We start from the raw sequence: 72,089 nt of genomic DNA on the forward strand, positions 1-72,089 counted from the left end.
AAGCAATAGTGGAGATGTTACCTTAAATGTCCTTCTTCTATAATGAGAATGATGACTACCTAGAGCAATCCTAGAGCCTTCATCCAATAGCTGATAGAAGCAGAAGCAGAGATCCACAGCCATGCACTGAGCCAAACTCCTGGAATCCATCTTCAGAGAGAGGGCAATGACAAACAAAGGGGTCAAGACCATTCTGGGAAAACCCACAGAAACAGGTGACCTGAGCAAGTGGGAGCTCATAGACCCCAGTCTGACAGCTGGGGCACCAACATAGGACCAAACCAGGCCCCCTGAACATGGGTGTCAGCTAGGAGACAGTCTATGGGACCTCTGGCAGTTGAACCAGGACGTTTCCCTAGTACAACAATGGACTTTGGGAGCCCATTTCCCATGGAGGGATACTCTGTTAGCTTAGATACACAGGGGAGGGCCTAGGCCCTGCCCCAAATGACTTGACAGATTTTGATGATCCCTCATGGAAGGTCTCACCCTTCATGGTTAGTGGATAGGGGATGGGATGGGGGAGCCGGTGAGGGGGATGGGAGGATGGGAGGAAGAGGGAACTGGGATTGACATGTAAAATAAGATTGTTTCTAATTTAAATAAAATTTATATTTAAAAAATCAGTTCAATGTGTCAGAGACTGGATGTTCAAACCACTTGAGGCTAAGGGGGGCACTAAGGATAAAAACACAACAGTATTCTTGGTGTAAACTTAGCAGTGAACAACTGAAAATACTCTGTTCAATAAGTATATGCTAAAATGAATGAATCCATTAACCATCTTTCATGTAAAGTACAACAATAGAAAAAAAAACAAAAAGCATGATGAAATAAAATTTTAAGTATTACCCTGAAACACCAACCAATAAACCTGTATCACAGGACAAGCGGTGACCCCAAGAGGAGGCTACAGAGAATCTTTAGTGAGGACAGATGAGAACCACAGGTATAGTTCATGGCTTAGAGAGCCTGAGATCCATCAAGGGCCATTATGTTACCCAGAAATTCTAAAAGAGAAAAAAGAAGCCAAAACATGGTTTCTTATGTGTTCCTGGAAAAGAGAGATGTCTAGAGTGGTACCAGATATAGATTTACACAATAGATAATATACATACTACATTGGCCCAAGACCATAGGAAATTTCCCTTAAGTTCATTATCTGACCTAAATTAAGGCCAGGAAAATAGTACAACAGAGTTAACAAGCTATGTGCTTTCCTAAAACAAGATTCATATAACCTATGCCTAGAGATAGAGCTGGGTTTTGAGTCTGAAAACTCTGCCAACAGCAGCTAATGACCATTGCCCAGCCCAGGGCAATCTTTCCTGAAATTTGAGATCCCAGTTTTCTTAATCCTATCCTGCTTCAACTTCCATCTAGCCCAGGATTCTTTCTGTAAACTTGCTTTCTTGAACCGAGTTGCATCTATGAACTGAAAGGGTGGGTGGAGCGACCTTCTTTGTCTACCTCAACGTTCTGTGATCCCTTATACCTTTAGTTATTTATACAATCAATTAGCATTTGTGAGATCATACCTCATGCCAAGCACTACTAAGAGGAAGAGGATGGCCTTTGAAAGCTGAATGGTCTCATGCTGTGTCACAACCCATAAAAAAGAAATTTTGGAGGTGGAGAGATTGCTCTGAAGTTCTAAGAACTCATTGCTCTTGCAGGAGACCTGGGTCAAGTTCCCAGCATCCACACTGGGTGGCCCGCAACCACCAGTGCCTCCCATACCTGGAATCTGGTCTCCTCAGGCAACTGCACATGTGTGGTGCACATAAACTCAAGCAGATGCATACACATTGTTTTTAATCTTGAGGAGTAATAAAAACCTTTCAGAGGGGAGGAGAGGGGAGAAATGTTGCCATTAAGATGTGATGAGAAGAATGTGAGAAAAACAGTACGCCAATATCCCTGTGACCTCATCTCACAGCTGTCCTCCAGGCAGTGTAAGAAATCTTAAAACTTGGCTTCAGCATCAGATGGATGAGCTTGAATTCAACTGTGGTCCTACATTAGCTATGTGATCTCAGGGTGAGTAGGACATCTAGATGCCTTAAGTTCTTCATCTGAAAATAGGTCTAATAATTATCAGCACTCCCATCAGGGCCTGTGGCTCAGGATTGAGTGAGGTCACTCCTACGATTGTGGAACATAGTAAATATGCACCTGTTTGTCATTACTGAGATTCTCTTTCAGCCGTTCAGATTTCTTATAAAAAGCCACCGGGAATTTCTTTCACTGTCACTGAGAAAATGAAAAACAAGGAGGGAAGAAAATACAAAAAAAATGTGCAAGAAGGGAGTTGTTCTTTGGAAAAAGCAATAATTTGCAAAACTGTTGGCCCCCACCTGGAGGCAGGTACAACAGAGAGATCTCCCTAGATCCAATGTCTCGGAGGTATCAAAACTCACCAATTCTATATTTAGGTACCCATATGTTCCTATTGGCCAGAGTTGCCTGCAAATACAAACATTTCAGAGCAAAAAGCAGCAATTTCTAAAAAGATTTGCCTTTTAGAAGAGGCAGATTCTACAAAGCTTAATCGGTCTAAGTGGTTCTGAAATATTGTATCAATTTACATCAGGAAGGTCATCATGAAGAATAAACACAGGATTCTGTTCTATGACTGGGATTTAGCTGACTAACTCCCACTAATGTTAATGGGGCCATGCTGCCAAATCCCCAACCATCACCCTGGATATTTGCTCCAATCCCTTACTGTTGAGATTGAAATGTGTTTTCCAAATCAAAGCTGATTCTGAGATGGGTGCAATGAGCCTCTGCATAGTGAGACAGGACAGTGTGGCTGATGCCTGGGGACCTAGCACATCTCAAAGCAGGAGTGAGAGGCTTTGTTGAAAGATGTCTTCTCACATTGTCTACTCAAATCGCATGGCTTCCTTTACCCTTTGCCTAACTCAGTCCACTTGCTTCCTAGACTGACTTCTCACTTCCTTTTATGAACCCCAGGGAAAATACCTCTCCTCCTGTTCTCCAATCTTCCCCAGACAGAAGTCATATTTGTGTGGGTACATAACTTCTTTTTGGGGTAGACCTTCCTAATAGCCTCTTTATGGTGAAATATTTCTATTCCACCCAGGCTGTGATCATGGCTTTCACCAAATGCTGCAAGTTCCTAGCTCTGCAGCATAAGTGTGTCTCTCCAACATCCCTCCTGGCCCCAGGACACCAGTTCCAGATCCTCTGCTATCACCCAAACGTTCTGCTCAGACCCCTTCTACCTTATCTCTGATACTGACCCTAATTAACACCCAGGCTGGTCATCCTCAAAAACCAATACTAGGTCACAGCTTCCAGGGATTTACCCAGCATCAGTCTATGCACCTAAATGTCAACAGTGGCCCCCAATCACTTTCCTATGCCAGGTCAGGCTGGCTGTCCACAGGGAAGGGGCCAGGTGCCCAGCAGCTGACCACTAAACTGTGTTGGGATAACACAGGTATTTTCTCTAGAGATGGCAGACAGCACTTGCCACTCATGGACTGAAGGCTGATCTGAGCTAGGAGCTCTGAGACTTTCTCATCATCTTGACAAAACAACAGCAACAACAGCAAAATAAAAAACAAACGAGAAATAAAGAAAAATTTAGTTTTCTTATGCCTTGCTGATTGAAGCTTTTCTGTTCTCCATTCCCACCTCCCAGCTCTACACACACACACACACACACACACACACACACACACACACACCTGTATGCATGCACTCACGCACGCGCACACACACACAAACACATACACATGAAGCAGATACAGAATCTTTCTCCTTAGTATCCAGGCTTTGAAACTTGACAGTCACAGATCCCATTCTGCTGTTTGAGGTGGTGCACCTCCCCTTAGGCTGACTGGAGGCCCTGTGAAGGGAGGAGAATAGTGTGCCCTTCTCTGTATTTCTCACAATGCCATCCAGGGGATTACAGACCATTGTTGCTCAATATATTACTGAACTGAATTGAGTGACTGTCTGTTGCTTAATATTGTAGGACATCTGGTCCTTTTTTTTTTTTTTTTTTTTTTTTGGTTTTTCAAGACAGGGTTTCTCTGTATTGTTTTGGAGGCTATCGGTCCAGCCCAGCCTCGAACTCACAGAGATCCGCCTGCCTCTGCCTCCCGAGTGCTGGGATTAAAGGCGTGTGCCACCACCGCCCGGCTCATCTGGTCCTTTTAGGAGAAGTTGGAGGTGAGGGGTTCAGTGGCATGCTTACAAATGATGGCCCTTTATGTATTACTTTAAATATGTTGTAGGTAAGGTACTTGTGGATGGAATCAGCAAGAATGACAGGTCTACTTCCTGGACTCTGCTCCTCAGTAGCCAGAGACTTGGGGCAGTGGCCTGGATGAGCAGTGTGTCTGGCCCACAGCAGGTCAGCCGTCATCTCTAGTGTCACATCAGGGCTTCTCTGGTGCTGTCCTTAAAGGACCAAAACTGAAAGAAGCACTGGGCCATCTTACTGATTACTCATGTAGGCTTGGCTCAACCAGGTCTGTTGAACTACTACACCCTCCACCGGAGTACAGCAACCTGCTAGTGTAAGCTTGGGGTGGGCACAAGGCTGGTGTGCCAGGCTTAACTGACTCTCAGAACACTGTCTGGGTTGGGGTGGATCATTTACTCTTTGCTGCTATTATTTTTACCCAGCCTTCTGAGGGCTGAAAGTGTCTAGGGCAGTCTGTCGTACGTTCTACCTTGCTATTCACCAAACCCAGCAGATGATTCTGTGTCTTCATTTAGTTAAAGCTCTCTCATTTATATAAATGGTCAGTAGAACTTCATGCCACTATTCATCCTTTATTTGACTGCATCTCTCTCAGCTTCCTAACACCACTCCTCCTCTCCTGTCCACTCCAGGCTGTAACCCTGCCAAGACCCTTGCGCTCCAGGGAAATCTCAACTTCCTGTAATGGCCACTCTGAAGGCCTTGAGAATTCTTGTCAGTCATCTGCCTGTAGTTTCTTGTCATGAATCCCAGATGCATTTAGCTTGAGAAGGTCTGTTATGAGAGCCTCACCCTTCCATTTTCCTCCTCTGCTTAAATGGTTTTCATGATCTTATGCTAAGGTTTCAAGCTCACCCAGTCCTCATTGCTAAGAGAGGAAAAATAAACAACAATGGTAATGTTTAGCTGGTAGCACCAATCAGCTTAGAAAGGTGATGTGGAGTGAGGTGATGGAATTAATTTTTCCCTCATTATTATTAACTAAGTGTTTGATCTTTCCATCTGAGAAGTTGCTTTTTTGTAAGGTCTAAAGTTAGTGGTATTATCCTTGTATCTTCAGGCTTTCTGGCTCTGTTGAAGGAACTCACTTGTTACTTAGTATTTAAGTGCACTACAGCATCTACACAACTTGGTTCCCCCAGGGCAGACTAATATACACCCACTGTTCTGATGTTCCATTCAATCACCTACTTTGCCCTTATTGCCCAAAGTGGCTTCCTCCTTTATGCATGTATTTATATAGTTCTCATATCTATAAGCATCTGAAGTTGTAAAAAACCTTAGTGTGTCCTTGCAAATGACTATGTAGAAGCTCTGACACCAGTATATCAGAATGTTACTATGTTTGGAGATGAGGCCTCTAACTGTAATGAATTTAAAAGATGACTATAGTCAGGCCTGGTGATCTATACTCTCCCTATTTGTGAGGCAAAAGCAGGAGGATTTGGGGTAATTCAACACCATCAAGGCTACAGAATGAGACCCTGTCTTGTCCACACACCTCTGAGAAAAGACAAGTTAAAAGTGAAGCCCAAATGCAATCTGACAGTATCCTCATAAAAGAGGGCATAAACAAAGATAACTTGAGAGATGTGCACATACAAAGACCACATGCATGGTGAGACAGCAGCCATCACAAAGGGGACATCAACCCACCAACACCTTGGTTTAGGATTTTAACCTCTAGAACCAAAAGAAAATAATTTCTGCTATCTATGTTGCTCTGTTACCTCAATCCCAGAATACTAAAATAGTGAAACTAAGGTTGTTTATAAAATTAAGGTAAAATAAACCCAAATAGTGTGTTCTAAGTGATTTACTCCATTCTGAACTCCAGGATGTTATTACTTTCCAAGAAACCCACTGCTATGAGTGGTGCTTTTGGACATGCCCTTTTCTGTGTCCAGAGGTCACAGAGAAGATAGAATTGGATTGTTGTCAATGATATTTGTGACCTTTTAGATATTCGAGGACCTACAAATGACAAATTCTGTCCTTTCAGTTATTTTTTCCCTGAGGCTAAATAACTTAGTCCCTCCAAGTACCTACCAAAGTTTTAAACCCAGTTCATGGGCTGTTGTCCACCGCTTACCAGCATACACACACACACACACGCACGCACGCACGCACGCACGCACGCACGCACTCACTCACATATGCATATTTGTGCTTGGACCAAAAGGACTTAAAGCTAACCAAACAGCTCGAGAATTTAAAAGAATATGTCCGTGGCATTCTTTCACAAAATAAACATTAAGGTCACATCCCTCACACATCAAACCATCCATGTATATGTGTTCATTTGATAAAAAGCAAGGCATTCTGCAGGGTGTCTATATATTAAGAGGATGCTTTCCCTCTGTGAGTTAGCATGAGTTACTAACACATGCGTTAATAACACTAGCCTTGCAGGTGTTTAGAAACATCAAACAACCGCAATAGACGAGCCTCACTGATGAAGAATGCATTTCTACCAGGAGCCACTCCTCTTTTAATCCTACATCAAGGCATAAATACAACAGACCTTGTTTTCCACACAGATTCCCATTTCTTTCACACCCAAGCATATGCTAAGAGTGCTCAAGCGACACTCTTCCTTCAGCTCTGGGAGGTGTCTTGAAACATTTTTAGCTTACCAAACACAAGCAGAGGAGAATCTGTTTCTTTACTCAAGGATAATCATCTTCAACCGCTTATTTATACTGCAGATGGAAACCTATAGATTGAAATAGACACATTTTCATTCTAAAAATGGCATTTACATGCATAGTTAAAAGGTGTAACCATTGTATAGGAAAAATAACCACCCTGGAAATTCTACACTGTTTCCTACCATTCAAACCAAGTACTCATGTTAAGATTAGAACATGTATAAAGTCAAAGAACAGAGGGAGAACATTAGTCTACAAAAACAGAACCACATGTAGGAAAAATGAGAAACCATCAAATGATACAGCTGGAAAGGTCTTAAGACATATAAGCAAAAGATCCATCCCCATTTAAAGATGCAGGCAAAGTGGCTGATTAAAAACTCCAGAACTGTGCTGTGTGATACTATAGCAGCTAACCATCATAACCATTTAAGCCCATCAAAATTAAGCCAGGTTAGAGATTCTGTTCTTCAGTTACACTAGCCACATTTTAAGATCTCAATAGTCATGTGTAGCTAATTGTTCCAAGATTAAATGTCATCATTATAGAATTTCTACTAGACAGTCCTGGTCTAGTAGACACCAGGTTCTAAATATATTGTAAGTTGAACAGTGTGTTTGCCAACTGTGACAATCCATGGTGGGAATCAGAGAGAAAAAACCCACTCCTACACTGAGCGACTGTGGTCAAGTATCATTGACAATTGTATTCAAGAAATATACTTACACATGCAGAGAAATGCGAAGCTAGGGTCAGAAAGGAGTTAGGAAACAACACTTAAACGCACCACCATTCACATTTTAAACATCTGTAAAAGTTGTCAGCTTCCCTTTGTCTGCTCAGAGGATGGGACTTTGTTATTCATCCCTCACATATGCTTAATCTATTGTTTACTTTCAGGACCAAATGTCCCTCCATTGTAACATTTACTTAAACAAATACAACTCCGATCAAAATAGAAAAATGCAGGCTCTTCCCAGTTTACAAAAAAAGGCAAGAACTTTATTTTAAACAAATCCTCAGGTGTATAACATACCACATCCATATCTAAATCAAAAAACCATAATAACAGTAATAATTATTCAAAGGAAACAGAGAGCTTCCATAAAAACGTATTATCTGAATACTACTCTTGCCTAATGATTCAGCTAAATACACAGTGGGCGTGAAAGGTAGAATATGGCACTTATCAATAAATAAGAACAACAGAGGAAAATTGTCTCAGTCCACACAACAGGTTTTTGAACCTTTGGTATATGTCTCAAATAAATATCCATAAACACATATTAGCCAATAATGTTTACTTCCAGGGTTGTTAAGCCAGTGATGTATGTGTGTGTGTGTGTGTGTGTGTGTGTGTGTGTGTGTGTTTAAAAAATAAGTGATGATATAATATGTTGGGATTGACATGGGCTGATTAAGGTCTCTGGTGTGAGCACACAGGTAAATTCAAACCATGGCAAAATGATGTGCAGCTGTGTAGCACAACAAAAGCAGGTAAGAACATGAGTAAGATCTACCAGATAGAAATTCTGTGGCTTGAGTAGATACCCTCCATTTCAACAAAAACCATATTGCTAATACTATCCACAGTCCATAAGTTAGAAGGCAGAAATATCCCAAAGCTCATAAACACATGCTCAACAATGAAATAACCATCTCACAGAAGTATTGGTGATATTCCCTCCCTCCCATCCCCCACCCCTAATAAACAGCACCAGTGCAATTTGAGTTAAAAAATTGGAAATATTGAGACATTCCTAAGGTTTTCATAATGACTAAGAGCCAGTCATACAGGGCTCTACTGCAAACCTCTGCCCTGGCCAGTCTCCAAAAAGCACCCTGTGTAATTCCCTCTAGCTTGCAGATAACTGTGTTAGGGCTAATATAAGGCCAGATCAATGAAAGAGAAAAAGCTGGCATGCTATCCTGGGTTTGAGGGAAAGGGGCATGCTGATGGGGGAGAAAGATCCTCAGGGATGTTTTTTCTGCAGCCCAGGATAAAGGGATGTGCTGAGATGGGTCACAAATTTTATATCAATGAGTATTTGACTCATGCCATTCACCAGAATACAGAGCTCAGCAGAGCTAAGTCTTGCTTGGCAGCTATGCCAGTCCACTATTGTCAGAAGCAGGAAGGACCATTAGAGAGAAAGGCCCAAGGAAGTCCAGCTCAGTCATCTTGTCACTCTATCCAATTTGTCTCTGTAGAACCGATGGTGTAACACATGATGACAGTTCTAACTCTTTCTCTTTGTTGATGAAGACCCTTGAACATCTGTATCCTAGACCTTGACAGCAAGCATCACATAAATGAGGGCAGATCTGTTTACCCTCGAGTCATCATCTGCCTTGGGGCTACTTCCCACCCAGCAGGCCTTCCCCAAAGCTGCCTTTTCACACATAGGCAGAGTCACTGGACTGAGTCCTGCCGAAATTTGGAACACTGACTCGAGGCAGGTCTTTGTTACGTATCTCATAGACCGACTTTCTCTTGGCCTGGGCTCCTCGGACAGCCAGTTTGATCTTGCGCCATCCCAGATGGTTAAGTTCAGCCAGGTTGAGCACCACACAAATGCCACTCACAGCAAACATAAACACCAGAAAGACTGTCTTCTCAGTAGGTCTAGACACATAACATTCCACCTCCTTGATGCAGGGGTATCGGTTACACTCATACAACCCTGGAACACTGAAGCCATATAGAAAGTATTGGCCCACCAGAAACCCAATCTCCAGAGCATTTCGAAACACCACTTGGATGATGTAGAAGCGGGAAATACCTTCCTGTCTTCTGAGTTTGGACCTTGCTGCTGTGCGCAGCCCTGATGGGTGTGGAGTCAGCTCTTTAACCTCTAGGCAATCTGGTTCTGTCTCCTTGCTGGTGTTCTCTGTGTTCTGCAGCACCCCATTGACAATGGCATTTTGTAACTTCTTATCTTCTCGTTTGCTCCCACCACTGCCCCCAACCCCAGTTCCTCCAGGTCCCCCTATAGACTCAGTGGGATCTCTGTCCAGGGCTAGGAAGACAGTAGAGTACCGGCGTTCTCGCTGCTTGGCCGATTGGTGCACAGAATAGGTGATGAAACAGAGACTGGGGGTGCACACCATTATGATCTGGAAGACCCAGTAACGTATATGGGAGATGGGAAAGGCGCGGTCATAGCAGGCCTGGTTACAGCCGGGCTGCAGGGTGTTGCATACAAACATGGTCTGCTCATCATCGTACACCGTCTCCCCCACAATGGCCACAATGAGTATCCGGAAGATCACCACCACAGTCAACAGGATCCTGAGCAGAGGAAAAGGAGGGGGGAAAAGAGGTTCTCATAGGCTAAGTCACTGATGGGAAGTCCCTGATTTTTCCTGTTCCAATGTTTACCAGTCCTTGAATAGGGGAGCTGTCCACCCTTGAGTGGTACTGAATTGAGAGCCTAGAAAACAACTTTATCTTTTCCTTGTCTGCTTGGTGCTGGTAAGCTTGGAATACTTCATATTACAAGGATCTCACATCTGCACAATTTCATGCACTGTTTATGGTCCTTTTGCAGTGTATATAATTGACCTCTATATGCAGAATGTCTACAGACTATAAACATATCTTTACTCTGGCCAATGCATACAGAATCTTTTACAGAGGATGTGTGTTTGAGGGTCTACACATGGGATGAGCATTGAACCCTACATGTGTAAGTCCTGGTCTCAACATATAGAACTTGATTGTCACTAGAAACAGTTGTGAATACAAAATTCACGTCTATATACATAGATAACTGCAGGTAGATATAAATATGAATAAATAAATATATATCCATACATATACATATGTGTATATATACATACATATAGATATCCCCCAAAAGAAGTCAGCTATGTGTGTGGCTCTCTGGCATTAAGTTTTAACGGAGGACGGGGGTCTAGCTTAATAAATATCTGTTAAAGAATGATGCATCTGCTGTGATGAGCAAATCCATCTCCCCACTTGCCCTTCTCCGTCCAAATGCAATTCTGCCTTCCTTGTAGATTCTATTTAGGGAACCAGATGGAGAGTGGCGCTGACTCTGGAGAGTGGGGGCTACCAGGACTGAGTCCACAAGTCCTTTTCTGATGAGGGAAGCGTGAGCCCCTTCCCCTGTGGTGCTTTATAGAGAAAGTATGGGGGAGCTGGTCAGGAGTAACTGAAGGAGGGGGCGTCACTGGGCTTCGGGTAATCCCTTAATGCAGGCAACACTGACACTTGGACAGAGAATGGGGAGGAGGCAGAGGGTTGTTTGGGGGTCTGGGGGATCGTTAGAGACGGGAGAAGATATTCCCAAGGGCCGCCCGACGGGCCCGCTGAGGTCTGGCTTGGTGCCCTTACCTCCCGATCATAGTGGAGTGCTGCTGCACCGCGGCTTCCAGCAGCCTCTCCAAGATGGTCCATTCCCCCATCGCTGTGCATCCGGAGGCAGCAGACAAAGACTGGGCAGTACCGGGCACGATCCTGGTCCTGGCCCCTCCCCGGGCCGCACCTCCTGACCGAGAGCGAATTGCCCCCAATTAAAGAAGCAAACAAAAATGTTTTAAAAAAAATATCCACGAGCCCCTCCCCCTTTTATTGCACTTAAAAAAGGGGAGTAGGGGGAAAGAATCTATGCGCGACCCGACCAATGGGGCTGTTGGCGCGGTGCGGAGGAGCTGGCCAGCACCTCGCTGCCGTCCGGGGATCAGGTTGACTCCCGCAGTCTCCCGGTGAGGGGCGGGGCTGGGTGGCAGCGTGCAGGTGGCCGAGCTCCTGCCGGCGGGAGACCGCTCTCTGCTCCGCCTTCCCCTCGATCTTGCGGTCTGGGGGAGGGTCCGTGCACCGGCCCCAGTGCCTGTCACTGGAGCAGGCACCTGGCGCTCCCGCGCTGCTGCGGCGCGCAGAGCTGGCTGCGGGGCTGGGGAATCCGCGGCCACCGCCTCTAATCCGCCCTTAAGTAGTCTCCGCCTGCGTCACGCCAGGTCGGCGGAGGGGAGCAGAGCGCGGCGTGCCACTGTCGCCGAGCGTCGGAGCCCGAGGGGCCGCGGCAGCGCGCTGCGAGGGGGAGGAGACGGTCTGGAGTCCCCCGCTGCGCCGGTGATAGGGAGACCGAGGACTGCAGCGCCCCTCGGGGCTTCTGGGGCTCCCAGGTAACCTCACCTGCCCACCGGCCTCCCGCAGGAGGAGCAGACACGTTGGTGAGTGAGGAAGGACCCGAGTAGGCAGCTTAGCTTGTCCCCCACGCCTGTCCCTCACCTTTAGCTTTGGGCCTTCTGAGACGCCACTGAAATTCCTTTTCTAGATCTTGGTCCTGACTGGGGGAAGGGCTCTTTTTAGTCCTTACCGGGAGAGGACAGCCTCCGACGAGAGTACTGCAGAGGGTCCTGGCTTCGGTGGGTTGATCAGGTGCTGGAGTGAGACTCCCCGCTAGCTTAAATGCAGGTGTGAAGGTGTTCTGAGCATGAAGATCTGGGTGCAAAGTACTTGCCAACCAAACAGGTGCCTAGCTGCTAGCCAGTGGACTGGCCACGATGAGTTCTCATTTCTCCCTGCACAGATTAGGAGCCTGTGTTTTTATTTGCACGTAACCGATGGGAACAGGGGGTCCTCTCCAGGTTAGTACAGTCCAGGCTGAATTTAAGGAGACCCAGTATTCATCTAGCTGAAACAGCAACTCACAATCTCACTCCACCCCCGACTCTCCTTATTCAGCATTTGCTTTTCTCCCTCTCTCAATGATTCTAGAATCAGTTTTTAAATTTACATTTTGTTGTTAGTTTCATCTACAGCACCTACTTAATTGGTCCCAGGAAAATTGAAACAATCACACCAGGCTGCTAATTAGCTTAGGGTCAGTTTTAGGAGACCTCAAAGTTGGGAGTGTTTCATATAAATACCAAAAGCACAATGAGTAGGGACTTTACATCCTTACAAAAATCTGACAGGGGAAAGATTGTTAGCGGGGTCTTAGGAATATAATGCAGCCTTAATTACCCACAGGGAGCACACACATATGTGCATTATATAAGCTGGACTAGGATGCACTTTGACTCTAGAACAACTGAATCGTTGGTATCTAGTAGCCCTGAGACTGGGAGGAAGGGTGCGGAGGAAGCCCTTCTACATGCATTATGCTTACAGATGGAGCACAAGCTTGAGTGTCTGATGACTGCACCAAGGTTGTTTCTTGGAGCTGACACTTGTAGCCCGAGGAAGCAGATCTTCATGGATGGCAGTAAAGGAGTCCACAAAGATGGAGAAATAGGGTATAAAGGGAATGCTATTGTTAAAGCAGGGGTGGCTTCACCCTCTTGGCAGAAAAATATGTATGAGAATGGAGGCAGAAAGAAATCTTTCCAGTTGGCTAACAGATGGGATGGTGATTCCCTCATCTCAAATGTGATGCACATTCCCAGGTTTTCTGTTTGGTCCCTGGAGTCCATATATTTGCTCCATCTATGGCAGACATTATTGAAGTAAAAATTGTAGAGAGAAAATGAATGAGGAACTACCAAGGGCAATCTGTTTAACTGCCATTAAATGCCCCCTAATAAGTTGTATAATGCAAAATCATCTTCTGTGCTTATGTCTTGCCAAATCTTTATAGTGAGTCTAATGCAAATTTCATTCACTAAGTTATAACTGAATGGTTAATCATCAGTTTACTATTTTTACTATGCTTCAATATGACACATAGAAGACACACATGTACCACTGATATATAAATACTCAGTGTGCTTCTATGTAGAACCTATGATATACTGAGTAGTTTGCTTTTAAGGCTACAAAAACTTATTCTTAACACCATATTTTAAAAACAACTGTTTTATTATATTTATTAAAATTTTAGTTGTCAGCTGCACTGCAATAAATAGAAAAAGCACAAACTCTAATTTCTGTGGAACTATATGAAAAAAATTAGAAAACTGAAATTATAGACAGTAAGAGGCCTCCATGGGACAAAAGCAACCTTAAAATATTCATCACTTTAAATTTCATGATTTTAAATTTCAAACTTTTGTTTTTTCAGAGGTCAAAATCCTGTCAAAAGAATATGTGCAAGAGGTGTAGAAATGATGTCTAGAAAGAAAATGCAAATTCCACTGCAAAGATTGGGACTACAAAACCCAGAGAAGATCCAACCTTTAACTATTTTTATTTTCAGAAATCATGCAGAAGTTGTTTAATATATCTATGTTTCATTTCCTCTTTTCAGCCCAATCTACCCCGTTTTCAATGAATAATTTGCCTTGATTGTTCTTCATAACATATAAAGAGGTTCTGTATACAGCTGGACATCTCTGAGCTTCCCCGAGGCATTATTTCATCTGGCTAAATTCTGACTTCTCAATTCCCCTCTGATTGAAGCTACTTAATTAAGTCAACTGCAAAGTTCCTCCCATTAATTCTAATTTGAAGCTCATTGTACAACACTAAAGCAAAGGCATAAGATGGAAATCAAATATAGAACATATAATATTAATCTTAGTGTTCAGCAGGCCACCTGGGTAGGTAAAGAACACAGACACCTACTTCCCACATCCAATTGCTAAATTAAAGTCTATGGAAGTAAGGGTGAAGTTTTGGAGTTGCTAACAAGCTCTTGTCACTTGAAATCTAGAGAACTTTTACTTTCCATATTTGCTAGTATAGGAATGAATCCTGGAAATAAGGAAATCTCACCCCCGTTCTTCACAGCTCTGAAAACAGGCCTATCTGTGACTGGGTAAGTGAAAGTTCATGGGGCTGCACAGGGGGATCTCTTGGCTTTGGTTCTCTTCCTGAACCATAAATCCTTAGGGAACAGAGTGCATAATTCATGCTCATTGTTTCTTTAGCATACACCTGGAAGTGTGGTGTTCAGAGTCTTTGGGAAGATTGACATAATGTAAAATGGTGAAGACTGTGACCTTTAAAGTGGTTCTGATCATAGAGACATATGTACCTGTGAGTGTCTAAATCACAGTGACTTCTGGTTTGTTCACTTTGTAAATCCCTATCTTAGCAAATAGCAATGCCCATTAACCAAGTAGGAAAAGCATTGTCTCATCTAGAAGGAAAGCTTCTGAGACTAGCAAAGAGTGTGGGTTGACTGTTCTGACTCAGGAATGGATTGTAGAGTTACCAATAATGATACATTTTACTACGTGGTTGTGTCTGGGTGTGTTCTTATCTTTAAATATGCTAAAACCTCATTTTATTCAACCACAGGTTCCACATGAGCCTGTTACCAACTTGACTTCAAATATCTGGTAAGTGAGACCTCACTGGAACTCCATAGTTTTGACCTCTGCTTTACTGGATCATAATGCTATTGGAAGGACAGAGGACATGTATTCCTCATGATGCTTTCCATGGTGTCTTTAGCATTGTGGAGATCAAGCATTTGTTGGAGGAGTATGGTGAAGACACTCAGGCTATCTAGTGCTTGTGACCTAGGAGAGCTACATGCCCCCTGATTGGAGGTGATCTCAGTTCTCCTCTATGGTATAATTACATTTAAGACATAGAGGAAAGGTGGTCCATTTGCCATGTGGGGATCTTAACACATTAGGGGTAGCCTGGATTACAAAGGGGAAAGCCTTCTTGCTGCTCTCTTCTCCACTCTTTCCTCTTCACTGTGGTCCTGGCACTTGCTAAACTAACCCAGGGAATGCTGCAGCAGCAAAGCTTAGCCTGCAGCATCAGCATCAGCAAGGTGGCCTTGGAAAGCTGATCAGAGCCTTGGATACATTTCTCCTGGGAAGCACCAACATCTGCAGTCTCCTGGGATTTGTGTGATGGGGAGAGACTCCATTCTGTTTTGGATTGGTCTCCAGGTCAAAGTCCTTTACACTTCATTCAGAAACAGAGTTGACTGAGATTCACTTCCCTCAGTGGCCTACAAGCATCTATTCACCAATGAAAACATCAAATTTTCTTCTGAAGGGATAAACCTAACCTGTTTAGGAGACTTACAGGAATATAAATTGGAAATGAAATTTACTCTATGTCTCCCTTTTTATCTTTTGTGTCTCTTCCATATGTTTAAATCTCAGCCCAGATTTTAGGGAAATGATCGCCTTGAAAAATGCACAAAATTTACTGTCTCAAAGGGGAATAAAGCTGTTCAACCTACTGATCATAAACAGTCCTAAATATGGCCAGAATCTGTTGCCATCTCCTGAGCAGAAATTCCAAACTGTGACTGAGCCCCAAGAAATCATGTTTCTAACTGATGGTCTTCTTCCTGCTAGTCTTCTGAATAAAAGAGTAGGTATTCCTTTAAAAAAATCACATGTACAAGTTCCACATTCCCTGTGCAAGGTATATAGAAAATATATAGTAATATCTCAGGGATTAACGTAATATGGCATTGTGGCCAAAGCAGATGTGTGAAATCACAGCAAATAAATTAACACTCCATTAAGAATCAAATCAGCCCCGCTGACACATAATCTTTCCCGTTTATGTCAAGTCGTGATTCCCATTCACACTGGGAGCTTCCCAGGGAGGCTCATTAGACCCACGGGAAGAGATTTCTTTTAAGTCAAAGCTATTCAGAAGTTATTCAGCTACAGTGCCAAAGAGTCATCCTGGCGTCTGGGTACCCGCCTCTCCACGATCTCTTTGTCACTGTCCACCCAGAGCCCCAGCCACGCAGGATATAGCTAGGCTTCCTGCTGAGTTTCCAGTCTGTATAAAAGAGATGAGGAAATTACAGGGGAAATACATGTGGGTAGGGCCTGCCCTTGAGAAATTGTAAAACTGGGAGAATATCTTTTGGTTGTCATGTGCACCCTGCCCTTGCTTCTTTTACACCAGAGTGTGATGCTGAAAGTCAGACCCAAGAGCTGAGTTCTTCCTGCTGCCTTAGATAAGCTCCCGATATTGTAAGATGGGATTGGAATGAGTCCCCAAGGGGAGACATCTCTAAAAGCTGGAGCTTATGTTCAAGTACCACGTTAACTCTACTGGTTGCCTGCTTCTTGACTTCCGGAAGTTCAGCCAACATCTGTTTTGTCAGGATTCTAGAGACTGGTCATTGTTTTTTCAAAGGTTGTTTTTGACAACCAGCTTGACTGCTGCTCTCTCTCTTAGGTACCCACAGCAAAGACTGCTATAGAGAGTCTCTTGTTTCTGCATCTGAATAAGACTAGAGTGGGACCATTCTCGCTTGCCAGTCATTCCATGTTCAGTCTAATTCAGTGGTTCTCAACCCATGGGTCATGACCCCTTTGGAGGTCACATATCAGATATTCTGCATAACAGATATTTATCTTACAATTCATAACAGCAAAATTACAGCTATGAAGTAGCATTGAAATAATTCTGTGGTTGGGGGTCACCACAACATGAGGAGTTGTATTAAAGAGTTGCAGCATTAGGAAGCTTGAAACACTTGGTATATACTCATGTTTCTACCCTGATTATAGACGTACAAATACTTCATACGTAGGACTCACCTTGAATCCATACCCTGTCATTGACTCCTCCATTACTGCACTTCACTCACTCCCACGCCTTACTCCACCACCACAAAGGAAAGTAATCTGATAAAATAACACACACGGGGTGTTAATAACTGATAACCACTTAATGTATTATCCCTCTCGGAGGCTTTATCCTTATTTAAGAAGTTGTAAAACCTTCATCCAAAGAAATGAACATTTCAAGGTAGTTTTTCAAATGCTATGCTTTAAGAAGTAAATAGCTATTTGGAAGCAGGGGATAACCAAGCCTTTCCAAATGATATACCACATAAGCACTTGCTTCCTATATTGATCCCTAAAGGGCCCAACTTGTGAAAATAGGGAATTAGACAAATGCAATGATTCCTATATTTACTGCATCTTAAAATTACCAAGGAGCTTTAAAATCCAGCAATGTCTGAGCTGTCCTCCGGACCAATTAAATCAGCATTCCTGGAAGTGAAATATATGCATTCCTATTTTCAAAAGAAAAAAATTTAGCTTATTCTGACTCCAATATGCAGTCAAATTTGAGCCCTACTGCAATAATGTACACTACTAACTGCAGAGTAGCGATAGCTTTTAACAAGCTCAGTGAAGTGGGCTTTTTCCTCAGGATAGGAATGGCTGCTGCTCGACACAAAGCCAGAATTTCATTCTGAAATGTGTTCATGTGGTTCTGTAAGTACTTAATATAATCCACACAGGCTAAGTAGTTAGTTGCTAAACTGAAAACACCCATCTCATTTCATCTCAGTCCACTCCTGGCCATCTGGTCCCCAGTATTTCCATTACAGGGCCATGTGTGTATTAATGAAATGATTGCATCCGATTACATCTTTTATTCAGAGCACAAGAACAGTCCATGAATTTTCTTCTCCAGCATTACTGTTTCTGCCACAAAGTCAACAATTAAGTTATTCTGTTTCATGCAGAGGTGGAATTGTTGCTCACTAAGGTAAGAAAATAAATCAAATATGTTGCTGCTGATAATAAAATTATAATTTTGCTGCCTAGCAACCATAGGCTAGAAACTTCAATCAAAAGTGTAACTCCATTTTAAAATGTCCAAAATGTAGTTTACATTACTGATCAGCTTGTTCCATCTGGTGTAAAAGAGGGACCACCAAGCAACTGAGCTAGTCCCTTTGCTCTGTGATTTCTCTCATATCTCTAAGATAGGATAATCAGAGGGGCACATGCCTGGATTGCATTTCTGTGCAGTTGTTTGGTTGAGTAGGCATCAGAATGAACAAAAATGAATGGGAGGTGACTGAATGAACAAATAGTGTCGTATTCACTCTATTAACTAATAACCTTCTTTCCTATCCCCCACTTGTCAGAAGCATATTTTTTTAAAAAGTCAGATGTTCACTAATATCTATTATGTGTCTGTATTCATCAACTCAACCACATTCTCCCAAATCACTAGTTCTTGATCTCTGCACGTGCAGATCTCTGACCCTCTCATTCATACTTTGTTCAGTGAGACTTATTCATTGCTGCCTGTGTTCCAGGAGGAGAGCATAGTGAGCAAAGCAACATGGTATGTGACTTCATTGAATTTAAAATCCAGTAGGAGAGACATTTGCATTTTAGTCAAATAGTAAAAAATCAAATAATCTCAAATGCCAAAACTTAAGTTTAAAACTGTGGCTTAAAAAAACAAACAAACTTTTAAGTGATAACTTTGAGATATACAGTCCATGATGTATAACGGAGCAGGGAGAGGCTGACCAACCCTGTGAGAAAGGGTTGGGTGATGAAAGATACTCTGTATAGTTGAGATATAAAGGGGCAGTAAGTGAAACTCAAGTGAAACAGCGGGAAAGCAGCATTCTGAGCTGGAGACTAGGACAGAACAGGCCTCAGATAAGATACACCAGCATATTCAAAGAACTAAGTGGTCTCCATGCCTGAGCAAAGCAGAAAGAGGCTTGAGACAAGGCTGGGGAAACAGGTAGGCATCAATTAAAGCAGAACTTAATATGCTAGGCTGAAGAAACTTTCGTGTCTTTCTTAATAGTCATACACACCATTTGAAGGCATGTAAGAAAGGAGGGATACAATTAAGTTTATTCCTTAAGATTAAAAAGTATTTATGTGTATATGTATGTGTCTGTGTGGGTATGTGCATGTGAGTGTACCACCCTCAGAGATCATAAGAGGGTGTCTGATGCCTTGAAGCTGAAGTCACGGGAGATTGCGAGGTACCCCAAGTGGGTTCTGGGAATCGCTTGGCTCTTCTGTAAAAGTAGCAAGTGTTCTTAATCTCTGAGCCATCTCTCCAGATAGAGTTAGGTTTGTTTATTAAAATCCAGTGGCACACTCTATTTATTGGCACACTCTATTTACATTACAATAAGATTTGGATAGAGAGATGTAATTTTTTCTGTGCTCAAAAAGCTGACAAGAAGTCAATTAAGGAGGGCATGTTTATTTTTTGTTTAAACTTTGAGGCAATACTCTTATGCTGACAGAGACATGATGGCAGGATTCTTAGGCTGGATGGTCACTTTGCACTCAGTAGGAAACAGAGAATGAATGGAAAGTGGTACTTAGCTATAAAATGCTACCCCATCCTAAATCAGTGACTACTATGCCTCCCAAAGTTCCCACAGTAAGGCTACACCTCCCAAAGTTTTCATAACTTTCCCAAATAGTGTCTTCTGCAAATGTTCAAGCATGCAATTGTATGCAGGGCATTTTACATTCTGATCACAACAGAGAAGGCAAAAATAGAGTCAAGGAAAGAGTGGGATACTGTTATGGCAGATCCAGCTGGTTAGACTCAGTGTGTATCCTCATGCACGTATCTGTCTTCCTTTAAACTCTATGTTTACACCAAAGAAACACATCTCTAGATCTAGCAAAGGATTACATCTATCGCCAAGTAAATGAGTCAGATAACTTCTCAGAAAACATCCCAGATCTGTAATGTTATTAATCATATAGGAAGCAAATAGGCCCTCATTATAATGGCCAACATAAACCACACGTGGATAAACCTTAGCAGCAATTACCCATTGTGATGCCTCATTCAAACTTGTTCATCTTTACCCACTGTAAACAAATTGTTGAAGACAGCTCTCTGCCATAAATTCAAAGACACAGTAAGAATGGCCAGCCCAATTAAAGAGGTCAGGCATCTGTGTTCTTTCTCTCTCTCCTTCTATGCCTCCAAATAAAGTGCAAGTTTGCCTCTATTCTATAAGTCATCAAAGTCTAGAGTAAAGTCTAGGTAGAGAGTGGGGATCTTAACAGTAAGAAATGGGCTGAGATGCTAATACTTGGTAAATCTTGAGATTTATTTAAAGATGGAGCAACTATCATATAGGACTAAAGAGTTGAGCCACCAAGTAGGACTAACACTGCTATTAACAAAAAATCCTAAAGATAAAAATGAAAATTGTATCTTTAGCAAAGCACACACTTGCTCCAAGCATGGTGCCATAACTTGAGTGTTTCTGAGCTTCCTGTTTGGGGGCTGTCTTCAAGCTCCTTGCTGGCAGATAAAACTCTTATCACTTAAAATAACCACCTTGTTTCTTTACTACAGGTTATATGAGCCAGCTTGGTTACCCAAATATATTTTCATTAGTAGGTTCTGAACTACTAATTCTGAACTACTAAAGATATTTTTTAAAAATTGACTTGCCCCTGCATTGCATAGCTGGCAACTGTGAGGCTGGATCCAATTTCCTTCTACTACTGTGAGTTAGAAGCAGGGAAGTTTCTTCATGCTGGCCATTAATACCCAATGGCTTCTGGCTATTTGCAAAATCAATCTTCTCTTCAGAGGATGAGTTTGCCATTACTGAGGATACTTATAAATACTTTCACCATCTCCAGAGAAAAATCGCAATCATGAGTCAGCAAGTGCCTAAACTATAGTAGCAGCAGGCAGTACTGTCACATGACCTCCCAGGTGCATGGAGAGCCACAGTGTAGTCTAGGGCACTTCACACTGTCAAATGCGTGGTTGCTGATGCACTAGGGAAGGTTTTTCTGATGAATGAGTAAAATTTTTCTGAATAGGTTTCAATTTCATTCAAAGTATATTCCAGTTAGCTATAGGGCTCAGCGGTAGAGTACCCAAACCCTTAATTCCATCTCCAACATGACACAGGTCTATAAGAGTACACATACACATAGGCACATTAAACACACACTGTTTCTAGGTAAACATTTAATCACTAAATTGCATCTCATTCCCAGGATTATATTCAAATTGATTATATATATATATATGGAAAAATAAATTACCTCAAAAGTAGAAGTTTATATGTGTGGGGGGGGATTAGAGGACTTTGGATATGACAAAGATTCGGAGAGCTCATTCTGTGTTAAAAGAAGGTTGGATGGATCATTGTGGTGATGCCTGCAATTTAACATTCAGGATAATTTGGGCTTCACAGCCAGCCTGGGCAGTAGAGCAAGACTCCTGTCACACAAAGAAACCACAGAGATGGCTTGTCGCTTTCTTTACATCCTCTTAGACAGTACTTCATTCATCTTGCCAACTATTGAAGAAATATACAAGCTCCCATACTCCTACTGAAATGTATACACTACAGGCATTGTTGTAATTTCTCAGTGGAATACAAGATGCGTACTTAATCCCCAAGCACTTTTAAAGGATCATTAGCATATCTAATTCTCCTATGAATCCTTGAGAAGGAAGGATTGGACATCACTAAACTTGGCAATGATACCCAAAGATATATCTACAGCTGAGAACACCGCTGAGCTTCATATATTCACTCACAGACATCTAGATGTCAAAATATTGACAGGATTAATTATTTTCTTTTAAAATCCTCCCCTATTTGCTTGTCCTCCAGATCCTCTTCTTCCCATTATGTGTTCGGCACTACACTATGGGATGCTCATCTTTACTGATGACTTCTTTGATACTGCATTCAGGTTTGACCAGTACGGTGTCCTGGCAAAAAATAAAAGGATAGAAGGTCAAGCGGTGACTCCCTCCTGCTTTGTGATGTTTCCAGTGAATCTTTGTGGCTACAGTTTCTGCCACGCCCTTGGAATCTCCCAACATTCTTACAATTTTATTTTTCTCCCTGTGCCTTCAAACCATTAGGTAGTAACATCTTCCCACTGTTGTTACACCTTGGGTGTCTGGGCATATATCCCTTGTTAACTATTGTACATATTTCATTCATGGAAAACTTTCATCAGAAATCACAACTGAGTCACCTGATTTCTGGGGTACCCTGATTGAATCACTACCATTCTTACTTACTTTTTATGAAAGACTGACTTAAAAATATAACCTAACTCCTCAAACTAGGACCAAGAATTTCATTCATGTTTTTTCAACAATCCATCAAGCCATGATGACCTATTTATCCCCTAAGTATCTCTACAAGCACTGTCTTCTCCTTTTCCCTTCTTCTTCATAGCTTACTTGATACAGGCCCTCCCAAAGTGCCTGCCCATCTATCTCCTGAACTCTCTTTCATGTTACTAATGGAATGGCATTTCTATGTAAGCTCTGGACAAACTATCCACCATTCTCCAGTAGTCCTTGCAACCCTGTAAGTAGTTATACATAGGGAGTTTCTTAGAATTTGGCCCATACCTACCTCTCTTGTCTACTCATCTGTCCTGTTTCCACATTGCCTTCACTCTTCTACAGAGCTTCATATAACTTCAAAACTGATGTATTATTCTTTCCCACATTGTCATGTGCCACCTCTGCCAAGAATGCCCATCCCTAACTTTTTCCTCTGGCAGTCTCTGGCTCATTGTCCCTAAACCTCTTTCTGTGCTATAACTTTAGTGTGGTCTATGGCATTAATGAGAACACACAATGAAACGCACTGATTCTGCAGATGGTTCTGCTCTACTCTCTCAAGTTTCAGAGCAGGTCCTGTGATGAAGATCTAGGCAGAAATCGTAACAAAAATAGAGCAGGCGTGGTTGGGAGCTAAGTGCTTTTGTATATGCTTAGATCCATCTGTCTTTCATCATCTCTATCACTACCTACCTGGTTCAGGTCACTTATCATTTTTCCATAGCCTCCTTGCTGACCTCTGTGCTTCCTGCCTTCCTTCTAATGTACTCTTCATACTGCTTTTCTTTCCATATTAACATACAATTTAAGAACCCAAACTCTCTAGGACTCGAATCTTCCTATAATGTGCCTTTTGTAGGTCTGCTCAATTTCATCTCTTACAGATCCCCTTCTATTCTCTGACTGGACTAAGATAGCTGTTGTCCCCCTAATTAGCCATGGTGTTTATGGCTCAAGACATCCTGTCTGATCCTGTCTCACTCACCTGCAGCTGCCTCCTTACCAGGCCTGCTCCTCTAGGTTCAGTTGTGATGCAGATCAGAGAAGTCTCCCCTGCTCCCACCTTTCTCCAGCCCTCGCTTCCTAGCATATCACTTCCCATGGTCTACAACAACACCTCTCACTACTACACTACAAGCTTCTCTGATGTACAATTGTATTTTATTTCTTTTGTCCTGCTTTCATTTTACTTTTATGTACTTCAGTGCCTAGAACAGTCCCTGGCATGAAATAGATGCTTAAACATTTACTTGGTAAAGCTTCATAAGTAAGACAGCACTAAGACATGGATGGAAGAGAAAGAGATTTTGTGTGTCCAGAATTCTCCATGGCCAATAAAATCCACATATCCTTCCCCCAGGCACTGCGTTTTCCAGGAACCTTTGGTGAGCTTATTCTCTTCCTAGGGTCTAGTACCCTTTAGGGGGTGTCTGTTTTGAAAGAGAGAATAACATATGAACTTGATATATTTGAGCCTAAATCCTGCTATGCAGTTATTTCTAGAGCTAAATGACTTTGCTTTTTTGAGCACTAATTTTCTCCAGTTAGAAGGCCAATAATATAACTGGGTTGAGTACATGACATATTGCTTACTACATAGGAAGTGCTCCATAAATGCAAGTCTCTGATACTTTTTGCCTCTTATCAACTTGACAGGATTTAGAATCACCCTGAGCATTTCTGTGAGAATTTCATGGATTAGTTTAAATGGAGTGGGAAGATTCATCCTAAATATGAACAGCACATGGGCTGAATTCTCAAACTTACAAAAAAGAAGATTACTAGCTGGGCACTACCCATCATTACTACCTGGTCACTTTTATCCTTGGATTTGAAGTGAAGGATTGTGCCTTTAGAATCCACCAGGGCACAGGGACATGCTCGTGTTAGTTTAGTGAATAAAATTCTTGATTTTACAGATTATCAACCTGGGATTTAGAGAGATTAAGTGACCTGCTTAAATCTTACAGCTGGGAAATGGCTAAGCCCCAAACCACAACCCCAAATAATGCAGTGTTTATTTTGTTCAGTTGCACGAAGCCATAGGATTAATCATACATATCTCAGAGCAAGGTCCTCAGGTGTATCAGGCAAGCATTCTACCACTGGTTACATCCTCTACCCTCCCTCTGCATTTTATTTTGAGACGGAATCTCACAAAGTTGCCCAGGCTGGGCTTGCAAGCTTGGAAGCTTGTAGTCCTACTGGTTCGGCCTCCTGAGAGTTAGGTTTATAGAAGCCCAGTTACAAATTTTTCCTCAAATGCTTTTTAATCTTCTCTTTGTCTCTTCTGTTCTACAATTTCACAATGACATCCTTTAGTGTGAGTCATCTGTTTTATCAATGAAGCTAGAAACCTAGAGAGTCATTTCAATTAAAAGAAAATCTCTCTTGCCTCCATTCGGGGAAAGAGCCTGCGGCTTATTTTTGATGGTTTCTTATACATCTTCACTTTCTCGTATTTTGTTGTTTCCTCCTAGGATTTGTCACATGAATCTTGACTGATCCAACCTGCTGATTTTTGTGTTTTCTTTAATTCCACATCTCTTTGCTCTGATTTCTTGGAAATTTCCTCATTTTTCTTCTATTTTTGTTGCATTATTCTTTTTCTGTAATCACAGTGTTAATTTCTAAGAATTCATTTGCACCAACTATCTCCTTCCTATGGAGAATTGTTTTCCTTTTCTTTCTTATGCATGTGGTGTGTGTGTGTGTGTGTGTGTATGCGCGTGCGCGCACACACACACACACACACACGTGCCCGCATGTATATGAAAGCCAGAGGCCACATAGGTATCTTCCTCAGAATTGACCTCGTTTTAAGACAGGGTCTCTCACTAAACCTGGAATTCACTGATTTGACTGCACTGTCTAGACAGTAAGCCCTGGGAATCCCACTGCCATATCACCAATCACCAGCACTGTGATTATAGGTACATGTCATCCATACCTGACTTTTTACATGGATGCTCTGGATCTGAACTCAGGTCCTCATGCTGTACAAGTGGTCTACCAGATGAGTCATGTTGCCTGCCATGAGAACGATAACTTTGAAGTTTGTTTACCTTTTGCTGCAGTCTTTTCTGCCTCCAAAACTATTTTAAGTTTACTTTGAACTCTATATTTTACATTAATGACTTTACTTCTCAGGTATCTGCTTGTCAACTCATGTCTAAAAGTTAATAAAGCATTAAGAAACTGGCTGGAAACATGCATGAATAGAACCTGCAGGCTTTGGGTTTCAGTATAAAGCCATGGTTCTCAGTCAGAGGAAAGACACTGGGGTGGTTCCAACACTGGGAGATGGTAGTGTTGTTTGGAGAGTAGAGACCAGATATGACCCCTACTGTCCAACAATGCACACAATACCTCCTCATAGCAACAACTATCCTGCTTAGTTCATTGGACCACTGTATCAGGGATCCCAAGACCATACTGTTTATCCTTCTCTTGGCCTGATGAGAGTCTTCAGCTAGGAATTCTCCTTCTTAGAAAGTACAGGCTTAGATTCTAACATTCTGAGAGCTGAGGATAGAGGATGATTTTAGTCCTGCTCTTAGCTCCATTTTTATTCTTATTATTCCTGCAGCTATTTCTACAGATAACTGTCAGTCATAATTAGCTGTCTGTCAACCGTGCAGTCTTCTTTTCTCTTTGATCGTAGGGTTTTATGCTTTTTTTTTTTTTTTTTTTGGTTTTTCGAGACAGAGTTTCTCTGTATTGTTTTGGAGGCTGTCCTGGAACTCAGGCTGGCCTCGAACTCACAGAGATCCTCCTGCCTCTGCCTCCCAAGTGTTGGGATTAAAGGCATGTGCCACCAATGCCCAGTGGGTTTTATGCCTTCTTAAAATTGTTTTGCTATTGGAACTGTTGTGATTTCTGAAGGGAATGGGAGTAAATACATGTGTTCTCTCCCCTATTAATAGAAGTCTCAGCATTTTCTTCTTACAATTGACACACTCATCGGTATTCTCTAGTAAGGGAAGCCTAAATGTAATGAAGCAAGTGAAAAAAAAAACAAAAAACAATGCACCTGTGTGAAATACCTGCTACATATAAGGTCTAGTGCCTGTGCTGTGATGAATTTCTCCTGGCCAGTTTGGAGGCACACTATCAGGTGGGTTCTGATAACAGCGGTGATTTGATACCTTTTCTTCTCTTAAAGGAATCTCTTGGCTATAATTATTGGGAAAAGTTAATTTAGACTATATACAATCTATAGGATTGGTTGTCATAGGATTTGAAAACAATTTAAAGCTAAGACGAAGAGAAAACAAGAACCCAAACACAGTGTGCTAGAAATAAAAGGACAGCCTGGATGAATTGATTCACTGAAGTTCTGTGTAAACAGAAACCAGGTTTCTTCTATTAACCAACTACCAGAACCTCTGAGACAGTGACTGACTGCAGTTTCCTTAGAAATCTGATTTTCCCTGTGGGCTTTGAAATCTGGTAGCTCCGGAGGAAACCTAGGGGATACGCTGGACTTCATTCATGTAGCCCCACTGCAGCCCACACTCACATCTGTTACGAAAGCAGAGAGCACACAGCCATCCTCCCCAAGCCAGTGAGTGCTGCCCAGGACGTCTTACACTCTCACTCTGCCTTCCATGAAGGCAGACGCCACATCCCATCATGGGAAGGAGAATTTCTAATGTCAAGTAGAAGATAGCATTTAAAGCACATTTTCAGGGAAGTTGTGCTCTAAAATGCAGACTAGGGCAGCTGAAACTTGAGCTCAGAATAGTAGGATGCTTCCTTTAACAGCTTAAGGAAGGGGCTACTTGTGTGGTGCCATGGTAACATCATCATGCAAAATGGTTCTCTTGAAGAAGACTTCAGAGAAACATGGTCAGAATACACAATGATACAGTATTGATTTGATAAACTAATGGTTAAAGTATTTCATTTTCTATCATATCCTAATGTTTTCAAGTTTAGAAATACAAATAATATTCAGCATAAATGAATTGGGATATGAAAGTACATAAAGAAAACTATAGTCAGTCTTTTCCTACAGATATGAGTTCTGTGCCTCTACAGACCCACATATTCATGAAGGGAGACAGAAATACAGGGTTATTTGTGTCATACAAATAACAGAAAAGATTTCCTATTAGAAAATGTCACTGAAAGGGGTACACAGAGATATGAAGAAATGAAGTAAACCCTGATCAGATTACGAGGGGAAGAATGTATCCTTGATTTTCAAAATTATCTACTACCTGTGTTAATGTGGATAGAAAGGTCATGAAAGAAAAGTGGGGACAAGCATGGCCAGGGAAGCACAGAATTTTAGATTGTCAACAAACATGCATGAAACCCTTTAGGGCAAGCACGAAAAGAATAGAAACACAATGCAAACCTTTAGACTTACAGAAAACAGAAAAGAAAGAAGAAAAAAAAGAGAACATTGGTTCAGTTAGAGTCAGCATCACTGGGTGGTGGTACACACCTTCAATCCCATCACTCCAGAGGCAGAGGCAGGTGGATCTCTGTGAGTTCAAGGTCAGCCTGGTATACAAAGCAAGTTTCAGGACATCTAGAGCTTTTACACAGAGAAACACTGTCTCAAAAACAGTAGCAATAAGCCGGGCGTTGGTGGCGCACGCCTTTAATCCCAGCACTCGGGAGGCAGAGGCAGGCGGATCTCTGTGAGTTCGAGGCCAGCCTGGTCTACAGAGTGAGTTCCAGGACAGCCTCCAAAGCCACAGAGAAACCCTGTCTCGAAAAACCAAAACCAAAACAAAAACAAAAACAAAAACAAAAAAACCCAGTAGCAATAATAATAATAATAATAATTAGCATCATTGTTTCCTGTAGCTGCATGTGCACTGGGTGTATTAGGTGACTTAAAGAGCAGATATTGATTTCTCACATTAATGCAGGCTGCCAGTTCAGTTCTTAGACAACACTCTTTTCTTAGCTTACAGTTAGCTTTCTTCTCTTCTTGTTGCATCCTCTTATGGTGGGAAGTGTGGGGAAAGGGAAAGAGCAGGACCCAGGAAATAAAAAAGAGCAGTAGGGGTGTGAGTTAGAAGCTGTCTTTAAATTAAAGCAGCATGAATCCCACAATGATGACCTATCTTCAGGATTTCATCAAATTACAAATGCACTGTAAGGTCCTAGCTCCAAATGCCACTATGCAGGGAGTTAGGGTTCAGCACCTGTGTGTATTAAGTGTTAAGGCTGTTGTTTTGTTTTCATGACAAAATACTTGAAAGAAACAACTTAAAAAAGAAAGGGTTTCAGTCTATGCCAGTTGCCCCCAGTGCTTTTAGGCCTGTGGCAAGTCAGAAACATCAGGGGAGAAGGGCATGGCTGATGAAGGCTGCACCTCAACATCCAGGAAGCAGAGAAGAACGGTGAGGGACCAGGAATAAGACACAACTTTCCAGGACATTTCTAGCCACCTCCTTCTTCCCATCTTCTGATTTCCACCGATTCATAAGAACACCATCTGTTATGAATTCATCAACAGATCAATCCATTGGTTAAGTCAAAGGGCTCATGATCCAATCATTCCCATACATCCTCACCTCTAAACACTGAAGACCAAGCCTTCAGCACATGAATTTGAGGGCAATAATTCATATCTAATCCATCCAGAATGTAAATTTGGATGGCTAAAAATGACAAACATGTTATATCCCCAAAAGTCAGCAAAGGGGAAAATCAAACAAACAGTATGCTAAAGCTATGTATTCTGGAATGCACATGCATTCCTCTATCAATCTGAGACAAGAAGATCTTGAGTTCAAAGTCAGCCTGGGCTATGTAATGAGCTTAGTACCATTGGCTTCATAGTCAGGCCCTGTTAACAAACTAGTTCAGTAATCCAAAAGATCAACAACAATAAGCTGAGAGTGTTGGTCATTAGGACAGAACTGAGTTATCCCCAGCATCATAAAAAGTGCATTAAATAAAATATAAAAAATATTGACTATGGAAGTATCAGGATATTGTGATTTACTCATGATGGCATATGATTTAGTAATCAAAGTGGATGAAAATGATACATGTGTACTTTTAAAAATAGATAAGTGAAACTAAATGCAGAGTAGGCTCACAAGACACTGGATGGTAAGTAAATACAACTCTTGTAAAAAATGTTCAGCGGAAAACAATAACTGTTTTATATGTGGAGAGTTAGCAGTAGGTATCTGGGTATTCAGTAAAGTGAATGGAAGATACAGACACACATATTTGAAGACCAGCCTCCAATCACACTGTAGTGCCGGAAAGAAGAGGGGTAAAGAGTAAGAAGCAACTCCTGTTGTAGTTGTTGTTGTTTTATGAAGCATCTGTTGTTTGGCAGATGCTGACAAATATTGAAGATGGCACAATAAAGAGAAACAGACAAAGCTTTTGCCTTTGTGAAACTAGTGGGAAAAGAAGTGAATGTCAACAAAATAGTCATTCACAAAATGTAAACTATTGTCATCTATGTCCAGGAAGAGGGGAAGGGTAGAGAATGGTACAGAGAGGAAGCTTTCAGGATGCACAGAGCACCAGGAACAACAATCTGGCTGCAGGATGTGTGTGTGCGTGTGTGTGTGTGGTGTGTGTGTGTGTGTGTGTGTGTGTGTGTGTGTGTGTGTGTGTGTGTTGGAATGCTGAAGAAGACAGGGACAGGGAGAGCCAGGGCTGGGGCGGGGGACAAAGGAGAGAGGTGGGGCTAGAAGAGAAGACAGGCTTTCATAGACCACAGGAGCAGCATGGCACTGACGAGGGTAGTAGGGGAAGATTAAACAAAGCTACAGTTTCAAGTCATTCCTCATAAAGGATGTAGGGAGGGCAGGAGAGACTGCAGGGGCAATAGAGAATATCACCTGTGATAGGAATGGAGACGCAGCTCCACTCCATCCTCCACAGTACTAAAGTGTCCCTTCTTCCCTGGGGCACCTGCATTCAGTCGTAACCAGGACTCCTGCTCCACCACAGAAAAGATTCCTAAGATGAGCTCATACAAAGCAGACTTGGAGATTTATTAAAAGACATTTTTAATATAGCTCTTATGAACACAGTTATTAAATAGTGAGTGAGAGGGAGGGAAAGAGGGAGGGCGAGAGAGATACACAGAGGGAGACAGAGATGCAGAGAGAAACAGGGAAAGACAGAGACAGAAGAGAGAAACACAGAGACTGAGACAGAGATCATGACCAGATGATGTGAGGTTCTCCAGAGTGTCACAGTAGGTTTGTTTATCATGTGTATATACAAGGTTTTGGTGACATTTAAGTTACACCTAAAGGTTGCTGAGAAACATTTCTCTCCTCAACATTGCTTGAAGAGTGTAGTTTACATACAGGTTAAAAGTTAAGGAATTCTCTTTGTGAACAAAGCCATAAGGTGGACTTACGAGGGATAGATTTAGGAATACAGGGACGAGCCTGAACCTTTCCCCACCTCAGCCCTAAGCAAACACAGCTTACTTACCAGTTTTTAGGAACATATACTGTCTTCATAGGCAAATTAAATTTTTTGAGCCCATTTTTCAGGACAACCAAGCCAGACCATTCTCATGCTCTCTTCCCATATCCCCTTAATTTCTCTTATCTATTCTGCCTCAGAACAGAGGGGAATTATGGTAATCTTCTACATCAGTCTAGGCCTGGGGAAGTAAAGAAAGAAAACAGAAGGAGGAGATAAAATTCACTGACAGAATTTAGAGTATCTGTAAGGACAATGGGAAGAACAGGTGACTATCTGTGAGAAAAAGACAGCAAGATGAGTCCCATGCATAGCACAATGGACAGTTACCATTTATAGAGGCGAGGAGGCCTGAATGTGACCAAGCTTATGAAGAAGATTATGAATTTGGTTTTGGACAGGTTGAAATAACAGTGCCCTTGAGATATTTAAAAAAAGATCCAAGAAGGCTGATGAATATGAAAGTTTGAAACACAAAGGTGGGAATTAAAACCGGGAATGTTGGTCAATGAATTTTAGGGAAGGAATTCAGCATGGTATATTCTTGGTGCTGAGAAGTTTCCTCATGACTGATAAACAAATGCTGACCCTGCAAGGGCACAGAAATGCTGGAGTTGAGAGGAAAATGGAAAATGAAGAGTGAATCCAGCTAAGAGTGTTTCTGCAGGAGGCAACAGTAAGCTATGACAACTGAGCAAAGCTCTCTGACCACATGAGTTCCATGAACCCCACCGAGGTAGCACTCACTGCCTTCTTCCTCCAAGATCTCAGCTCTGTTGTCTAATGATCTAGCTGAACCCCAGGCACCTCCCCTAGGAAACACCTCTAAAGACCTATCCTGACCACAGCCCCCTGTAGAACACTGTGAACCTTCCACAGATATCTGATAGTTTGTGGAGGGCTCTGTGGGAAGTCTGCACACAGCTCAAAGGTGACATCTATCCTAGTGAGGACCTACTGCTTCTGTTAACCCATCCACACGTCTGCACAGAGTGACCCTAAGACTGAACTCCATGCACCATTCAGCTGGTCCAAAGCCTGACAAACTGTGATAACAGCAAACAGATATCCAATAAAAGTGGAATAAATATCCATACAAACATCACTACCATCACCTAACTCAAGATGTCTAGGTCCCACTGCAAAAACACAAACAACACGAATAACCAAGGCAACATGTCTCTTCCAGGACAATTATTCAAAATAGCAATTATAAATATATATGAGGTACCCAGAAAGGATATGAATAAATGCTTTAACAAAGACCATGAAAACTCAAAAAGCTGAAGAAATATAAATAATTCAATATATAAAAGTAGAATTTAAAAACAGATATTATTTCTGAAGAAAACCTAAACTGACATGAAAACTTGAAACAAAAGAATTCAGTAAATAAAATCAAAAGTCCAATTCGAGTCCTCATCAACAGAAAGCGTAAAGTGGAAGAGAACACCGATAAAGTAGAGGGACTGGATAACTCAAACACAATGAGAAATGTGAGAAAAACACTCTAAGAATCAGCAAGACCTTCCAGTACAAGAGAAGTGTTAGCAGAATCCAGTGAAAACCGTGTTGAACTGGAAAGGGTGAGATATAGAAAAAAGAGGAAAGTTCTGGCAATGAAAAAGAGGATGAAATCGGCAACCAAAATAGAATACCAGGTCTGGGCAGAGCTCTTTACCACAGAAAGATGAACCTGCACATTGGTGTGAAACCCAGTTGTCCTAGTTCACTTTTGTTGTGATAAAACATTGACCAAAAACAATGTGTGGAGGAAATAGTGTATTTGGGTTACAGATTACAGTTTATCATCGATCCCTCGTGAGGCACGAGCTCAGTGTAGTAGCTTGATACAATAATGATAGATGAGTGTTGCCTACTAGATTGCACCCCAGACCTAACTGTCCAGAGATGATGCTGCCCACAGTTTGCTAGACTCTTCTACACCAATAACTATCTAGAAAGCCCCCTACAGACAAACCTGCTGATCAATCCAAAGAAGGGAATTTCTCCATTGAGGTTTTTTTTCTTTTCGGGTGTGTCAAGTTGACAGCTGAGGGTAACTATGACGCTGTTGAAATTTCTTTTTATGGCTTCTGATTTATTTTTTGAAGTTGGAAAAAGGAAGACTTAAAAAGCAAGGAAGAGGAAGTGGGAACAGTAAAAGTATTGTTCAAAATGTTAAGAGGAATTTTGAGATAGCACCAGTTTTTGCATGTTTACCTGGTGTGGGCAGGACTCATCTTGAGTTTCACATGTTTGATCACTAGCACTAATGATTTTTCAGCACTGTGAAGTCTGTGTTTAATTCACTTTAGTTTTTATTCTGTAAGAGTCTACTTCCTACTTTAAATCTACTTCTATACCACATATGTAACAGACCTTCATGAAATGATGACCAAGTTCTCTATATAACTTCTGAAAAACACCTCGAGTCATTCATCAAATATCCCATGCATTGTTTTCTAGAACAGACTGTGAAGACACAGAAAGGACAATATTGGTAAGGCCACTGTTGGTTGAAATAGTTCTAGGGAAACAGGTGAATCCTCTGCCCGTTCACCTGTCTGACTCTAGCAAGTGAACTGCTGAATGGAAAGGAAACTTGTCCATTCCTGATTCTCTGCTGAGACTGTCAGGGGCTCTGAGTGACACTCTTGACTTTCTTGTGTTGAGTATATTCCCAGCACTGGTAAAAGACTTCTAGTTTTCATAAACAGAAGGCTTTCTTGGTTAACCCAGTGCCAATCCTGAGAGGTCAGTTCCTTCACCTACTGAAAGATAAGACTCAGTCTAGATTTTTCTCACTTCCTACACAGTTCCTCCTTTCTCTGTTCTTTGAATCCATTGCTTAGATGGGATGACGTGTGGGGAACCAGAATGGGCAACTTTCAAACTAAACCAGATGACTCGACTGCCTCTTTCACAGAAGGTAGAGACTGGGTTAAGCTGACCTCGGCCTACCTGAGGCTTGTCTGACTCCCTTCTCACCTTTCTTTCTTCAGTGGTTTTCTGATGCCTTCAGGAAAAACTCTCACCTGTCTAAAGAGTCAAACTCTGAACCATCAGGAAGTGTTTCTACCGTTGTCATAGAAACCTGGTCTGCCTTTGGTAGGATGGAATCAAGAAATCATAATTATTATAAACTATTGGGAGAGATGAAGAAGATTTGGTGAAGATACAAGCAGGGTCTATTTTACTACTATAGCTACTTTATATATGTCTAAATAGTTTTTTGATAAAATTGCTTTTAAGGAAGATCTCAAAATTTACTACTATATACCAGTTTGTTTTCAAGCTCTTTACCAAAAAGGCAGCTTATGTTGTTGTTACTTTGTGTGTGTGTGTGTGTGTGTGTGTGTTTGTGTGTGTGTGTGAGAGGGGGGGGGAGAGAGAACAGTGCTCCATAAAACATTTACTTTCACTATATATTTTGTTACTCTCGGCCCTGCTTGGTGCTTGGTTAATATTTAAGATGGTGTTGGAATGTATGTGACTGACCCCAAGATGTGTTCACTGGTTATGTCTCAAAATTTGAAAGTTGCAATTTGAAAAAATAAATCATTAGTCAAATCTTCTGGTGTATTAGTCTGTGTCAAGAGAAAAGTAGTTTTAGAGAGAGGGATGAAGGAGAAAAATCAGTCATGAAATTCTTGCCTCCCTTTTTTGAAAGGTCAGGCCCTCCTCTTGGGAGCAGACGTCATCAGGGATTGGCTAAAAGTGCGTGCTTCCTTCACAAGCTGCCAGTTCTGTGAGTGAGGAGCCACTGCCCTTATTTCCGTCCATTCGTTCCTGGAAAGAGCACAACTTCTGTGAAACTACCCCTCCTCTCTGGCCTTCTTAGCTTCGCTAATGTGGAGTTCATTTCCTGTCTGTGTTCATTTCTCCAACTTGCCCAGGTTGTGAATTTATACCCTGTGCTCTCTCTTCCTTTTCCTCTTTCCCTTTATGATGATAGCCCCACTAGCCAGTGCCATTGACAAAAGTGTCATCCACCAAAGGGAAGTGACAAAGCATGCTGAGATTTGTTCAACACTTAAATCCCATTGTAGCAAAGGTCAGATGATGCTAGCAGAGTACAGACAAGTCTGATGTCTAAAAGAAAGCACTGGATACATTTAACTTTGGTACTTAAGAATAAAGTATGGAGGAACCTTCTGCCCTACAGCAAATGGCAACCAACTTCCTGTTGGGGAAAAACTTGAGAATTTGCCAACATCAAGGATTCAACACACATCAAGGAAATACAGAATAGCATCTTCATACACTATAAAATAACCTTTGAGTTTTAAACTATTTTATAGGTCACAAATCCAGGACTTTGCATATAACGTATTTTATATATTTTATACATTATATATTTGTGTGGAATATTTAGTAACTGAAAACACACATACATTGAATAAACTCCTCCTTCCACTCATAAATATTATTTTGCTGAGGGGGGCATTGCCATTCTTTCAATTGCAAAAGCTGTATTTCCTTCACTATTAAGGTTAATGAGGGCTGGGGCTCTGTAATCTACATGAGTAGGTTAATTCTCATGTGTCCTAGATAGTTGAGAGAGAGAGATTTGGAACTTCAGCTGAGGGGAGATACACGCATTGCCAAACTGAACATACAAGCATGCAAAGCCAGTGAGAGAAACTGTGTGCAATGCCTCAGCTTGCCTTTCAGCACAGCCCGGATGCTGAGCAAGGGCGGCCATGCCCCCTGTGCATGAAGGAGAAACGCCAGTTCAGAAGCTGTAAACAACCTTGGAGAAAGGCTGTTACACGATTCAAGCTTTGATTATATGATAGATGGACAGACATTTACTAAAAATTAGCTGAACTGTTATGACATTGCTGACAGGACATTCATGTGCCAAGTGTATTTTAGAAGTGAAGATATGGCACAATCGATCTCCTTCCTGTATCCAGGATATGAGTGTGCAAGTTTCTTCATGTACAAAGCTAAAAGTTCAAAGTTTCAAAGCATCACAACTAGATGAGACTATTTCAATTCGTTCACTCAAACCACGTTTTGCCCCAAGGCAAAGGAAGCTAAATTTTCTCATGACTTCTTTCCTCCTTCAGGCTGTCTTTACTATTGATTATGGGAAAGACGGGTACTGGAAAAACAACACAACTGAGACAAGAGACTCCTATTGGTCACATCTCATGGTAAAGCATTATTATTGCCTGTAAATGTTTAGATGTCTCCATCTTTTTTTTAATTGAAGACTGATAACATTTTGGAATCCATCCTCCCAGCAGACTCAGTTTTAGACATTGTGCTGGAAAACTAATTTAAAAAGCAGAACCTAGTAGCAGAGACAAAAAAGACATGGATTAGTGAACATGATGTGTTAATGATGACCACTGTGAACCTCTAAGTCAGACAGAACTAACTATAGTGACATAAAGGAGTTCCCAATGCTGAGGTAGAGAGGATTGGTTTTGGAATAGGAAGCAATTTGGGAGGTGCTATATTTTGATTTTGGTGGTGATTATTGGGTATATACCGATGTTTGAAGTCATTGAGTCATGTGCCCTAAATAGGTACATCTGTAAAGGCTTTCATTTTAGTTTTTATTACTTCACTGAGCTTTGCACAGTGTCTTTTGATCATATTCACCCTCCTTCAACTCTTTGCAGTTCCATCCCCTTTCCTACACACCCGGGTTTTGTGCCATTTTTATTTTTAAAATCCATCAAGACCAATTTGTGCTCCCTAAATGTTTTTTAGATGTGTGGTCTTTCACTGAAGCATGATCAACTTATCAGGGGCTATACTCAGAGAAGAAATTGTCTCTCTTTCTCCCCATAGCTGGCAATTGCCTTGTGAGGAAGAGATGGGGTACAAATGCTTCATTTAATGCTGATAATTTTGCACTCTCTTATTCTCTGTAGCTTGGCTATCTGTGGGTCTCTGTGTTAATCACCATTTACTACAAAAAGAAGCTTCTCAGATGAGACTTGACTGATGCTTTGACACATGGGTGTAATATTTCATTCAGGAGTTGTTTTGGTACTATGTCAGTTTAATAATATAATAGTCGTAGGTCCTCTCCTAGGGCCCATGGCATGTCTGTCCCATTCACTGTGCCAGGTATGGGTTTCATCTTGTGGAGTGGGACTTAAATCCAATCAAAAGCTCATACACACATGCGCAAAGAGTTAAATGGAGTTACCCTACAACAAGGCAACACCCATACTAGACACTAGAAACTAACAAAAAGAAGCCCAGTCCATGGAATGGGTTACAAGGGTACATTTTCTCAATAAAGTTACAAATCTGAACTGAGGTAATATGGGAGGTAAAGAGGCAATGTAGATACAGTAGAGATGAGTGTCCTTTAGAAAATTTTCAGCCGTGAAAACTGTTAAGTTTATAGCTAATGCTGTGGTCTGACATCCTGCACTGGCCTCCTTGGGCAAGGTGGAGAGAAAATTGAGTCACTCCCGCTTGTGGCCATGTGATCAAACAGAACTCAGAAACAGGACACTTCCAAAACCTGAAGATTCTAGTCAGAGTCAGAGGGCCCTTGTCCATCTAAGAGTGTGACAGCTAAATATACTTCCCGCCCTCTTTGAGATAGTACCACCCACATTCAGGGTGGGTCTTCACACATCAGTTAAACATCTCTGGGAAAATCCTCCACATGCCCAGAGATGTGTCTTCTATTTGATTATAGATCATATCAAATTGGCAACCAAGATTAAATATCACAGAACATATGCAGCCAAATCATGCCACCAAAGTCCTTCTGGATGTGGGTTTAGAATAGCAGCAGCCAGAATGCAGAGTTTCTTTCTGAAGTGATAAATGTGTTCAAAACATGATAAGTTGATGGTTATACCACCAAGTTTGAACCATATACTCTAAGCGGGTGACTTGTGTAGCATGTATATTATGTCTCATTGATGTGATTCTTTTTAGATGGCAACATAATCAATCCTATATGAGCCAGAGAGATAAGGAAACTTTGCCCACAAGCCAAAGCAAAGTTAACTGGATGAAACCCTTCATTTTTGTTTTCTTCGATTCATACTTAATGTTAAACCAACAAGATACAGATAGAGTTACTTCAGAACAACTTGCTATTCCATTCATATGACAAAGAAAGATATAACTATCTCCACTTTCAAAGAGTAATATGACTTCCATTTCTGTTAATTTATAACCTTGGATAACCTGAAAAACGTCCTTAACTAAAATAAAAATTGTGTCCAATATTACTTATTCTGGGTGCATTCCTCATCTGTTATAAAATATCTTCACAACCCCAAAGCAAAAAAAGAATTTTGAGTTAGTTGATTGAGTAACTCAACATGAAGATGAACTAAGACCAGGTGAAATGATGGAGTTACAACCACAGTCTTGGTGGTTAAATGAGAACAATGTGTTTTTCACTCAGGGCTCATGTCTGCAGGGGTGTCCACTCATTCTCCTCTGCGAGAATTCACTGACAGAGGCTTCCATCCAGCGTGGGAGGACTGCAGTCAATGTTTGGTTATGTGGGCCACATTCAATTCTCTTCAAGTCTGGAGATAATTTTATTGTTTACATCATTCTTATTGTGATTTATATTTGGACTGAACATCAGTCAGGTTCCTCCTGTTGATTCCTTCATCTCTACCAACCTACACTTTTCTTTTTATACTGGCTTATACTGAATTTTGGTGAAGGAGTTCCCTTCAACGCATTAAAATCAAACTAGTTATTATAACATAATGGGATTGATAGTCCAGGGTAAAGGATACAATAGGAAATGTGACTAACCTTTACTGTAAGATGTGAAGAGTTTTAAAATAAGTTCCCTTCAACTTGAGGGGAGACTCACAATGGTTTGAAAAGTGCTTTCTAACTGAGATTTCAGAAAACGCAGTTTAGATTAGAAACAAATACCATATGGTATAAGATCATAGTAATTATCACTGAATTCCTGGTTAAGCCCCATATTGTAAACTTGTATTTCTCATTTTATGAAATTACTTAGGTCAGTTTCTTCTTGGAGAAATAAAGGAAAATCTAACTCTACAATCTTGGTCTTTAGTCTATGGACACTGAATTCTCTAGTTGTTCCTTGCTGAGGTGTATTAGGCAAGGTTCTCTACAGAAATGTAACATACATGCAGGTACGTGCATGCATGTGCCTACACTCACACACAGTATATTTATGATTGGTTTACAGTATATTTATGATTGGATGTGGTGGTTTGAATATAATTGGCCCCCATATTCTTATAGGAGGTGTGGCTTTGATGGAGTTGACATGGCTTTGTTGGAGGAAGTGTGTCACTGTGGGGGCAGGCTTTGAGGTTGTTTTCTCAAGTTTCACTCAGTGTGAAAGTCAGTTGACTTCCTGTTGCCTTCAGCTACCTCTCTACTGTATCTGCCTGTACGCTGACATGCTCCCAGTCATGATGATGGTGGACTGAACCTCTGAAACTGTAAGCAAGCCACCCCATTTTAAAGTTTTCTTTATAAGAGTTGCAATGGTCATAGTGTCTCTTTACAGCAATAGAAACCCTAACTAAGGCAGTAGGAATGTAAATGATAACCATGATGGAGAACAGAGTGGAAGCTCCTTAAAAACTAAAAATAGATCTACCATGTAATCCAGCTATCCCAATATGAAGCCAGTCTATCAGAGGTCACTGCATGTTCATGTTTATTATTGAATTATTCACAACAGTAGTGAAATAGAATCAACCAAGAAACTAAACAACAAAGGAATGGATAAAGAAAAGATGGCCATAAACACAATGAAATATCCATTTGCAGGGAAATGGATGAAACGAATGGATATTATGTTAAAAAATAAGCCAGATACAGGAAGATAAGTGCTACATGTTCTATCATATGTAAAAGGTAAAAAAATAATCTTAATAATCGGGAGGCAGAGGCAGGTGGATCTATGTGAGTTCAAGGCCAGCCTGGTGTACAGAGCAAGTTCCAGGACAGCCTCCAAAACAATACAGAGAAACCCTGTCTCAAAAAACCAAAAAAAAAAAAAAAAAAGAAAGAAAAATCCTAATGTAGATGAGTGATGACGTGAATTTTGGAGGGGGAATTAGACTAGTATGTGCTGTGTACATATGTTGAAATCTTATGCAAAGTTGTATTAATATACAAGATAAATACAAAGATTAAATATAAAAGCATTTTTTGTGTATGACCCATTAGTACCTTTTGTCATACTTAGAGTTTAAACTTGATACTCTCATATGAAGACCCCATGTAAGTTGCATTTTAACACCTTTTCAGCACCACCTAGATCTCCCTAGTTTGTCCTGACTACTTCCCAGCCAGTAGTCATCTCTGTCTTCTCTATACACAGTGTATCTTTGAGAATATTCTTCTTACTACCAACTTTTCCCATTCTCTGACCATCTTATTCAAGTAGACACCTATGCACTGGAGTCTCTCACCAAAAGTTATTCCTCTCTAGAGCTCTGTATATTGTTTATTTGGTTATTAATTGATCCCCCACAACCCACCCACCCTCAACACACCCACACCCACACCCACACCCACACACACACCCACACCCACACCCACACCCACACACACACAATACCATTGGACTGTAAGTAAAATGAGTGCAGTGGCCGTATCTATTTTATCTCTAGAACCTATTAGAAGAAATTCAGTAACTATATATTGACTATAGCAAGCAACTGAGTCTTTTGCCTAGGTCCATACCTAGGCATTTTTACAGAATTTTTTCCTTCTCTTCAAAACACTTGTCTGTACACTTATAATAAGGCAGTGACTCCAAAACTCCTTATGGAGAGAATGACTTCATGGATAGTATACAGTCTCAGCTACTAACTAACAGTTTGGCCTAAGTCAAGCTGATGTCTCTTTAGGTATCAGTTTCCATCAGTCACACGGGAATAATGCTGGACACTGCTTCACTCTGTGACTCAGTCCCCAAGCCTTGCCAGAGACCTCCCTGGAGCTTTTCCCAGTATCATCTTCAAAGGGAGTTTTCATTTTGTTATCTCAGTGGCTGGTGAGTTTGTAGAAGGATCTTAATATACCAAGCCAAAAATATAATAGGAGCCTTATTATCTATCAAGACTACCTCAACCAAGTGCCCCAGGAGGAGTGCTTTCAACAAAAATACTCCCCACAGTATTCTGGAGTCTGGAAGCCCAAGATGAAGATGTGTGCATGGATGCTTTCTTTTGAAGAGGTGTGCATGGATGCTTTCTTTTGCGGCATTCATTGTCTTGCAGAGGGTTGCTTGCCTGCTGTGGGCTCCTTTCGTGTGCTCACCCCCAGTATCTCTTCTAATGAGTCCACCAGTTCTGTACAGTGAGATTCCTAAAGGTATGGTCTTGTTTAAGCTAAGTTGCCTCCATAGAAGACCTCTCCCAAATACAGCCACACTGAGGTAAGGATTCACTGCAAGAATGTGGGTTCAAAATTCAGATTGAGAATCCATGAGAAAAGTAAAGAGAATGCCAGGCATGATGGGTCACACCACATCTCAAAGGAGAGCCACAAGTTCAAGTCCATCCTGGACTACCTAGAGAACATGTATCCTGTAATAAATTAATGAATTAATGAAAGAATGAAGTCCCAGTAATTTTGACTTAGGCCCTAAAATAGTAAATCAGCCCCAGTGCTCTATAGATTCTATTCCCTTCAGTAATTTTTCTTTTCCCCAATTCTACTCTCTTGAATATTCACAAACACATCTGCCATAATACCTATTTCTCAATTCACAAAAGTGAAAAAACAGTATTTTGAAAAAGTACTAACAATAGCTTTTTCATCATAATATGTATGTACCTGACCCAAGAGATAAAGCAGACAGAGAGTGTCTGCGTATTCATGGTCTAAATGATGCAAGGTTTTGTACTTAGTGTTTTAATAAAATGCATTACTGTAAACATACTCATTATTTTACTCACACGAAGGTGACTTTTGAAAAACATGATTACTTTACCTTTCTTAAGCATGGCTTTTTGAAAGATTCATTTGTCCTAGTATCCTATATCCAATTTTCAGGCATAGAAAAGAATACCAAAATGCAATAGAAATCAATGTGCTTAGCACTTTGAATACAAATGTCAGAAAATAATTCTTAAAGCTTCTAGTTTTAAATAGAAACAGTATGCATCTTATATCTACTCATAAAGACAAATAACAAGAGATTATATCCCAGTAAATTATGTAATATAAACTATTAATATATTTTAGATGTGAAATTTATAATATGTATATATCTGACCCAAGAGTAAAGGAAATAGAGAGTGCCTGCATATTTATGGCCTAAATATGTCTTCTTGTGATGCCCACTTTTCTTTTTTTTTAAGAGTGGTACATGTTCTTACTTTCTCCACAAATACCATATTGTACTGTACTCATCCTATCTCTTAAAAGGAAGTACTTTGTTTATGGTTAATCTTCAGCATATGTGAACTGTCATATCACCTCCTTTGTGCTCCTGGAACATTTTTCCCTCAATATATGTTTTTATTTAAATTAGAAACGTGAATGTTTCACATGTCAGACCCAGCTCCCTCTCCCACCCCTCATCTCTTGTCCCTCCACCAACTCCCCAGCCCCCCACCCATCCCCACATCATTCCCCAGGGAGGGTGATGCCCACTTTTCAAAGAAATCCATTTGTCCTTCAAGATACTGCTGAGGGGAAAATCTAAAATAATATTTCTATCTTATCTAAAGAAAAGGCCACTGAATCAGATTACTATGTAAGTATTATTGCAGAAAAGACCTTCTTTTTGTCTTATTCTAAATATAGAACTCCTAGCTCCTTAAGCACAGAAAACATGATCTGATTCAACGTTCTGTCTCCCGACCCTACTGCTGAACCTGGCCCAGAGTCAAGGATGAAGAGATACCTCTAAAATTGATGAACATAAAGACACAGTGGTGACCCCGAATGGTAATGACACAGCAGTCTACTGAAGATGTCTAAGCCTGAAGTGCTCCAGATTTTGAACCAAGATGTCCTAAAGGGTAGAGAATGATAGAATGGGGATACCCATGATAAACTATGACTAAAGTTAGAAAATATGCTTTTAGAAGCACCATCACATTAGATGTCAGACATCTGAGATCCATCTGAAGTATTCCACAGACAGGCTGTGTAACACTGTACCAGGTGCTTAATTTCTGCATCTTGATTTTCTCAATAGATGAAGTTTAATTAAGCCCATCAATTGCTCTGTGAGCTCCAACAGTTCATGCATAAGATAATTTGAAAATGAAGAAATTTCAAGATTCTGCAATCAGGTTGAAACCTAGTTTTCACAATTAGATTTCCTAAAACTCTTCAGCTCTTATTAAGCTGCTTCATGTCAGGTCCTTAACTTCCTTCCCACTCGCTCCTGCTGGGACTTCCTCCTGCTTTTCTTACCTAATTCTAATTCCTTTTAAAAAACTTATCAATTTTTTTATGTCCATTGGTATTTTGCCTGCTTGTATGTCTATGTGGAGGAACCGGGTGCTGGAAATTGAACCTAGGTCCTCTGGAAGAGCAGTCAGTGCTCTTAACCACTGAGCCATGTTTCCAGTCTCTACCTAATTCTAATTCTTTGTCACTAGAAGTCCAATGCGCTATCCATTGTGCCACAGAGCCACATTTTAATTCTAATGCTTAAACAGCATTCATCAGCTGAAGCCCCCAGGTCATAAATGCTTGGGGTTTGCATGTAGAACAAAACTGATCCTGGTAGATGCTGTTTCTAGCATTCCTCCCAGCATGCTGTATGGTTCCTTAACTTCTTGTTGCCTCTGATCTTCACACATTCATTTTGCTCACTCCAATACCCCAAGATTACAGAGAAATTATGTGGTTGTAAGTCTGTCCTGTAAATCTGTCACCAAGTGGACTTCTAGAAGTATCTTGCTCTTTCTCCTTACTTTGAACATGCTGATGCTTAATTTCCTAAATTTGTTTGGGGAAAGTCCTCTTAAAATTTCTACTTGTGATCCCTTGTCACCTGAGATTTGTGTGTGTGTGTGTGTGTGTGTGTGTGTGTGTGTGTGTGATCCTAGGCATATGTCTAGGTAAAGTAGGTATATAAATCAAAAAGATAAATCATAAGGGAATTTATTTTAAAATAGTTCTTTGGCATATATGTATATATATATTTAACATTTATTAAAGATGAAAGTAAGTTTCTGTACTAACAAGATGGTTGTACTTGTTTATTTTTACATGAAGAATTAAATCTTGGCTGAATATTTGATACTTTAGAGTACATCTTCAATATTTTCCTGAGGTGACCTATATTCTGATTTTTGTAACTATCAGTTCTGACAATGCCACTTTTCATAAATAAATAGTGCAAATGGCAGAAGTACAGTTCAGAAACTGCTAGAAACTCTGTTCTAATCCCAGGCCAAAATTCCTTCCTTTAATTATTCTTAAAAAATAAAACTCATCAAGACAGTAGAAAACATTAAAGTCTGTCTTCAGCAATTGAACTATTATGTCTGGACAAGAATAGGAAACTTTGTACATACAATAAAAATACTATAGTCACAGTCTTGGACCTGAGCTGTTTCAGACAGTGTTTGTTGGTGTTCTGTGATGTGATGTACAATGTGAAATACACTCGTTGTATACCCAGAACTAATGCTGCAATGAAGTCGTATGAGGCAACACAGGCAACAGCTGTCCCGAACACTTTGGGTTCGTTTCATATTTTATTTGGAATTCAGTTTTGACCATTGTGCATTCATAAGCCTTTTACTATTACAAATTTTCAACTTTATATAACCCAGGTTCAAGAAACTTAGTGATAGTGGATATATGCAATAAGACAAAGTAACACCCAGCAAGTAGACCTTCTCATTTCTTACATAACCTTCAGAACACACCTGCAAGCTGGAGAGTTGTCTCAGCAGTTAATGTCCTTACTATCTGCAGAGGACTCCAGTTTGATTCTCAGCACACACATGATGATTCACAACAATCAGTAATTCCAGTTCCAGCAGAACCTCTTACCTCTGTGGGCTCTAGGCATGCACATGGTGTACAGATATCCATGTAGACAAAACACTCACGCACACAAAATAAAATAAATAAAACTAAAACAAACAAAACCCAGACACCTGAGGAATACAACAACAACAAAAAAGAAAGACTAATTTAAAGTAAACTTTGACTCTCTTTGGTACCAAATGTATGTTTCCTATAAAGTTATGAAATATGCAAGATGTACCAAAACAATTTGCAATACCTAATATAGTGACTAATTGTAGATGATTGTATTATCCGTCTTCTTTTCTTACTTCTACGGAACTAAAATAAACAACTAAACCACAGAACTAATCTTTGCTTCTGAGATTTAAAATGTATTCATGATTCTACCCCAAAAGATAAAATCAAAATGTAGCACTGTAACTCCTAATTCAATGCCACATGAATTTATTTGTCAAACTTGGTTTGCTGTAATATGATAACGCCAGAGTACCAGAACAAATACCTTCCCCATCCCAGGCCTAGGGTGACCAAGCAAATGCCTTCCCCATCTTGAGCCTAGGGTATGAGACACCTCTTTTCCCATTCCAGGCCCACGGTACTGGAACAAATGCCGTTCCCACCCCAGGACTATTCCCACAAGAAAGAAGAGAGGCTTCTGTAGGTTGCAAGTCCTCATCTGATTTATTTATAAAGCAATAAATATTTGAAGCACAAACAAACTGCATGTGTGTAAACAAACTGTACAATGACTGATGAGAGTTGGGGGTGGGGAGCTCAGAGGATTCCAAGAAGCACAATACCACCATCCTGAATGTAAGATAGACTAAGAAAGAGTTATCTTAGAAGCACTTGCGATGGACAATGGATGGGCCTGCCTCGTCATACTCTTGCTTGCTGATCCACATTTGTTGGAAGGTGGACAGAGAGGCCAGGATAGAGCCCCCAATCCACACAGAGTATTTACGCTCAGGGGGAGCAATAATCTGCAGAAACAAAACAAAACCATCAGTGTGTTCTGAAGTTCCCAACAACGGAGCCGGCAATAGATTTGGAATATTCACAGAAAAAGCATCACAGACTAACTGACAGTAAATAATATAGGAGATTGTATAACATAAAGCAATGTAGCCAATTAGGTTTTGCAAATGTTCCTGTATTTCATCATTTCCCTGATTCTTTGCACTAGAGAATAATATGGCAAAAGTCTAAATGCATGAAGGATAGCTCAAAACCTGGGGGCCTTTTAAATGTGAAGGTAAGTTTAGTTATTGCTGTTTTCTCCACTCTGTGCTTCAAATATTTACTTATATTCACTATTTAGAAGCAGTTCTAAAGAGTCATATCTTGTGCTAGAAAAAAAGTCAGGAATAGTATTAGCACTAAACAGAAAACTTTGTAGAAGATAGGAAGCAAAGATTCAAAAGAAGGAAGTTTGGCTTAGAATACCCAGATTTGCCTTTGCCCTCCCACTCACAAATGTTCTCTACCTTAATCTTCATGGTGCTGGGAGCCAGTGCAGTGATTTCCTTTTGCATACGATCAGCAATACCAGGGTACATGGTGGTGCCTCCAGATAGGACATTGTTGGCATACAGGTCCTTGCGGATATCAATGTCACACTTCATGATGCTATTGTAAGTAGTTTCATGGATGCCAGCAGATTCCATACCTAGGAACAAATTATTTTTTAAGTATGCACAGCACATTCAGGCAGGGGTGGAGGGGAGAGGATAGGATTCTTCTGTGTTGGTAAGCTGTCACCATTTGTATCTCAAACATATGCTCCCCACAACATACTGCTGGGAACAGGTGGGACAAAGGTCTCTAAAGTGTGCTAATAGATAATTCAGTATAGACTGCCAAGATAGACAACTGTGTTCAGTTCCTGTTTCGTGTGAACACATCCTGCAGCCATCAGGAATGTGGAGATATATTATAAAAAGAATCACATGTGTTTAAGTGAAAATTAACCTATTTTGTTTTGTTTTAAAATGAATCTCTGTAGCCCAGGCAGGCTATCCTTGAACTCAAGACAATTCTCCTGTCTCAGTTTCTGAGCACTGGGATTGGAAGTGTGAGCTACCACACTTAAATTTATGGGCTAAAATCAGATTCCAGCTTCTTCTGGAAACAAGTATAGGAAAAATACTTGGTGACATCAAGCATCCAGTTGCCGTAATGAATAGAGTTGTGATTGCGGTTAATAGTAAATAACTTAAAGTCTAGTCTATCAGTAATGGAACTTATTAGAATAAATTGACTTTCTTGAGTAATCAGGCATGTGCTCTTCAGTGACTGCTCAGTCTCTCTCTCTACTGTAAGGTAAACTTGGTGTAACGTTATCAGTTGTTTTTCACTAGAGCAGCTAGTTCTATCTTTCTCTTTACTTGGAAGCAACACTGAGCTGGGTGGGATGCCAGACTTTGACTCAAGAACCCTACTGTGCTTTTAATTAAAATGGATATTACTCTGGGACACTCCAGAACTTCTAGAGAAGCCGAGCTTCAACACCAAAACACATCCCTTACCAATGAAAGAAGGCTGAAAGAGTGTCTCTGGACAGCGGAAACGCTCGTTGCCAATGGTGATGACCTGGCCATCAGGCAGTTCATAGCTCTTCTCCAGAGAGGAGGAAGATGCAGCTGTAGCCATCTCATTCTCGAAGTCCAGGGCAACATAACACAGTTTTTCCTTAATGTCACGGACAATTTCACGTTCAGCTGCAGAGATAAAGGGCTTCATAGTCAAGCTTGGAAGAAGAAATCGATTGTGGGAAAGTAGATGGGTCCATCAAGGAGGCAAAATCAACAGATGCAGGTTGTCTAACACACACAATCACACACTCACCGGTGGTGACAAAGGAGTACCCGCGCTCAGTGAGGATCTTCATGAGGTAGTCAGTGAGATCCCGACCAGCTAGATCCAGACGCATGATGGCATGGGGTAAGGCGTAACCCTCGTAGATGGGGACATTGTGAGTTACACCATCACCGGAGTCCAGAACAATGCCTGTTAGAAAAGATAGATGAGAAGGCGATGAAGCACTGAGGATGCTTCAGTCATAGTAAAACCTGCTTCTGTTTGGGTATGAGAAACAAGTCAAGGCATTGCTCCAGATAAAATCAGATCCCTTAATGCAAAGAATAAGAATGACCGTAGTGAATGGATACTAACTCTGAAGGCAGCAAAGCTTGTCTTAGTAAATGCTATAATAGAAAAATTCCCTGAAGAAACTTTCAAATGGTCATCCCTCTTATCAGCCATTGTCATGTTATGTAAACATCCAGGCATTTTTTTTCTTTTGAGGCCAATCTAACTTAAAATGTGTCCCTCTGTTTTGATTCAGACCCTGTAGAGGAATGTGTGTCCTTGGATATGTCGGTCTAGGGGCTGTGAATGCTGCATATCACACATCTCAAATAAGGGAAGGATCTAACTCCACCAGTCACCAGACCTTACAATAAACATTCTATGAAACTAACCTCAGGAAATCACTGTTACCTCTTTCTCTCAGCACAGATACCTTGCTAGAGAAAGTCAGGGAGAAAACCCTTTCTTTGTCAGGTAAGGACTTGGGTTCACAGCAAAGGCAGTGAGTTGAGAACATGATTAATTGATGACTGTTCCCCAGCCCAAACAAACCTGTGGTTCTTCCAGAAGCATACAGAGATAGCACTGCTTGGATGGCCACATACATGGCAGGGACATTGAAAGTCTCAAACATGATCTGGGTCATCTTCTCACGGTTGGCCTTGGGGTTCAGTGGGGCCTCAGTGAGCAGGGTCGGGTGCTCCTCAGGGGCCACACGGAGCTCATTGTAGAATGTGTGATGCCAGATCTTCTCCATGTCATCCCAGTTGGTGATAATGCCGTGCTCGATGGGGTACTTCAGAGTCAGGATACCTCGCTTGCTCTGGGCTTCATCACCTACATAGGAGTCCTTCTGCCCCATACCCACCATGACACCCTGTAAAAAAGAAACAAAAAGATGGGAACATCATCTCTGACAAAGTCAGGAATATAGTCCAACTTATATACAACTCCCAAGGCAATGAATAGCTGTAAAATCCTAGAAATAATTAACAGTAGAATTTGAAAGTTAGATGTGGTGATTCATGACTATAATCCCAGCACTCAAAAGGCTGAAACAGGCCACAACTTTAAGGTTAACTTGGGCTACAGAGCAAGTACCAGGCAAGCCTGGGGTAATGTATGGGACCCTACCTCCAAGAGTTAAGATATAATCCCTAATTTCAATGAATCATTTAGAATAAATATCATACTTTATCTCCCCATAAGGAAGTATATCTCTATTAATTAAATTATAACTGTGGAGGAGAGAATAAAGGGATTTTTCAGAAGAAGCCAAGCCTTATCTTACTTTTGAAATAGCATAATGACTTCATAAATTACTCAGCTTATCTCTGATGTCACCTAAGAAATAGATGACTATCTTTAGAACAAGTGAATTAATGATGTCATTAGAGTTTCTAGTGCCCTTAAAAAAAGATTTTGACACTCATCCAGTGTACTTAGGCTGACAGGCTGCTATCACTCAGATGAAAAGTCAAACCAGTCAGAGGATCCTGGAGTATCCTTTATAGGCCAAGCCCGAGGGCTCTGCTCCCTGGCAGTTTATCTGGTCAGGCATGTGACAAACCCAGAGAGCGTGACATTTCTTTTAATAAACAAGGTAGTATGCCACTATCACCATGGCACTTGCTTCTTTAGTCACAGCTGACTTCTAAAAATGCAACACCCAAGAAGGAGGTCCATGTCAGCTCTGGGAAGTCCTGTAACTGGCTGTGAACAGGAGAGAAGACTGTAGACTGGGTAATGCTAAGTCCCCAGTAGACACATTACTAGTAGTTAGCTGTATTATCCAAACTAAACTGAACAGAGAACTGACGGAGGGCAAAGAAGAAATCCATGTTTTCAGAGGCAGAGAAGACACTGCAGTTGAAATTCCACAGAACCAAAATGAGGAGCTGGTGGCTTTCATAGGAGAGAGCTGGACCCACCAACAGGTGTGCCACTGCCAAGAACTCGTTGGAATTTGGAGGTTGGCAGGGGTTGCTTGAAGTGGACTGAATTTATTGCTGCACTGACGGGATGACAAAAAGGGGTCCAGAGTGTGGCTGGGACTGTGCTGGAAGGGGAGCAGGCTAGGAATGGCAGAGAGCATTACCTGGTGGCGTGGGCGACCCACGATGGAAGGGAAAACAGCTCTGGGGGCATCATCACCCGCGAAGCCGGCCTTCACCAGCCCTGAGCCATTGTCGCACACCAAAGCGGTGGTCTCCTCGTCGTCACACATCCTGGCACAGCTTCTGTGGAATCTGTGGGCTAAGGACAGGAGAGGGGTCCACACTCGGTGCCTGCAGAGATGGCCTTCTCCTTTAGAGGGGAAGGTGACAGGGCACAGTGGGCATACTGGAGTGTAGAGAGTAGAGAAACAACTGTAATCTCTCTTACAATCAAGACATTTAAAAAGGGGGGGGGCGGGGGGTTGGAAGAAGCTGCGAGACTGAGAGGCAGAGGAACCCAACCATACTCTCTGGTGAGAGGCTCACCCTCCACCCCAGTCTCAAGGAGCCATGGTCCTAACCAACCGGGAATGCCAACTCCTGAGAGGCCATTAGGCTGATTACAGCTCTTTCAACTCTCCACCTTTTCAGCAGAAAGCCTATTCTCCCTCCCTATGCATTTCCCAGGACAGCAAGAAAGTTCTAGAGATCAGTGACCCACAAAACCTCCGGTGGTGAGATGAAGTGAGCTCTTCTTGTGTTGTAGAGGTTTGTCGAGGCCCCAGACAAAACAAGTCAAAACCACACCAAAAGGTTTGCTTAAAAAAAAAAGAAAGAGAGAGAGAGAGAGAGAGAGAGAGAGAGAGAGAGAGAGAGAGAGAGAGAGAGAGCGAGAGAGAGAGAGAGAGAGAGAGAGAGAGAGAGAGAGAGAGAGAGAGAGAGAGAGAGAGAGAGAGAGAGAGAGAGAAAGTGTGGAATCCACAAGAGCACAAAAGCCCAGTGCGGACTCAGTCCTGCAGGGAGCAAGGGCGGAGCAAGGCTGGGACTCACCGTGCTAGGGGCAGCTGGTTTCTGCTGGGCTGGCGCTGGCGTCAGGCACTGGGTGTCAGTAGCCTGGAGAGGCGGCTTTATAGCACGCTGATGGACGGGGTCAGTTGGAGCAGCCGGGGGCAGGGATGGGGGGCCCCTGATCTGCCACCTTGCCTTATTTGGTCGCCTTAGCACTGTCTAGGATCGCTGAGGCCATTCTTGGAGCCAAGGGCAGGGGAGAGGATCAGCCTGGGGGCTCCCAGACCATGTAAGGAAGGGGAGGGGGCAGCCAGAGCAATGGCCAAATAGGGAGTTAGGGAGGGGCTGGCTGGCAAGGGGTTGGGGGCAGGGGAAGACTAAGTGACTCCAAAGTGCCCCTTCCTCCTTTCTGGGGTGGGGGAACTCCCTGGTTGCTGTGTGGGCTTATTGCTCCTCAGCCCAGGCAGACTAAGGAACCATAAGTCACACACAGGCAAGCGGAACGGTTGGCACGCTGCCCTTGTACAAGGGTCCTGACAGCTGGGCTGGGGCTGCAGGAGAGAGACACAGCTTCTCATCCTCCAACACTGGGAGACAGAGGAGCTGAGTCCTGGAGTTCCGTAGGCACAGAGCTCCTCAGCAGCACATTTGAGGACCTGGGTGCAAAAGGGGTCACCTGGGTAGGGCACCTTCTGATCACGTTTAGCCCGAGCTGAGGCTAAGCTCACCTCGATGGAAAAGCCAGGATTCATCGGTCTTGGACCCACCCCAGGCATGGTCCTGAGTTGGCAGGGAAGGGGTGAGAAAGATCGTCTGAGCGTCTGTCCAAGACCAACCCTGAGGTCAAGAAGCCCCCGTTCACTCTGTAAGGGTTTTGCTCAAACTCAAACAGCATTAGGCAAGAAAGGGGTCCTCTTGCTTCCAAAGTAAATGGAAGCACCGACACCAAAAAATAAGCAGTTACTTGCTAGCAGATAGACTGGCATCTTTAAATGGGGGAAGACTTCTTCATCCCAAGTAAAGATACATCCTGAAAAACAAATGCTTTTGTGGGAAAGATTGAAGTCACTTAGGGTATAAGAATCTACCAGCCCACCTACTCAAAGGACTAACTGTGGGCAAATAGCTTCTTCATAAACTTGGATGAGTTAGAAATGTAGTGTCCCGGGCCCCACCCCAGAATTAGCTTCACTGTACAGCCCAGGATTAGCATTTACAGTAAAGTGTGAGAACATCGCTACAAATGATTGTCATCCCTTTCATGGAAAACAAACTTTGAAGGACCTGTGCATTTTTTCAGAAAGAAAAAGAAAGCAAGCCTGAAGTCAGGAGGGGTTATAGGAGATAGAAGGACACAGGTTACTAGCTTGCCCTGGGATGCCCTGGATTCTTAGTTCTTGACTAGTGCCTGGACTTTTAATGCTTGTGCTTTTCCTTCAGTTCACACCAGTTAAAAATAGAAAACTGGGCATCGGCATCTCTGTCTAGAGTGGGCTTGGATTGATATGCTGAGGAGGACTGCTGATTAGATACTTCTGGGGATGGGGAATGCTGGGTCCTCCCCTCAGAGCTTCCCAACCATGTTTGGGATGGTCTGGGGATGAAACTGATGGGCAGCTGGGCCATGGAGACAGGGGAGAGGCCAGCCTGGCTGAGATCAAGCCCTGCTTTATTCGTCGGCACTTTACGGTGAGAATGTCCATTGACAGGATGGAAAGAACAGAGAATGGGAGAATCAGAATGACTGATGGACTGCCTCTATCACTTGACTGCATACTGCACATTTGGTCTTAGGCAGACCAACTAACTCACTAAGACTCCATCACTACCCCCTCCCCAAAAGAGATAAATTAACTCAGTTCTAACAGGGGTTCTTCCCCCATAAGAGACAAGCAATGTATGGCATGTACAAGACAAACCAAACTTGAGTCGTTACCTTTCAGTAATGATACTTTTAGAGACAGCCATAGCTTTCTGTTTTGAAAAAATGGGTTACTGCCATTCATTCCTCAATTGACTCAGCAGGACTCATCCTCGGTGGCAACTGTGGAAGTCAGAGACACCTACGGTCCATGCTGGGAGGAAGAGGTGGCGTCACTCTGTCATTAGAAATGATGGCAGGGAGCTTCTAAAGCTTCTAAAAGGAGTTTCAGAGATAACCCTTTTTGAAATACCATTAAGGTTTTTTTTTTTTGAGATAGTTTCATGTAGATCCCCAACCAGCTGGGTAGCAGAAGATGACCTTGAACTCCTGACATTCCAACTTCTACCTCCCAAGTGCTGGGATTCCAGGCATGGTCTACCAATCACCTCTGGCTTAGTTGTTTCTAAAGCAGAATGGTTTTGAAGTTTATGAACTTGTATAAGAGTTGCTACTTGACAGTGGCTGATGATAGATTCCTACTCACTACACATGTGCTGAAGTTCTCTAGAACTGGATACATTAATATTTAATCTGATACTTTGCAATGCTGTTAGGGCCACCCACTCTAAGACTATGAGTCCTAGTGTAGTATGGGTACATTCGTTGAGGACCAGTTTTGGGAGGCAATACTCATCCTTAAGACATTTTAAAACTACATTGTACAGTCCATTCAGCACATTTGAATTTTTAAAATCTGTTTATTTATTATTAGTGTCTCTGGGTGGTAGGAGCATATTGGTGCCATGGTATGTGAAGCAGGGCCAGAGGACCACTCTGTGGAGTTGGTTCTCTATTTCTACTTTCACGTGGATTCCAGCGATTTATCTCAGATCTGGTACAGTATACAATTTTACCTGCTGAGAATTATCATCAGGCTTCTATTAGTCTTTTAGCACTTGAAGCAAAATGTTTTTCCAAGTATATTATATAAAAGTATATTTCATGTACACTATACTAAAAAAAGTTTATGGTGAAAACATTAAAAACTCTTCTACCTTTTGGAAATACAGTGTACATGGTCTATAGTTATCCTACCGTGCAGCACACAAGGACTTATTGCTGTCTGCTGTAACTTAGTACTTGCTAATGAACTTTTCCCATTCCTGGCTAGACTCTACTTTCTCTAGCCTCTAGTAACTACTGTTTACTATCAACCTCTATGAGATATCCCTTTGCAGATTCCACGTGAGTTAGAAAATGTGATGCTTGTCTTTCACTTAACATAATCTAGATCTAGTTCCATTCTTGTTGTTGTGAATGACAATTTCATCTACACACACACACACACACACACACACAGAGGCACATGCATATACACAGAAACACACATCACACTTTCTTTATTCATCAGTAGCTGGGCACTGATTGTTTACATTTCTCAGCTCTTGTGAATATTATTACAATAAAACACTGCTGCACAAACATCTCTTTAACATGCAGACATTATTGTCATTGGAAATAGATCCCCTGGGGAGGGGGTACCTCATCATATGATAGTTATAATTGAAAGTTTTTGAGGCACCCAAAACTGTTTCCCTTAATGGCTGCACTAACTTGCATTCTGTCCAACAGTAGGCCAGTGTACCCTTTCTTCAACATCTTTCAGCTTTTTGATAATAACTACTTCTGAATGGGGTGAATGGATAGCTCATTGTGGTTTTGATTTGCATTTCCCTAATTAGTGATGCTGGTTCCCTAATTGTTCATATGTCTACTAGCCATTAGCCATTCATGTATGTTTTCCTCTGAGAAATCTCTATTTGAATCTATTGCAATTTCAAATTATTCTGTTTTGTTTATTTATTTGCTGTGTTTAAATTGGCTGCTGAGTTCTTTTAATTCTTCATATGGTTGTTAATCCCTTGGCAAGCAGAGTTTGCAAGTATTTCTTCCCAAACTGAGAGATGCTGCATTGACTGTGCAGATACTTTTTAGTTTATATTCATTCCTATTTGCCTGAACTTTTTCTTTTATTTCTCATGGTTTTTAGAGTCTTATCTTTAAAGATTTGTAGCATTAAATATTTACTATTATATCATTGCTTATTTCCACACTTTAGAAACACTAAATGCTATTTTAAATATTTTAAAATGCAAGTTAATTAAGTTGGTAAGAATCTTGAGTTTTTCATTTAACACAAATTTTCAGTGATTTATTTAATTTGGAAACTGAGATAAGTGAATGTATAGTTCAATAGTGTTAAGTACATTCACATTATTATTCTGTCAGCCTTATTTGTTCATGCTTATTGTAACTAAGATGACTTTCAAATCCAGGAATGGTTGCTTCCCGATGTTTGAGAGAGCTTCAAGCCATCAGAATCTGGGACTCTCATCTGACGTCATAAAGATGAACAAACGATGGAGAACTGCAGTGAGTCGCCGGAGTGAGCCTGCTTCCTAACCACCTTCTCATGTCTTCTCAGGTCCCCTCACATTCCAGTTTCTCAAAGGGGGATGTTAGAATTGCCTGCCAATGGGCTGCCTAATAGAAGTTCAAATTCTGGGTTTCCACCCTTAAGAGAACCGAATCTGTGTTTAGTGAGACCTCACCCTGTTCCCCAGGTGAGTTTCTCTTCTCCTCGTTGCCTAGCTGTGCCTCTCCAGCCCACAGAGCTTTGCTGGATGAAGCCCACACTGCCACTGTTGGCTAGAGTCCTGCTTGGCTGACCTTGAGCGTCCCAGTGGGATAGCAAAGCCAGGCAGATCCCCAGGGCTGTGGAAGGCCAGCAAGGTCCTTCCCAGCACAATAGGCTAGGAGAGTGACATGCAGAGCAAGCTAAAGGGACAGAAGGTGGGACAGTTCCCTGTGTCCTTGCCTGGGGGAAGCCTGTTCCATCCACCATCTGCTGGGATCTGAGAGGGAACAGCCCAGCCTCCTCCTCTGCACTGGGGGATTAGCAGTCACTTATCTCAGCTGTTCCTCCATTTGGAGGTGTTGTAGTATTTACAGAGAAGACAGAAACAGACCAAGCCACACTTAATTCCTCCCCACAAACTGCCCTGCCCCTCTGGTCCCTCCTGCATTCCTTGTGTCTTTGAGAAACCTGGGAGAGGCTCTCTCCAGACCACAGCAGAGTATGAGGGAGGGAGCAGCATTCCTAAACATTTTTATCTCCTTACACACTTGTTCATCCTCATGCCCTCTGGCAGGGGCTCAGTTTCAATTTTCATTAAAAAAAGAAAGTGATGTGCCTGGGAGAGATGTCATGGCCCACACATCCTGGCTCTCAGGCATGGTAATCTTTGTGGCTTACTGCTTGTTTTTTATGCAACCGCCAGAGAGATTAACCTAGCTGGGAGGGTATTTTGACCCCAAATTGATTCTGTTCTTGGCAGATTCCAAGACTCAAGAAGGAGTCCCTGCTTTCTGACACGATAAGACCAATAGTAGTAAGTCATTTAAAACTATTCAGGAGGGTGGACAAGACAAGGAGGATGCTGAAGTGGGCACCGATAGAGAGTTCTGGAGTCAAGTGGGCTTAATTATCTAAGGATGTGTTTTCATTGGCCTACACCTTCTGGCAGGGAAATCAGAAAGGATTTCTGCATAGCCTTTTTAATTCCTTAAAAGGAGTGTGTCCTTCAAGCATCAAGTGCCCACCCTTGTGGGTTCCTTCTTGGAAGGTATCCTTCTTAGCTCAGTTTTGGCTTGCTCCACATATTTGCTGTAAGTCTATTTATGGAGCTTTGGTTTTTCAAGTGTTACCTGGAGCAAGACTACTTTTTCTGGATAGCCCAAACATGGCAATGATCAAGCCTTTAAGCTCCACTGACTTTCTGCTAACAGAAGCAGTTATGGTCGTGCACTCTGGGTGAGTTGTGGGGTGAGTTTCCATTCACCTGCACAATGTGAAGCTCCACTGTTCGCCATCAAACACCAGATAGCGGTATATACTAATGAGGCTAATCATAGATGTTTACTGAGCACTTCTTAGCGGCTCTGTTTGGAGACTTTCTGTGTGTGTTCAAGTCAGTTAAGTTGTAGATGACGCTCAACAGACTGCCAGCTGCAGGGCTCATTCCACAGGCATGCTTTTCCTTCCTTCCTTCTTCAGTAGAGAACTTCTCTTTCTTTTTTTTAGGAAAAAATTTTTAAACTAAAATTTCCTATTGAAGTCATTGTGAGCACGGTGTCTGTGCATGAGTGCTAACTATGGTGTAAATGTGGAAGTCAGGGACAGTTCGTGGGTGTCACTTCCCGCAATTCATCATCTGGATTTTGGGGGCCAAAGTCAAGTTGTAAGGCTTGGTGACAAGCACTCTACCAATTAATTCAGCTTGCTGGCACATAGGTGTATGTTGAAGGACTGAGTAAGAAACAGACTTTTTCCTCTGTTGTAAAGACATTTTTATGGATGGCCACCTCAGGGACATGATCTTTTCTACATACCTCTTAGGAGAATTTCCTGTCCAGCACAATACCACGAATCATAGCACTCAGTAAGCAAGGGACTTGTTTTGAGTCTGTGGCTCCTGAAATAACATATGTGGTCCAGCTGTTAGCACAAACCAAGATTCTTGTGGTCTATTGCACACAACCACCCCTGGCGTTTAGTTTTCTTTCTTTCACTTTTTTTTACTTTACTGGATTCTCATCTGTCATTGGAAGCTACTATAGATCTTTTTGTAGGACAAAGAAGAAGGAATAGATGGGAGAGGAAAGAATGACTGTGTGTTGTGCTCAAATTCTGAACCCCAAAATCACCAAGAGGCCCATTTCGATGCAAAAGCAGAGTCTTTTATTGTAGTTGTTTAATGAGCTAACCCATTAGCTTGGGCCCTTCATCCATCCACCATGGCGGACGCCGAGAACCCATGAGGAGGAGATCTTAAAGGGCAGCATAAGGGGAGTGTCTAGAGGTATGAAACAGTCTCAGGATTGGTGCGATTCCATGTTTGGAAACCTGTCCAGTGCTGATTGGTCAACTGATTGTTATGGCCCATAGACCCTCCCAGGGCAGTTGCTATGCTCTGCACATCACTGTTGTGCACTTGTCCGTAAAGCACACCCAGAGCCATAAAGCACAGCCCTGCCAGATAACTTCTGATTGGTTCCTTGCCACTCGGAGGGCATCTGACCTCCTAATGACCTGGACAGGAGCGGCAAGGTCATACAAGCACATGTTAGCCTGTCATGGCTGCTAAAATGGGGAGCTGGTCACTATGTGTGGAGAAGATGATGAGAATACTTGAAATTGGAACTAGGCTGTTCATTTCACTTGTCATCACTAATCCAATATGAGTTACAAATACACACAAACTTCTTCCATCACAATGAAAGTGTATATCACTTAATGAAAAGTCCCACTGCTCGTATACCATTGTATTTTTTTCTTGTCTTCTTTCATTTGATTGCACACAATAATGGATTTCATTGTGATATTTTCATACATGGTTGGTTTCCCACGTGATATGGTAAGTATAAAACTGCTGATCTAAATTAACCTTCCTCGCATTGTAGAAATATTTGCTTATTGTAGTGGACTAGGAAACATTAAAAAGTACAAAATAAAATGACACTTCTGGGAGAACTGTAAAGCTCTGTCTTACAACTTCTATAGAATGGAGCTAAGTGTGACATAAAAGCCATTTGGCCTTGCCTTTTGTATCTATTTACAGCTGTTGGGCTGAAGAAAGACAAGCGGCCTCCTAGTTTAGTAGTTTGGAGAATGCCCACTTGTTCTTCAAAGAGAGACGGGCAATGCCAGGAATTTGCATTAAAAGCCTTTCTCACTCCTGCCATTAAAATCTAAGTCATTGCTAGCTAACTGCTGAAACTGAAGAATGTTGAGGTGGGGCAGCATCTGCCCTTTGGGATTATACCATTCATATCTCTTTTATATATTTTAGTTCAGCTGTTCAACTCTTTAAAAAACAATGAACTATTACAGAAAAGACTAAGCTATTTCCAAAGACTTTGTCTTCCCAAGAGGAATCAGAAATCTGTTCTTTTATAGCTTTTTAGTGATCTGTATTTCTAAACTCTTTGTTAAGAATTTAATTAACATTTATTTTTATTTCTCTCTCTTTTTTGACCCATACAGATCATTTGTAAATATATTACACTTTTGTTGTTTTTTTTGTTTCAAGACAGGATCTCCCTCTTACTATCCTGGAACTCACTATGTAGACCAGACTGGCCTTGAACCCACAGGGATCTGCCTGCTTCTGTCTCCTAAGTGCTGGGATCAAAAATGTGTCACTGTGCCCAGGACTTTTACTTACACATTAAGACTTCTGGTTCTATATTTTTATAGGGTTCCTGATTGGGCAAGCAAGTGGGTCTCCATCTATATCTGTTTCTTGTGTCTTTTCTTGATATCCTTTTCTTCTGATTGTTTTTGTCCTACTCAGTGTGTTTGTTTTATCTTACTATATTTTATTGTTATTCCTTAAATATTTGTTTTGTCACAAGAGACAGAAAAGGGGTAGATCTGGATGGGAAGAGAGATGCAGATGAACAATGAAGAGTAGAGGAGGAGAGACCATAACCAGGATATGCTGTATGAAGAAATAAAAAACTGTTTTCAATAAAAGAAAAAAATAAGGAATGTAAATTACCAGTCTATCTTATCTTCACAGCATTTGCTTGCTTTCTTAGAGGAAGGCTAGTCTCAAATTTATGATTCTCTCTGCATAAGATTTCTGAGTGTTAGTAATGAAGGTTTACACCATAATGCCTTGCTCAGTGGCTAATTGCAGTAATTAAAACAATAAAGGCTTGGTACAAAGCCAATGATCTATGTTAGTTAAAAGAAATAAAAAGAGATGGTATCTTCAAACTAAAAGTAACTGAAAAACCCATTGCTACCATCACTTAAACATGTTAGCCCTAGTACAAAAGAATTCTGCGCCTTGCCATATTTGAAAGAGATGAACCAGCTTTTAGTGACTAAAGAAAGAATCAGCAATTAAACCATGGTGTGGCATTAGAAAATAATTAGATCAACTTTAAACTTGACCCAAAGAATGAAACATCTAGAGGAAAATATTGCATCATTAAAGAAACATGGTAATGATTGAATGGGCCCATCTCTCCACCAATAGTCTCATCTTTCTTTCTGTATTCTGTATCTAATGACAAGAGAAACCAGTGTTCTGATTTGAGGATGCAGAAGGAAACTTGAGGCCACAGATCTCTCAGACTGGCCTTAAAGCTCAGTCCTGGTGTCCACACAAAGATTTCACCCCCAAGTTGCCAACCCTTAATAATGGATGGAGTTGAGGAGAGGGGGACTAGCAGAACAGAACAGACTGTGAATAGAAAACTAAAAATTCTAAGCAGAGATCAGAAGCACATGCCTGTGATCCCAGCCCTTGGAAATAACCATCTCTGTCTCTTTCCTTAAACTAACATAGACCATTGACTTTGGAACAAGCCTTTATTGTTTTAATTTCTGCAGTTAGAGGCTGAGCAAAGTATTATAGGGCAGGAGGATCAAGAGCTTGAGGCTATTCTGGACTACACAGGGAGACCCTGCTTCTAAACCATGCCAAACAACATGAAAAACTACATATTCTCCATCTGAAACTTAGACAGGTATTAGCCCAAGGACTAGCCTTCACTTTTATTTGGAAGAGGGGAGTCTCAGGTAAACTGTGCTCATGATTAGCCTATGAGGCAGAAAGCCTTACATCTTTACAGTAGCTCCTATGTTCTGATATCTTTTAGAAACATCCATAACTAAGACCTAAATCTTAAATTCTGAAATATTGTCTGTGGTTTATGCAGTCTATTCTTTGAGCTGCCTGTAAATTAACCCTTTGTTCTGACTAAACGTGAAAAGTTAACCTTTAGACCTATCTGTCCTCTCTCATGGAACATACATTTGTGAACTTGAGAGAATCAGAGCTGTTGGTTCTGTTTCTTATATTCCACCATGATGTGACAAGGGAAACTCAAGCACTCAAACACCCGATTCAGCCACAGTCAAGGAGGAAAGCTGCAAAACACCTTAAGAGTGCTTTTGAATGAACAGATGTTAGGAGCGTCTGGGTAATATTTTACAATCTTTGGCCTGAGCCTGAATTAAATACAACATCATGTGGCATGCTAGGGGAATAAAGGGCCCTACTGTCAGAACATGTGCTGTTTCTAAGATAGTATTTCTCACCCTCCTGGTCACTCTGAATATTATTTAAATTCTCAACAGCAACTATGAAGGTGTCTCAATCTCAGTAGTGACTTTTAAACAAAGATCTTCAAGTATTTTCTCTGGTGGACTCAGGGTCAATAAAACTTGGTGTCCCACATCTTTCATTTTTGTCAATAGTTTAGCAAAGTGTTTCAGATGAATAGACTGTTTAATGTTTTTACATCTACTTGGTGTGTGTGATATTCATGTGTTGCCGTTCATGTGTGGCAGTCAGAGAATAACTTGCACAAGTTAGCTGTCTCCTTCTGCCATGTGGGTTCTAGGGATAACTCAGGTTATCAGGCTTGGCAGCAAGTGTGTTTACCCAAAGTCGTGATGCCTGACTAAAAGATGAATAAACACTTTCATTTGAAAGAACATTCTCAGCACAATCAAAGCACTGATGCTTCCCATGCAACTGTAAATATATGAACAAGAGTCTGTGGCTAAGTGGTGCACCTTTGAAATCCAGATGTGGTTTATGCAGTCTATTGATTTGATTGATTCTCACCACATGGCATGTCTAGACACAGCATTGTACCAGCTACTGAGGAAGTGCTAGGATGAATGAGATAGAGCATGAGCTTAAGGAAAATGTTGCACACAGACAGTAGTTAACACAAACTTGGCTCACACATGTAAAAGAAGAATTAAGCAAAGGGTAGAGAGCTGGAAGAAATAAGGGAATCTTTCTCATTAGACCACTTGGGAAGGCTTCATAGTCTATGCAGTTTGAATTTTGCCTCTAAGGGCTGGTTGAGTAGTAGGTCCTTCCTAATACTAACCCATATCAATAAGGCATAATTTTTCATGTGAGTTAGAGGAAAGGACAAGAGTGCTAATGACCAGAAGCTTGAAGACAAAACACTAGGAGGCAGAATCACTGAGTAAGCTTTATAATGTTATACTGTGTTTATGAAATCATTTTCTAGCATAATCATTTTTTATTTAAAGAACACTAGTTTCTATAATCGAACCTAAAAGATAAGACCTTATTACCCATGTACAAATGCAAAAAATTTAAGTTTAACATTTTGAGACCAAGATAGCTGTTAATTTATCTACAGTGTCAACTCAACATGATAAACTGGGGTAGTTTTATGCAAAGTTGACAGCACAGCTAAAGTTTCCAAAATTTCAAATTATATATGTATACACACATATCAGTGTGTTATGCATCACTGAAGCAACAGCTTCCCAAAGTTTATGGTTAGCTGAACAAAATTGTAGTGATATCCTCTACATTCCAGTTAAAAAAAGTCCAGAAAACAGCACAGGTCTGTTACTGCTATGATACAGGCACCATTAGCTTTCAAGGGCTGGAAAGGTGACTCAGCAGTTAGAAGCGCTGGCTGCTCTTGTAGAGGACCCAGATTCAATTCCTAGCACCCATGTGGCAGCTCACAACTGTCAGTAACTCAAGATCCAGGGCACCCAACACCCTCACACAGATATACATGCAGGCAAAACACAAATGCACATAAAAATAAAAGTAAAATTAGCTGTCAGTCATCATCTGGAAAGCAAATGTTCTCAGCTCTGATAAAGTATGCCCTCCACCATGTTTATATACACTGATGTACGGCACCTACTTCCCTGCATCTGTATTAGAGAACAAAACTTAACGGTACTCTTTGAGATTTATTTCACATCTCCAGCAGAGGGCTCACAAGATGGTGTGACAGCTCAGTAAGGAGGTGTGCTTAGATAGGACCTTTCACTAGTGGTGTGGTACTGTGATTGCTTTTTTAATGGACGTTAGCTAAAAATTGTTATTTTTTTAATTCCTTTAAGACAAAAACCTGACACCAGTAAATTCATACAAAGTGGACGCAAACAAGACTCAGCTCTACCAGTCCTTAACTAAATCTTCCCCCCATTGACTGGTAAGAGCTCAAGGAAGGAGAGGGTGTCAAGTACTGTGGGAGAACTCTTGACAAGAATCAAAATGCACATCATGAACAAAGCAAAAGCATATGCTACTGCGCCTTAAAGGGATTTGTTTTTCCAGCAGACACTGGTGACCTGCTAGACCACATCCCATTCTTCTGAGACAACAGTGCTGAGGTTCCATCTAAAGTTCAGCCTAAGTGCTACTGATGGTTTCACAAAGTAGCCCCTACAAATGGACTGTGTGTGTGTGCGCGCGTGTGTGTAATGTGTGTGGTGTTTTAGAAGTCAGCTGCATCTCATTTTTCATAAATTTAAAAGTCAGACTCAACCTGATGGAAACTTCTTCCCCACTAACCTGAGTTATTTGCCATGGCTGCCTGAAATTTTCCAGGGAGATTTCTGATGGGGTAAGTCCTTCTGTATATATTTCTCTTTCTGGTTGATGAATAAAACACTGACTGGCCAGGCAGGAAGATAGGCAGGGCTAGGAGACAAGGACAATTCTGGGAAGTGTAGGCAGAGAGGAGTCTCCATGTAGTCACCGGGAGGATTGGATGCACCATGCATTCTCTGGTAAGATATGACCACGTGAAAATACATAGATCAATAAAAATAGGCTAATAATTAAGACATAGCTAGCCAATAAGAAGCTCTAGCCACTAAACAATAGTTTTATAATTAATATATCATCAGTTTGTTCATTTGGGGCTGAAGGGCAGCAGAAAGAGCCAGGACAAAAGAACTCTCATTACAGATTTCAGTGCCACTGGTCCATAGAAACTTTTGTCTGCTGGTGGCTGCCTCTAAATTCCAACATGCACAAAGTTGGTATGGAGGGAGAAAGAAAAATCACTGTATTTTTCATTTTATACTTAGGTATGTGTATTCATTTTATGAACTCGAGAGTGGAAAGCAGTCTACTTAGGCTCCTCTCGCCAAATGTCAAACATTATTTCTGCTTTGTTTACCCAATGCAAAGCCACACAACAACCTCCATGTACTTGAAGAAACAAATTGCAATGCAAGGTGTTGATTCGGATCTTTTCATCCAGTGTGGTTATTTTTAAAGATTTCCTCAGCTTTCCTCTATAATCTAACTCCACTTTAGTTCTTCATGGGCAATAAAACATCTTTTAGTCAAATTGCTTGAATGTGGTGTTTCTGGGCAACTGAAAACTACATCCATTGGAGGGTCTAGCCCATCTACACACTCCTACACAAAACTGCTGAGGTGGTTGCATTTGTGGTGCTAATTCAGAACTTAGTTCCAGAATGTTTTTATTTGGAAGCATGACTCTTGTGATGTGCCACACAGTAGCTGACAGATTTAAATATTGGGTTGAACTAGGATGTGTAGGCAGACTTTCTCTGTTCCCTAAGCCAGCTCCCAAATAACCACACAGAGACTTACTATTAATTGTAAGTGCTTGGCTGATAGCTTAGGCTTGTTATTAACTAGCTCTTACAACTTAAATTAACCCATATTTCTTATCTGTGCTCTATCATATAGCAGTACCTTTTTTCCCCCAGAATTGCATATTTATCTGCTTACTCTATATCGAACTGACCTCCTTCATCCCCACACTCTTTTTGTCCACAACTCCTGCCTAACCTCTACCTGACTAGCTATTGGCCATTTAGTCCCTTACTAAACCAATTAGAAAAACAATATTCACAGTGCACAAAAAGGTTGTTCCACAGCAAGGAAGATTCTACCTGAAACATGATTTGTATGAATTAATTGTTAGTATTCACGGGCTACCTGTTATCTAGATGTTTCTCTTTAAGGTCTAGTATAGAATAAAGGTCTGGTCAGAGCCCAGATGGGAACATCCCAGTCCTCCCAGACTGCTACCTCACAGTGGCGGACACCAGAGAACAAACATAGGGAGGAATAAAGAAGGTGGACTGTGAAGGAACTTTGGGGCTTAGGAAACAACATGACAGTGAGTTCTGGAGTTGCTTCACATGTCCTGAACTAACAGCAGATACACATAAAATCAGTTCTAAGAAAAGTCTGTTCTCTGATGAAAGAAAAGACCAAGAAAAGGGTGGCCTGATGGTGTAAAGCCATTTTGACAATAGCTGCCCTCTCATGACAAAGTAACAGGGAAACTATATCCGTATTCACAGTTTCAGTTGGGGTGCGGGCTTTTCCCATTCCCTATCTGGAGGCACTAGGTTTTGGTGCTCGGATATCCCTGTCAGGCCCTGTGGCAGATGTATTTAATCAAATTCTGATCTTCCCTTAAAGTCTGGGGAATGGCAGGGTTACTCTTCTCCCACATAAAACTGTCAATAACCTCCAAATGTAACCTTCATCCCCTCCTACCATCCACAAGATGGGGTTGTGAAAATTGCACATGGTGTTGGCAGGGTCCAAAGGGGTGCTGAACTTCCATTAGCAATGAGATTCAACAGCAAACAAAGTCAAGGGTCACTCTTTACTCCCTTGCACCCTCATCTATCTTCAGAAAGTAAAACAAGAGTGTGGCGTGAAGAATCCAGCTGACCCTCTACTCTCCTCCTCTCCGATTTCAACAGAAGTGAGGAGTTGACCTCATGTCCTCACCTGGAAGCAGCAGAGCTGTGTGGCTCAGCATTCTGCTCCCTGCCTCTCTGTGGACAATGGAGCCCATCAGGAAACTAAGTTTCATCCCCTTTTGAAGAAAATGGGATGGCAGGAGTCAGAACCTATCTCTCCTCAGGAAGGTATCAATAGGTCAACTTCCTCCCACCCATCCTCTGCAACGAGATAGTGTGGTAGGCACTCTACTCTTGCCAGAATAGAGTCAGAAATCTAAACATGTACACTGACCCAACTCTCTGTAACTCAGATGGAGTATTTCCTACTAATAAAATAGGAATACCATGATACAATGTCAAAATTGTCAGGATATAATTTTTAAAATTCAGCATAGGATTGGGGATATAGCTCTGTGGTAGTGTGTGTCCCTACCATGTATAAGGCCCTGAGTTCAGCCCCCAGCACTATAAGGAAAATAAAATACAAAGAGAAAAGACAAACAATAGGCAAGCAACACCAATGCAAATCTGATACTGGAATTTTAGAACAAGAGTTTTAAAGAAGTCATTCTCAAAAATGTTTCAATAATTGTAAATTATCTCAAAATAAAGAAACATATAATTGCAGCGAAGAAACAGTAGATAGTTAGAAAGATAGATTAGATCTAAATATGTACATGTTCATGTAACCAAACAAAACAGGGGTTGGGGAGATAGTTCCGTCAGTGACACGCTGGCAGCACAAACACGGGCTACTGAACTTGAGCTCCAGAACCCACAGCAAAAGAAAGCCAAGCATAGTGACCGGTGCCTGTAACGTCAGCACCTGGACTGCAGGAGGAGGAGGATCCCTGGAGCTTGCTAGCCAGTTGGCCTGGTGCAGTCAGTGAGCCCTGGGATCCAGTGGGAGATCTTGTCTCAAAAATTACAGTGGACATCTGAGGAACATCCACTGTTAACCTCTGTTCTCCACACACATGTGCGTGAGCACATATCTGCACAGAACATGCACATCTACATCCCAAATTAAAACAAACACAAAGTAGTATCTAAGCATGGTCACCCACGACTCTCTAATCTCAGCATCCAAGAGGCTGAAGCAGGAGGATTGCCGTTATTTCAAGACCTCCTGAACCACAGAATGAGTTCCAGGCCAGTTTAGAGGACTTGTCTCAAATGAACAAACTAATTAACTATGGGAAAATGAAAAATAGGATCAGCAAAATGAAGGACAGAAAAAAATGCATGAAAAATATAAACAATCTTAGGGGTCTGTGGCTCAACAATTAAGCTAACATTTGCCATTCTGGCTAAAATTTCCCTACATCTCAGTAAATACAAAGAAAATCACCTTAAGGCACACCATCATTGAACTTAGGGCATCAGAGTGAGATCAGCCCTGCAGTTTCTAACTGGGCATGTATGGGATAGAAGCATGAAGGTTTTCATTTCCCAAAAGCTCCCAGAGGATTATGAACACTCTGTCTCGTTCCAAGGCACAAGTTTATTGAGACATCATTCCTAAATTTCTACCTTCTCTCTTCCCCAACCACTGAGGCTGCTGCAAACATCTGGACAGACAAAAAGTATAAACCAGAACAGACTCATAGATGCCTGCACCTCCCTGCTGCCTCTGTTACTTAGCAACCAAATGAACTTACTCGAACTAAACTTGAATTTCTCATGAGTAAAAGAAGAAAAATTGCATTATCTACTCATAAGGTTGCTGCAATGCCTGATATTAAAAGTTTGTCAGCAATAAATACATTATATGTATGGTATCAATTTAACCCGAGTCCCTCCTGTGAAGGATTAATTCTACCCTTTATAGATGAGGAAGCTGGGGTTCACAGATGTGACTTACCTCAAATTGAAACTCTTAAGACAGGTTTAGAATTTAGACCCAGTCATTCTGACTCCAAAATCTACAGTTAAATACAAAACCATACTACTACAATAATTACTAGCTATTTAGGGCAACAATCATATTAGGAAATAGAAGCACCCGGGATTCCAAATTTTTCGGAGCAGTTTATTATTTTCAGCATATCTATGACATAGGAAACTGGCAGTTATTGTGGCCAAGTGTAAGCTCAACCTTCCAGACCAGCATTTCCCACTGTGTGCAGCTTCCTGAAGTGGGGTCATCCATAACGTCTTTACCTCAGCCACAAACCCACAATTTCTTGGAGGGCAGAGATCCAAAACTTGAGATATGGCATCTAAAGTGAGGAAGAGTAAGTGCCACTGATAACCAAGATCCCATAACTCAAGAGGAAAACTTTTGGACCCGCACAGACACGCTCAGCTTCCACTGAGTCAGCAGTCAGGTCCCTGTTTTTCAGACTTGAATGAAATTCACAGAGAACCGGAAGGATGTGCTCCATAGGAAGTTTTTTTAAGGTGATAAAATGGCTCTGGGGGTAGGGTGCTTGCTGCCAAGTCTAATGACCTGGGCTTGATTCTCAATACCAATATAGAGAGAACTGGTTACTACATGCTATTATCTGACCTCTACACAAATGCAGTGACATGTGCGCGCACAAACACACACATACACACACACACACACACACACACGTACGTACGTAAGCAAAATCTTTCATTATTGAGAGAAAGCTAAAAAAACAAACACTGAAGATCTGTAACAGAAATCAGAGCTCTGGGAATCAAGCAGAGGGGTTGGGGAGGGGATGCAAGAAAAGGTAGCCATAAAGGTTAGATCATCCTTCGTACCGGAAGAGACCCTACGAGAGGGGAAACCTACAGAGCTATGCTGTCGAAGATCCTTATTGGATTTGTGGCCAAACCCAGGCAAACACTGAGATAATTTCTACTGAGATTGGTTCATTCTCTGAGGTATTGCACGTAGAGCCAAATGGGAGCCCACGCTATCTACCCTGTCTCCCTGGGCCAATCAGGGAGATGATCATGGTATCATTCACGAGCAGCTTGCTTAATTAAGAAGGCAAAGAGAATAGTTGTCAGCCTCTGACGTCTACTTTTTTAGCTGCTGCCCCTAATTGTCTGCTGGTCATAAGCCCTGGCCAGTGTTGCTACTGCTGACATTGAAGGTGTTACTAGTCTCAGAACCATGCAGGATCTACTAACTGCTAATTGGACTGTGCTTTCTTTGCTCTCCTGTATGCTACCAGCTTATAGTTTTGTTATGACAGGGTGGTAACTCCTTTCACAGCTACCAAGATGTAGCTGTAGTTTGTCTTGGTATCCAGCTTCCTGTCTATGGGAGTGGTTTCCTTCCTGGAATAGGTGGAGGTCGCTTGTCATATACCTACATGGAGAGGGAAGGGTACCATCAATTCCCACCCTTAACTGAGTAGCTATTGACAATAGATGGCTCTGGGGAAAAGAAAATCAGTATTCTTGAAGGGTATCTCCTGGTAGGTTGACTGTGCTTCAGTGAATGGTCCCAAACCTTTGATTACATACATGGTCAGCACAAATTGGTTATTGAAATGATAAAAAGTTAGGAGAAGACGGGTAGGTGATGTTTGATCTGGGAGGAATTAAAAGGGAGTATTTGGAGAGGAATATTATTAAAATACATCATACGCATCTATAAAACTCTCAAATAACTAATAAGAATATTATATTTAAAATATTTCAATCTACATAATTAACTGCATTAGAAGAGGAAGAATGTTTTGTGTATATTCCACAGGGGGACTCTGGGGCACCTTCTGGCCTGTCAATACAGAAGTTGTTCCTAATGTCCTGCCCCTTGTGCAGACAGATTAGCTATCTCACACTGAGCTTCGGACCCTTCTATTTCCCTTTTATTGCTAATGTTCCTGACCTCATTGTATTAACCTTAACATTCCTTTTAAATCTACCTGCTTTCACAATAATAAACACATATTGTTATTGAACTTCTCCTACTTGTTAGGCTGACCCAGCAATCCTCTTTTTATCTTTTAGTGAACTTGTGGATAAGTTATGTTGAGTACAGCAACTAAAATTATCTATGATTTGAGAAAATAGAATCTACAATTTACATTATTGTAAATATACAAATAAGTATTGTATGGGGTGTCTGGCCACCAAAATCTATGTAGCCTCAAGTACCTAATATAACAAATAAAGCAGGGCAATGCCTTTCACTTTAGAGAAAAATGAAGTTATACATCTGCTCTCTGCTATATTCTCTTCAGTTAAAAGCTAAGCACCTGCAACTCCCTAACACAGATATTATTGGCAGAATAAAGTTTCATGTAATGAAGCTTCATGTAATACTTTTGATTGTGTGGTCATTTTCTTGGGGTCCCAGATTAGTTACTAGCAGAAAGCAATGTGGCAAAAAAACAAACTTTAAATAAAACAGTGGTCAAGAATAACTCCCAAATGAAGAAAGATACTCACTCTGGTGGTCAAACTTAAATGGAGGAAATACACAGAAAGCCAGATGAAACGCATTCTAGGAAGCAGCTGAAAGTGAGAGAAAAATCTTACAAGTAGCAAAAGAAAAGGGCATCCCAGCCACGAGCAGAAAAGGAACAAGAATACAAGAATGAAAGTCAACAGGGACATCGTAAGAAGTACTAAGAAGCTTTGGCTGAGCGGGAAAATGAGATAATGAGTTCAAATGTGCTTGCATTGAGTGGGAAGTGTAAAAGAATGAACATGTGTTAGTCTATGACAAATCAGAATAAAAGTTACATTACATAGGGAATCCATAACAAGTCACCCGAAGGAAAAAATGAAATAATGAACCAGTTGAATCAGAGACGAGGATGGTGGCCCACAACTACAGTCCCAGCACTCTGGAGGCAAAGGCAGAAGGATGCAAATTCAAAGCCAGTTTGGACAATCTAAGAAAATCACGTCAACCCATGAGCCAATCAATCAATCAATCAATCAAGATAGGTAAATAAATAAACCTGTCATCTAAAACCTAGAAAAGGCTGGACAAGTTTAAGATGATAAGCATAAAACTAATACAGCCATGTTTCTTTCCAAGATACTTAGGGAGAGAAGCATTTTAGATTTGGGATTGGGGAGATTTAGAACGCTTGCATGCTCTACAGCAGTTGAGGACTACTTAGTTTTAGTTGCACGTCAGTACTCAAAATGTATCTGATTTAGGGGGATTTGTAGAATTGGGAGCTTGGGGTTAGGGATGCTCAAACGCTGCATTATTGTAAATGGAGTAGTATTCCAATTAAAAAAGAAAAGCTGTCATACTAGATGTAGCTGGAAGAGAATGGCACTATTAGGAGGTCTGGTTTTGTGGCAGTATGTGTAGCCTTGCTGGGGGAAGTGTGTCGCTGTGGGAGTGAACTTTGAGGTATCCTGTGCTCACCTACTTCCAGTGTGAGATCATTTCTTGTTGCCTTCTGATAGACATGTAGCCAGCACCACATCTCCTTGAATGCTGCCATGTTTCACCATGGTGATAATGGACTGAACCTCCAAAACTGTAAGCGACTCACCACAATTGGTGTTTTCCTTTATAAGCATTGCCGTGGTCATAGTGTGCCTAAAATACAAAATTGAGGGGGAAGTATAAAAAGAGTATGTCATAATGTTAGTGTTCTGTGAAAGAGTACTGGAGATAAGCAGGTCAAGAAGAGGAGTTTATTTGGGACCATGTTTTCTGAGGCTTCTGTTTTACCATTGTTTGGCTTACTAGCTGTGATAAAGCAAATCACAGTGTAGAAACAGAATAAAGGAAAGATATTCACCTTATTACAGCAAGAAACAAAAAGAAGCCAGGGAACATGGGTTCTGATTTCAAGCTACCAAGTTATACTTTCTCTCTCTCTCTCTCTCTCTCTCTCTCTCTCTCTCTCTCTCTCTCTCTCTCTCTCTCTCTCTCTCTCTCTCTCTCTCTCTCTCGTGTGTGTGTGTGTGTGTGTGTGTGTGTGTGAATTCTGGTTCTAAAATTTCATAGAACCACAAAGGACTAAGAAAACCAAAGATAACTTTAAATAATAATACAGTTGAGTGACAGGCTATTGAGATTTACTATAAAGCTATAAAATGAAGAAAAGAATATTGGTGCCATATTAGATAAATCGAGAACTATATAATACCATGTATGTGTGTATATATCTGTGTGTGTATGTATGTACATATACAAACATACTTGATCTGAAACATGTCACTTCAAACATCACCGAAAAAAGGATGACCTTTTAAATAAATGGTTCTCAGTCAGTTGGATAGCTATTTGGGGGGAAGTAAACATTACATTAACTCCATCTAATATCTACATAAATCAACTCTAAGTGAATTGTAGATAACGACAAAATTAAAAAGGTAAGTTCCCAGGATGTAACACAGAATAATTCATTGTTTAAGCACAGGTTTCTCTAACAGAGAATATTCTCCTGGCTCAAATGGAAATGACAAACAGCACAATGATACATTTGCCCTGAGAGTCCACCAGGGGACTGAAAAGGTGAGTGACGTTACAGGGGAAAATAATTCACAGTAATACTCAGCAAAGGGCTCAGATCCAGGATAGACAGGGAGCGCCTATCAGTCCTTAAGAAAAA

General features: G+C 41.4%; 2 protein-coding genes and 1 long non-coding RNA gene across 8 annotated transcripts; 1 reads left to right on the forward strand and 2 right to left on the reverse strand.

Moving 5' to 3' along the window:
* Nucleotides 1-8,596: 8,596 nt before the first annotated feature.
* Gjd2 (gap junction protein delta 2) lies at nt 8,597-12,352 on the reverse strand. Its single transcript, XM_005087948.3, has 3 exons — nt 12,241-12,352; nt 11,256-11,409; nt 8,597-10,187 (listed from the first exon to the last, which is right to left on the reverse strand). Exons 2-3 carry the CDS (start codon nt 11,324-11,326, stop codon nt 9,293-9,295), a joined length of 966 nt encoding a protein of 321 aa, XP_005088005.1. The 5' UTR covers nt 11,327-11,409; nt 12,241-12,352; the 3' UTR covers nt 8,597-9,292.
* Nucleotides 12,353-12,435: 83 nt separating this feature from the next.
* Nucleotides 12,436-40,068, forward strand: LOC121140472. 5 transcript variants are annotated; one of them, XR_005877320.1, is made up of 4 exons: nt 12,436-15,148; nt 34,103-34,996; nt 36,176-36,262; nt 38,500-40,068. It is a non-coding gene; the product is annotated as an uncharacterized LOC121140472 (long non-coding RNA). The 5 variants fall into 5 exon arrangements; XR_005877319.1 differs by lacking the exon at nt 38,500-40,068 and adding an exon at nt 38,022-38,320; XR_005877317.1 differs by having other exon boundaries at nt 34,103-36,262.
* A 5,646-nt stretch (nt 40,069-45,714) lies between these two features.
* Nucleotides 45,715-51,260, reverse strand: Actc1 (actin alpha cardiac muscle 1). 2 transcript variants are annotated; one of them, XM_013119731.3, is made up of 7 exons: nt 51,134-51,260; nt 50,245-50,402; nt 48,699-49,023; nt 47,904-48,065; nt 47,585-47,776; nt 46,544-46,725; nt 45,715-46,039 (listed from the first exon to the last, which is right to left on the reverse strand). In XM_013119731.3, the coding sequence occupies exons 2-7, from the start codon at nt 50,371-50,373 to the stop codon at nt 45,896-45,898; spliced, it is 1,134 nt and encodes a 377-aa protein (XP_012975185.1). In that variant the 5' UTR covers nt 50,374-50,402; nt 51,134-51,260; the 3' UTR covers nt 45,715-45,895. The 2 variants fall into 2 exon arrangements, with proteins under 2 accessions (XP_012975185.1, XP_040601947.1); XM_040746013.1 differs by lacking the exon at nt 51,134-51,260 and adding an exon at nt 50,810-50,829.
* Nucleotides 51,261-72,089: the final 20,829 nt, after the last annotated feature.

Source organism: Mesocricetus auratus, unplaced genomic scaffold, assembly GCF_017639785.1.
Source record: "Mesocricetus auratus isolate SY011 unplaced genomic scaffold, BCM_Maur_2.0 Super-Scaffold_100004, whole genome shotgun sequence".
NCBI classification, from domain to species: domain Eukaryota; kingdom Metazoa; phylum Chordata; class Mammalia; order Rodentia; family Cricetidae; genus Mesocricetus; species Mesocricetus auratus.

Excerpts from the sequence above, each read along its gene's own strand:
- Gjd2 (XM_005087948.3), bottom strand. The coding sequence starts at position 11,326 with ATGGGGGAATGGACCATCTTGGAGAGGCTGCTGGAAGCCGCGGTGCAG. Across the intron at positions 10,188-11,255 it reads CACTCCACTATGATCGGGAG|GATCCTGTTGACTGTGGTGG; the intron begins GTAAGGGCACCA and ends TCCTCTGCTCAG.
- Actc1 (XM_013119731.3), bottom strand. The coding sequence starts at position 50,373 with ATGTGTGACGACGAGGAGACCACCGCTTTGGTGTGCGACAATGGCTCA. Across the intron at positions 49,024-50,244 it reads TGGGTCGCCCACGCCACCAG|GGTGTCATGGTGGGTATGGG; the intron begins GTAATGCTCTCT and ends TCTTTTTTACAG. Across the intron at positions 46,726-47,584 it reads CTTTCAGCCTTCTTTCATTG|GTATGGAATCTGCTGGCATC; the intron begins GTAAGGGATGTG and ends ATTTGTTCCTAG.